The sequence below is a fragment of the Molossus molossus genome, unplaced genomic scaffold, assembly GCF_014108415.1.
Source record: "Molossus molossus isolate mMolMol1 unplaced genomic scaffold, mMolMol1.p scaffold_m16_p_1, whole genome shotgun sequence".
In the NCBI taxonomy this organism is placed as follows: domain Eukaryota; kingdom Metazoa; phylum Chordata; class Mammalia; order Chiroptera; family Molossidae; genus Molossus; species Molossus molossus.
The window spans coordinates 177,803,720-177,875,808 of record NW_023425344.1 but is presented as its reverse complement, the minus strand read 5'-3'; positions in this window follow the sequence as shown (position 1 = coordinate 177,875,808).

Genomic DNA, 72,089 nt, shown 5'->3' with positions numbered 1-72,089 from the left:
TTGGTTTTTTAATACATTTTTTTAAATGGAAAGACTTCAAATTCTCTAAGCATGATGCATTTTTCAATCATACAGAGCTTGACTTCTCAGTAGAAACCCATCTTTAGGAAAGGGAACTTATTTCCAGGGGAGCTTTTCTGACTTTACCCTCCGAAAAGCTAGGAAGTTTGATTTATGAACTCTTCACGGGTCTAGGAAGAGTCTCTGAACAGAGGGAATGAGCCAACTAGTCTCCCCTCTGCTGAGGACAAGGTGCATTTGAGTCCAAATGTAACTAAAACTTAAGATCAGATCTTAGGAAATCAACTCTTATGACAAGTATACGTGAAAATAGATCGCCTGTGTTGGGAAACATTTGAAAATATCTTCCTGTTCTACAATTTAGGGATTCTTCATCTGAATTAGTTCAGATGGAGTCTTGCCTAAAGGCAGGATATGTCTCAGATATTCCCTCACAAAGGTCCCAACAACTCTGATCCCAGATCCCAGGAAACAAATAATAGAAATCAAGAACCAAAGTAAAATAAGACCTCACTGAAATACTCACTGAAATAGGTCCAAAGGACCAGTCCTCATCCAGTCAACAAGAAACAGGGGTTCCTCAAGACCCTAGTCCACAAAGTGAATACCGCATAATCTCCCCGAGGCAGACGACAATTCCGGACCCTCACACATTGCCACTGGGAATGCACAATGGTACGGACATTCTAGAAGTCAACCTAGTAGTTCTTACATTAAATACACACTTTAAAAAATTTTTTTCTTTATTGGTTTTAGAGACAGAAGAAGGGAGTGGGAGAGAGAGAGAAACATCAATGAGAGAGAACATCGATTGGCCGCCTCCTGCATGCCCCCCACTGGGGATCGGGCCCACACCCTGGGCATGTGCCCTGACTGGGAATCGAACCAGTAACTTCTTGGTGCGTGGGTCCACGCTCAACCACTGAGCCATACTGGTGGGCAAATACACATTTTTTATATGACCCAAAAATCTTACTTATAGGATTTATACTAAAAAAATGAAAATCATGTTTACACAAGAACCTGTACACAAATATTTATCATAGCCTTATCTGCAATTGCTAAATACTAAAACCACCAAATGCCCTTCAACGAGTGAAAGGTATGGTAAATCCACACAAAGAAATACACTCAGCAATGGAAAAAAGACATATTAATATACACAACACACATTATATAACTTGAAAGACGTCAGTCTCCAGAGGTCATCTATTCTCAGATTCCATATACAAGACGTTATGAGAAAGGCAAAACTATGAGGAAAAAGAACAGATCAGTAGCAGCCAGGAGTTGAGGTGGAGGGAAGAGCATGAGGGAATTTGGGGAGGTGATGAACTGTTTTTTCTGGTGATGGTTGCACAAATCTATGCATGTGTTAAAACTCAGAATTGTACAGCAAAAAGTATTTTACTGTAGATTTTAAAAATAAAATAAAGGATATCTGAAGCAAATATTTGCAAAATAATATCATTTGTAAGTTATTTTGAAGATATGTCTGTCATATTATTTTCTATACTTTACTATATTTGAAATACACCTTGAGTAAAAATTTTAAAATTAAAAATTAATATTAGTATGTTCTCAGCCACCTGAGTACTGTGTACTGCTACTTACTTATTGCCTGTGATTAAGTTGTATTTATGACCACATGGGTGCTAAGAAATCACCTGAGCTGTAGCATTTAACCCTCAATGTACAGAAAGGCAAATTGGATTGCTGTTAAATATATATCCTAATGGCGAAATGACAATAATTACCCCAAACTACCATTTTATCATGCTGAATTATTGTACTCATTAGAAAGTTAAAACTTACATAGGGCATTTTTAATTAAAAGGTATTTTTATAGAATAAAACTTTAGCATCTTAAGTTATTTAATAAACTGAGATTTAACCTGACAGGTGTAACATTAGCTACCACACAGATGAATGAGGAAAGAAGACAGGTGGATATAACTTGTAAGTGATGCATTAAAACTAACTCAAGACCTCATGACTTCACAGTGCACTGTGCAAAGTGTGTTAGAAGTTAAAATAGAGGAAACAGTGGGAAAATTGTGTCATCACGTAGCGCGTAGTAACTAAGTGTGGACGTGCTAGATTCAATGCGTCTGAACTTGATTGGAAGTAAAATGTGGTTGTGGAGGTATGTGAGATTTATAAGCATAAAGAATTTGTTCCTAGTTTTCTATTTCTACATACATATTTAAGTAACAGTATCCTAAAAACGGTTTATGTCAATACCAGGGATTGGGGGAAATTGTTTTCCTTCTAGTATTTCAGAACCAGGGAGTGCCCTGAGGCAGTTTGCTCTGCAAAAGAATTGCTTTCACAAAAATGCTTTATGCTTTGCAAATGCAAGTTGTCTTTTTTTTTTTTTTTTTTTTACCTCCAAAAAACGTTCTAAGGCCAAGCATATTTTCAGCCTGGGGCAAGTAGACAGCAGGCTCTGGACAGCCTGCTGATGGAAGGACAATTCGCATGGAGTCCTATTTCGGCTGAACAGCTTCCACAGAGCAAGGGGCAGCCTGGCTCAGCAGCTGAACTCACTGGGCTTCCTCATCCCCCATGACCCACAGGCCCTGCTGGTACAGAGCACCGCTCTGTCGTCTAAGGTCTGTTTCCCCTAACACTCTGCCCAGCTCCCAGAAAATTTACTGACTGATTTCCTCACTGCCACCAGTTATACCCCACCTAAGACCAGAAACTTGACTCTGTGTCATCTGTAACTTCTTTGGGAGAGAAAAAATCAACCTGCTTCCCCAAAACCCAAATATTTTTTTTATCCTCACCTGAGGACATTTTTGTATTTATCTTCAGATAGAGCGGGAGGGAGGGGGAGGAAGAGAGAGAGAGAAACATCAATGTGAGAGAGACACATTGACTGGTTGTCACCCACATGACCCCACCTGGGGCCAGGGACAAACTGCAACCGAGGTACGTGCCCTTAGTGGGAACCAAACCCGGGTCTCTCTGGACCGCAGGCTGATGCTCTCACTGCTGAGCCAAACCAGCCAGGGCAAGACAAATCTTTGGATACTTTCTGATATTGCTCCTCCCTGAAACCCACCTCAGTTTTACTCACACTCATTCAACAAATAGTTACTGAGTATCTATAGGTGCAATGCTAATGGGACATCTGAGACCTGTTTCTCCTGTGTCCTCTCTTCCTCTGACAGTGGTTTGCAAACTCTCCTTAGTACCTGCTACTAATCCGGCTGCAGGTCTCAGCTTCCCCATATCACGGTCTTTGTTGTTGCTGCCATCGTGCCTAGCCATGCCTTGTCTCCTGGTCCCCTTGTTCTTGATGAGGGAAAGGGGGCTGTCTCATTGACAACACTGCATCCCTAAAACCCCAAAGAGAAGGATCTTAGTCTCAGTTCCTTTCAATGATTCATGCTTTAACTATTTATTTGTGTTCGAAAATGTCTTCCCCTTTGCTCATTAAAATAAAATAAAAATTCTGAGTAGTTAATCACGTAATATTTTAAGTGGCGTCAAATAATTTCATATTCAAAGGACTCCTCACTCCAGACCTATATTTGAATCCTTGAACTGAATCCAAACAGGCAGGGACACCCTGTCACCTTGATGTGACTTTAGTTACCCACCCAATTTGATCATTGACCAGAGGGTTAAGATTGCTGCATTTAAAAATCTTTGTTGCAGGACCAACCAGCTGTTCCGGAGTCTGGTTATTTCCTTATAAGAGTCTCTTTAGATACTGTCACTAAATACACTTTGCATAGCAGACTATCAGTTGATGAATATTATACCAGGCATAACAAAAAAATCTGAGCTATAACCAAGCTATTGAATTATTTCTTGCCCAATCTTCAAATGGCCATTATTCCTTAATTCCCTTCACCCTTTCCAAACTCAAAAATGTCTCACATTTACACAAAACACACAAGAACACGATTTCTCTACTGAACTCTACTGTCAATCAAAATAGTCACCTGTAAAAAGTAACTGGTAGGCAGTGGTGGGAAATATTTTCATAACATTTTACTACTTCTCTTTAGGAAGGAAGGTGGGAGGTGTTCAAAGCCCTTTTTTCTCATTGCCGTTTTGTAAACATTAGAAATCAACTTGTCTCAATCTATTGACAATTAATCTTGCTATATCGAGCAGTGTTTGCATTTGTAAGTATCTTACACAGACAATTTGAACATTCTATGAAATGCCACATGACATGTTTTTCCTAAAATTTCTGAATAGTTTCTAAGTTACTAAATGCTACTTTTTCAACTGGAGAAGAGTGTCAGTTTCTCCATCAGTACATTCGCATCTCATATTCTGCCCCCAAAAGGAAAAAATAGCATCTGTGTAGAGGCTCAGGACAAAAATCTATTACTCCAATAACTGGGTCCACGGGTCTCTAAGCTGACTGTTCAAGCTCTCTGTCGTCAGTTTGGCTGCTGTTCTAGTGTATTTTGGCCCATTCCACTGGCCTCAGCTCAGCTCATGCAGACACATATAGAGAGGGCTGAATTCAATATCAGGGTAGACAATTTATGAACACTTATAATTGTACACCACCCACGTGCAATTAAACCTGAAAAGAAACTATGGATATCCTCTGCTGCGATGTGAAAATCCCCATCCTCCCTGCACCTCACTTTTTCCAGATCACCTTTTCCAAGGCATGAATGCCCCCAGTCTGGAGCCAGGGACGGGAAGCCATTTTTCACAGCCTGAAGCATTCCTTTGATTTCAACTCTACTGTGAGCAAAAATTTTCCCCTATGGGTCTTTCCCCTCCCACCCCCGTGTCACAGTGAGTTTTCGCACAAAAGTACAAAGAGCTGAAAAACCCTGACCACACACAAGCCACCCAACAATGAGAAGGCACAACTGTGAGTGTCAGCATGCACATTTTAACATTTGACCTTGAGCTGAAAAAAAAAGAGAGAGAGAGAAAAAAAAAGTATAAGGAGGAAATGCCATTGCTGAGACCTACCAGGAATGAGCTGTATCTGGAATAAATGACTTCGCTTTCCATCACCTACTCTGTTGTTTTAGGTTTCTTCCAATTTCCATTTTGCAAAATGGGTCTATTGACATACCATCTATCTGTCCGTCAACAGTATTCTCAGTAGACTGATGCAGCAGCATGATGGGCCAGAGTTGATTGGCAGGCACCAGAATACTGATCTAGGAAGTGGAAGAAGGGAGCTGAGGTGAAAAACAAAAAGACCTGGGCCAGAGGAAAGGAGGGGGTGAATCTCTAGAGGGATGGCTCTGAGGAAGGGGGTCCTGTTGAACAGAGGCTGTGAGTTGAGATGCAACTGAGAAGGGGCAGGTCAGTGAGCCTGGTCCCCTCAGCAGAACTGGCCCCAGCGGAGGGATCTAGGGAGGGGAGCAAAGCATATGAGATTTTTCCAGAAGAGGCCATCGAGCAGATTATGCAGCAGCAGCTGTTAGACTGGTATTGTGATACTTCCAGACATTTGACACGGAATGGAGACGAATCCAGCAAAACCTCGCTGAGTGTCCGTAAGTTGCTAAGTGCGAGATGGTTTGGGGAAGACACCGGCCGGTGTTGCGAAGATCCATCCGCTCTCACTGCTCACACTCGAGGTTCAACTGCACTGCGCTAACTGGAGGAGAGTGCTGTGTGACTATAACTTACCTACATTTTTTATCATTTTTTCTAACCCTCATCTTTATTCATTGAACAATTAATTATTCATTGGGCTTCACCTGAGGTGTTCATAATACCACAGAGAAGAAGACAAGAGCGTATTCAAGGAAATTGTAAGCTTTGACGGCAGAGTCTTTGTTTTGTCCAATTCCATATTTTCAGAGCCTGGAACAAAGTGTTCCCTAAATATTTGTTGAATGAGTGACTAAAGCAAGCTTATAGCTTAGTAATGGACTGTTGCCTTTCCTACCGCTAGAAATCGATGGCACATTCGCTTTGCTCACTATAATGCTAACGGTGAACATGCACCCGTCTCCAAGTCCAGAGGCCTTGGCACATGGATGAGGCAGGGGCCAAAATTTCCTAACCTAAAAGAGAAATTCCTCTTTCCCCCTATAGTGGTTTTTATGGTAGTGAGCTTAGTCCAAGGAAGAGACACTGCCTTTGAATCTGTCCTCTCTCGGCATGTACCCACAGAACCAGGGGTAGCAGCTTGATGGATGAGCACATGAGCTGGATGGAGGTAGAGAAGGAGGGATTCCCTACCCGCAGCAGAAAAACACGGCTTTGGCTGTTCTACCAGGCAGCATCCCGGAGAGAAGGAAAAGGGTGACCTTCATGAAAGGGCTGTTTTGAAAGAGAGGGCAGAACTAAAGGAGGCTGACAAAGGAAGACGTGGGGAGCCTGAACGTAAAGCCTGAAGACACAAGGGAGAGACTGGTTGCTGAGACCTGGCAGTGACCTTAGCTGTGGCAGGGGACTACCAGATGTTGCTCTGGTCCCAGAAAGAAGAAAGTGGCCGCTGCCAAATGGTGGCCCAGGCAGGAGGAAGCCAGGGAATGCACAGCCTGGCCCTTCTGTCCTCCAGCACCCTATCGGCCATTGCCATCGCTGCTAAAGCCACCGGGCTTGGAAGCCTGGTTAAAGGGGAGGCTCCGCCACCACCCTCTCCATGCATAGTGCTGGGTAGGGGTGGGTGGAAAACGGATCTAGAAGGGCAAGGAATATCGAGCACATTTTTATGCCTCATCATCTACTTTCTCCCTTTCATTGAAAAGCATCGGTCCCCAATGTAGGAAACACATAGTTTCAATCTACGAATGTATCATCCTAAGTTGCTGGGAATTCACTTCTACTACCACATGAAACATAAAATGCAAGCTGCCATCGGTGTTCTCCATATAATAGAACACAAGGGGAACAATGTGGGTGGAGAAAAAAGCAACACACAGCATAGCTTCTAGAGTCCCTACTTCTGTACCCAGTCACAAGCCTAAGTTATAACCCTATGTGCTTCTACTATCCATTCCCTACACACACCCCCACCCCTGAGCTCCTGGGCCCAACACAGTTCTTTCCTGATGGTGAGACTCAAGCTTTATTTGCACGAAGCCTGAATACATGCGTGTCTTGTATTTATTGGGATGCTACAGTTTTGTATAGACCAGTATGGTAGAGAAATACTAAGGGGAGCTCCTGTTAATTTTCTGGGCTCCAGGAAGAGACTTTGTTCTTCCTGTTGGGTCTCAGGAACCCACATTTTCTTCAGCACATTCGCGTACCGAGGCCAGTACAGTGGCCCCACCTTTGCTTGCTGGTTCAGCAGCATGAGGAGCCATCAGTCCCAATTTCCAACTTAGTGGAACCATGACTATCCCCTCTTGGAGGCATTCTTCCCTTGAGGGCTCTACCCTCCCAAACCACCAATGCCAAGGTTGTGGAGACAGGAAGCAGAAATTCCCTGAGTGAGTTACTAGGTGTAAGAGTGAGGAGGACCCTCTGACCCCACATCTTGATGCCTGCATCCATGAATTCGGCTGTCAGGGTGATGGCCCTCTATTTTGACCTCTGGTTTGAGGCATGTATCCTAACCTCACAGTTCATTATCTCCCTGCAGTTGCAACTGATCCTGCAGTGATTCATTCCACAATCGTATGAAGGAGGAGGCAGTGAATTTACTGAGTATAAACTCATTTCCATGTTTTATTTGCCACTCCATGAGTTATGTGGGGAGGGATAAAGCATGTAATTGTAGGAATGGTGGTGCTGGCAGAAAAGTTGGGGGGATAGCTATTTAGAATGTGTAGCTAATTCTATGAGGAAAAATAACTATTGCCTCCCTCACAGAAGGGGTCCAATAATATGGGGGTAGGTTGTCACCCTGGGGAGTGATGCTGTGTCATAGGTTCAGCATCGGTCTCTGCTGTTCGCAGGTTGCACACTGAGCAGCGGCAGGGACCAGATCAGCCTGACGAGGGAGAACACATCAATGAGCTTCAATTCCTGCTATCGTAGCAGCTCGGTCAAGGGGCCCGTTGACCAAGCACCACATTGGTGGAGAGATATTCTGACCAAGAGCTACAGGATGATTTCATCTTGTCCACCTCATTATCAAGAGCTTCTCCATAGTGGAATACTCTCTGGTGGACATTTAGATAGTAAAAGAATATTCTGTACCCATTATGAGAATGTTATCTTCATATATTTCCCCTTGTCACCACTCTTTATATCAGTTGAAGTTCCTGACCAACTGGTTAAGTGTTAAGCCACTTCCTACAGAGATGTGGGTACAAACCTGAAGCCATCTTCTAGTGGCCTAACTAAACAACCCAATGTACTGCTTGAAGTTCTGCTAATTAAAACAAATTCCCTTCATGAGGTTCTTTCAGAGTCACCCTCACTGGGACCATAACGCAGTGTCTGTGCACCTCTGGCTTTGACCACATATCAAAGTCAAGCTCAAGGTTTTTCTCCCCGAGTCACATGGATATAAGGAATTCCACATACGGCCATAGGTGTGAATTGAATAGAGGAGTCAATGCTCCAGAAGTGGGTATTGGAAGGGAGAGCCGCCTGCTCACGTTGAACCCAGTCTTTTCGATCCCATTTCCACCTGCTTGGTTGCTGTTGTGCATTCACAGTTTTATGGGCGGTGGGTCAGATAACACCCAGTTCACTAGAGGCAGCTCAGGTTGCACGGTCACTTGATTTTGTACGGTGCAATGGTTTGATTGGTGGCCCCCTCAACAGAGATGTCCCCTAGCACCTGTGAATGTGACCTTGTTTGGAACAAGCATCTTTACAGAGAGAATTAGGTTAAAGCTCTAGAGAGGGGATCTTTTGCATTACTGTGGTACAGCCTAAATCCCATGACAGTGTTCTCACCAGAGCCAGAAGAGAGGCCGTATGAAGATGGAGGGGAAGATTGGAGTTACGCTGTCAGGTTCCTGGAGCGACAGCAGCGGGAGGAGGAAAGGACTCGCCTCCGCAGCCTTCAGAGGGAGCCTGGCCGCCAACTCCTCATGTCAAACTTCCAGCCTCCAGAACGGTGGGAGAACAGACTTCTGTTGTTTGAAGGCACCTGCTCATGATCATTTGTTACTGCAGCCCCGGAAACTAACGAGGTCAGGGAGTCCGTGTCCAGCAGGGCCCGGCGGCAAGGCGGGAGCTGTCTGAAGGGAGATTATCTGCAGAGGGGTCCTGACAATACTCCAACACAGCGACTTTTGCCTTTTACATCTCGTGGCAGACACAGACTAATTACTGAAGTGCTACAGCACACCAAAAGTATGTTATTTACTGATCTGTCAAAAGAAAAAATGGGTATACTTTGGTTCATTCACACCCGACGGCTGTTGTTGTGTTGGCTGTCGTCCTTTTCTTCTATGGCAATCTAAAGCAGTGGTTCTCAACCTGTGGGTTGCGACCCCTATGGGGGTCGAACGACCCTTTCACAGGGGTCGCCTAAGACCATCGGAAAACACATATTTCCAATGGTCTTAGGAACCGAGATACGGCTCCTCTATCCCTCTCCAGGCAGGTCCGCCCACACGCAGATACGCCCACATACAACGTGCGGAACTGTATTAAATGTATTAAAGGGTCATGGCATCAGGAAGGTTGAGAACCACTGATCTAAAGAAAACAAGGTTGGTACCCCTGGCTAAATAGGGGAATTCGGAAGTTCTCAGTTCTCAGTCTTCTGTATCTGCCCCAAATAAACTCCTCGTATGTCTCAGAAACCTGCCCGTTTTCGATGCCTTATCATAAAGAACCAGGAGTGTCGCATTTACTGATGCAGCGACCTGACTCCACGGGGCCTGAGGGAGTGTGCGTGATGCCACAGAGGTGTCAGCCTGGGGTCTGCCCCGTATCCCAAATCCTCCTCACTTGCACCTTCTATTTCACCAAGTTCACATCTTAGACATCTATGAAATAGGGGAAAGGCGAAGCGGTAGTTTGTGTGTTTCATCACACGGTGCTTCAGTCATGTTTGCCCTGCAGCTATAGAAGATAAAAGAGTCTCTAAAAGCTCCCCTGAGTTAGATATATTGGCCCTGCAGCTACAAAAGAATGTGAAACACTTTAAACACTTCCAAAGGGGCTATCTGACTCTTTCACCTATGCCCTGAGCTGGGCATTCCAAGCTGATCATTTGTCCTGTCTTCAGTTCATCTCTCGGGGGCTTCCTAAGTAGCCAGCTGTGCACAAGCTGCGGGCTCTAAATCACCTGACAGAGCAGCGCACGCCGTGGTCGCAGGCTCCCGTGCCCTTCACCTGCACCCTCCCATGCAACAGCTGTGGAGAATCTGAGTAACTATTATTCTACCACATGCTCCGTTATCCATTTCTCCTTGGCAAGGAGATTATCTGTGCCCTCATCAACTCTGTGAGCAACCTAATCACGACTCCCGTTTTGTTTTCAGGAACAAATCCTGCATTCATTTACTGGATCAGCCAGGTTCCCAGCAGCAAACAGATGGTACACTCAAAAGGAATAATTGAAGGAAGCTTAGTGAAGAAATATGGAAAAGAGTGTGGGCAAAGCTGTGTAAAGCCAACACAAGATGGTAGAGCACCTGGCTAGTAAGAGTATGAATGCTGTTGGTGCCCTGGCCGGTTTGGCACAGTAGATAGAGCGTCGGCCTGGGGACCATAGAGTCTCGGGTTCAGTTCCCGCTAAGGGCACGTACCTCTGTTGCAGTTTGTCCCGGCCCTGGTTGGGGTCATGTGGGTGATAACCACTTGATGTGTCTCTCTCACATCGATGTTTCTCTCTCTCTCTCTTCCTCCCTCTCTCCCTCCTGCTCTATCTGAAGATAAATGCAAAAATGTCCTCGGGGGAGAATAAACAAACAAACAAACAAACGAAAAGAATGCTGTTGGCTTGCAGGTACCAGGGAGGAGTCACTTGCTGGGATTTAGGAAGAGCTGCAGGTGTAGGGAAAGCCGTCCAGCAGGAGCTGTGGCGTTAGGGATAGGAATCCAGCCAGGGAACCACGTGGCCTGACATTTCTTCCCTCCCACCTCCTATCTCCTGTGGATGGTCCCTTTGGACAAGACCAATCAGAAGCCAGAGGAAAAAGGACTCAGCCAACTGATGGAGTCCAGAGGGCCTAGCCCCACAAGGCGTAGAGTGGGATGGAGAGGGCTTAAGAGTCCATCTAGAGGGAAAATAGAGAATTTTCAGCAGTTTTTACTGACTGGCTTTGAAAGCCCAAACACCCATACAGTGGCAGCCAGTATGTAAATCCCCGGGTCTGACAGTCATCGATTGGGGTGTGAATTAGATGAATTAGGTGTGGTGGAAACAGAGCTGCTAGCCCTCCAGCTCCCGACTGTTCCTTCTAACATCACCGGACCGGACCAGGAGGACGCGATGCCAACCACCTCCTGCAGCGGATGTGTCTGTGTCTCACCTGCCCCCTATTCAACTAACGTTCAGGGCCTGGAAGGTGCATGTGCTTCGGGATTCGACACACTTGGACTTGACTCTCAGCTCTGACATTTACAACCTACACGACAATGAGCAAGTTAGTTCTTTTGAACGTAAGTAGCTCCATCTGTGTAATTTGGACTAATAACCATCCTAACAAAAATGTTGCAAAGAGTAAATGAAATAATGGAAAGTTCTTAATAGGGTTTTTCACACTTGGTAAATACTCTTTAAATGTTCCTTTTCCATATTGACCTTTTTCTTGTGCTGCTGCAGCCATCATGTAATACATGTTTGTAACTCATTTAATGAGAGAACAGTCCAAGTTCCAATCAGCTTATAAAACAAAAACTTTTTGAATACGACTTGTTTTTAAGTTGAGAAGGGCCTGTATTTAGGCAAAACTGTCAAGAGGGGGTCGATGATCCCGTTTTCAAAAATGATAGGATCACCTGAATGAGGATAAAGTGAGTTCACTCTGCAAGAAATAGATAATTACATAGGAAAAGCTACATAGCAAAGAGGAGTAACCTGTTCATCTATGCATATGTGCCAAGGAAAATGCTCTGGATAATTATCCAGAAAACTATTCACAGTGGTTAACTCCGGGGGCCAGAGCGGGACTGGAGCGCTGTGAGCAATAAAAGCGGACTCACACCTATTTCCCTGTATATTTAAATACTGCCTAACTATTTTACAATGAGCATGAGTCCTCATTCTGCCCAACTACAAAAAACATTTAAAACTTTTACATGGTTCACATGCAAGACAAGATACAATATTATAGACAAAACAAAATGTCTGATATAGCTGTAGTTTACTAAATCTGTGATGAACTACAGATAAAGAAATGATGATATGTAAATAAGATGGTATAAGGCTAATTGGCTTACCAAAGAAAAAAACTATTTTAATAATTTAGCATAGTGTATGGAAACAAATGCTGCTAGCCACTGTTATATTTAAGCTCTGGGAGAATATATCTATTTATTCTTATTTATCCCTAGCACCTAGTACATAAATATTATATGCTCAGTAAGCAGGTATTGTGTGGAAAGTAAATACTTTTTTTAAAACTGAGAGATAGAGTGGTATGTTGAACAGAATACAATTAAATCAGTTCTCCTGAGTGCTTCATAATTGCCATGAGCCTCAGTTCCCTCGTCTATAAAATGAGGGAGTTGACAATATGGGAATTCCAAGAGTATAATTTTGATAAACCCATAACTGTCTAACTTTCTGAGAATTGATATTGAGTTTCCAATTATTTATTTTACCAAGCATGGATTTAAAAAATCATCATCTTACACCAAAAATGTAAGAGAGACATAATTCTGAATAAAGAGCACTTTTTCCTACCAAGGACAGTTGTCAGCCTCACATCGGTGCCTACACGCACACACATACACACACACATTCAGATGCACACACATACATGCACACACACATTCAGATGCACACACACACATACACACACACACATTCAGATGCACACACACGTACACACGCACACATTCAGATGCGCACAGAACTGTATAATCAATTTGACAAAGATTCACAGCAGATTTTGAATCAAAGGAGTCTCTTCATCTCTAAGCTTTTGTGAACACTTGTTTTATTTTTCTAAATTAATTTTCTTAATTCTTTTATTTTATACTTATAAAATGTGTGCTTATTTGTTTAAAATAAATCCAAACAACACTGATGAATGAAGTCCACCCAAAGTCTCCCCCCACTTCCAAAGTTAACTACAATTAACGTATGGTACATCATCTTCTAGGCTACTTTCTGTGATGCTGTAAACATACATATAGCACTAGTATAGGTTTTTTAAGGACTAGAACTTATTCTAAAGAGTCTATCAGTTTGCAGAGCAGAGAGCTACATATGTAGTTTCATCAACTGAACTCAATGTCAATAACGTTTAGGGAAAACGTGTTGGGCTTCATTCGGGAGAGTGGTGTTTGCCGTACCTTCCTCATAGCGGCGCAGGAAGCTTGAGTTTGAACCTTTTTCTGATCTCAGCAGACAACTCATTCCTGTTTTGCACATAGGATCCCACGATCCTATCTTGGGATAAAGATCTGACAAGGAAGATAAAACGCCGAGGGGTGCGCAGAGGCGGGAGAGCAGGGGGGTGTTGGGAAGAGAGCTGAGAGGGCTGGTGAGGTCACCCCTCAAGGCTATCCAGAAAGCAAGGAAGGGGCAGGGTCTGAAAAGGGGTAATGGCCTCAGCAGGGAGCCTATGGCTGTGTTTGGGGGCATATTCTTAGTGAACGGAAGCAACTTCCTGCTCTCGCAGCTCACATCACCTAATTCTCTAGGAACACGCGTCAGGGCTAGAAAGCACCTGGAAGTCAGTCCCGAGAAGCCTCTGGGGCTGAAACAGGGGCTTCCCAAGGCTGGTAGATAGAGCCAGGTTTCAGAATGCAAAAGCAAGAACATCCAAACCACTGAGTTAGTGCTCCAGACTTGGTCCTATTTGCACAAAGGCAAAGGAAAGTGGAAGCAGTGGGCCTGACCTGGGGCCTGAGGATCCCTATTAGCACCCACCTTGTATTCACAGTTAGCAGAAGATGGCATACTTGGGGCTGAGACAGCTTGAAAGCATACAGTCTATGTGACTTTACCCTTCAAACATCAAGAGTATCGTTCATGTTCAATAAATGAGAAATGCGAAAGAAACTAGTCACTTGGTATGAATTTGGGCAAGTATATTCTCTCTGCCAGTAACTTCTTCATGCACATAAGGAACGGCGAAGACCCTCTCTCATGACACCCCCACTCACTCCTCCATGTGGCAGTCGCCATGAGGAGGTGCACAGAACTTCAGTGTGTTGAGTCAGGGTACAGCCTCTCTGTCCTCCTCTGCCCTCCTCCGGGTCCTCCCTGCGGCCTCTGTCACAGCCGGCACCATGCATTAACCTGTTTGCCATAGCTGGACTCAGTGGTCGCTAAGACCCCTCCTAGATCTAGCGGCAAGTTATCCCCTAAGAAGAACCCATCTAAAAGAGGAAAAATAATATCCTTGCAATAAAAACCGTCTACATCAGTGTTTAATCACAGGTTATGATTAACAGAGAAACTCGGTCAAGGTCTTGAAAAGAAAATCTGACGTTTTGCTATCACCAGTCAGTGCTCTTCCATCCAAGCTGCAGGTGAGAATCCCCCTGAGATCTCTTCAAAAACACTCATGCTTCGGACTCACAGGCCTGGGGGGGGCCCGGACACTGGCCGCCCTTCACAACCTCACAGGTGATTTCACAGTCCAGCCAGAAGTGAGAACTGCTCACCAAAGCAGCTCCTCCATTAAGCAGCCTCTGGGTCTCCAGGGGGGACATCCAGCCGAGATGTTTTCCAGACGTTAGTTCAAGGCTGAGTGTTGCTCACGACCTTGCCCTGAGCACGGAGCCGGAGCCAGCAATCCCCGGCTTCCTTCTGGGCTGCTGAGGCTGCCTTACTGGCTTCCGTCTCCCTCTTCGTACTTGTTGTCTATCCAAAAAAACTGGGGAAGCTCAAGTAAAACCTTTCTGTTTGTTTATGTGGCAATAAGCTCAGAGTCTATGCCTAAAAAATGTCCTTGGCTTTTGACAAAGCCGCCTTGGAGATGCCTCTGTGTTTGAAACAGGCTGGAACCCAGTGCCCTCCCCCAGGAGCCAATCTGCTGAGTCAGCCGCGAGAGCAGAGACAGACAGGGTGATTCACATGCAAGCGTGTTTTGACACTTCTGTGTCATTTCGCTTCAGAGGAACCAGAGCTGTTAAGGCAGGGGTTGGGATTTGACTGTGGAGAACAGATCAAGTGGAGATTGATTTGTGAGACTGGTGTTTTCCAGCTTGGGGAATTCTTGAGCTATCGTAATGAGGACTTGGAGTATGGAAAGGAATCACAGGTTTATGACGTGTGCTTTAAAGAAAAGATCTCATTCTTAGGAGACGAATGTGTTGTCAGCCTTTCAAAGCCTTGGAGAGGAAGCAGGAAAAGGGAAGCAGAGTCTTTCACGTATAAAAAGGAGAGGAAACCAAAACAACCTTTCTAAAAGTAGCGCAACTTCGAAATTAGAAGCCTCATCTGCTCGATGATAGAAAAAGCAGAGTGACCGGCCACCGAGAAGATGTGATGTGAACTGAGTGGTCAGAGCGAGAGGAGCCGATGAAAAGCGTCGACCTGTTTCTCACCACGGGTTCTGCCGTGTGTGGATTGGGACCATGTTCAGGGCGCTGTGGAAACAGTCCCCCTGCCCTCAAGAAATCTGCCCTCTGGCCAAAGAGACAAGAGAAAGGGACAAGGTTGAGTAGCAAAAGGATGTGTAAGTACCAACTGCAATTTGAAACACAGGAGATATTTCACAGCACGAGGGAGAAGTAGGCTCAGACAGTGAAGGTAACAGCTCCAGACATGAAAGAGGCTCCTTCCGACTGGACTCACCAGGGGAGGACCCAGCGGCGGGGACCAGGGAGCCAGGTTCTGCGGAGGGAAAGGGGATGCGGGTTCGAGAGGCAGGGAGAGCTCGGGAGGGGTGGGGAAGGGCTCAGCGCCATTCTGCTGTCTTGTCTGCCCATCTGTTACCTGCACAGCTTCTGGAAACACAAACACCACACAGAGAACCTTCCCCTGAGCACGGTCCTGCTCTGAGAAGCAACCGGGGATGGTCCGAATGTGACCTTTGACCTTAACTGCTTAACACCTAATCAGAACAGCCAGCATAGATCAAGTTCTTCAGGGAAAGAAGCCAATTTGGAGAGAAAGGGGGCGGTGATGAAAATTCACATTTATCGAGCACCTCTATGGGCATGTCCGATGCTAAGCACTCAAAATGTATCAATATGTAGCCCTCAAAATAAAAATACCAAAATCGACAACACTATATGGATGATATCATTGTTCCCAGTTAACAGAAGAGGCAACAGATATCTAGGGAAGTTAAGCAATTTGCCAAAGATCACAGAGCAAATAAGTAGAAACGCGAGGAAGGGGTGGAGGTGATGCGTGTAATCGAAGGTAAAATAGAGACCGGGATATTTCTTAGAGGTTTGTATTATTCCATTTTCCCTGTGGGTGCCTTCTTTTCTCCCTTCCCCCAGTTTTAGTCACATCACAGAATGTCAGAGTTAAAAGTGTCCTTAGAAAAGCCTGTGCCCCGCCTCTTTTGGCTTGAAGGAAACCCGCTCAGAGGTAAGCCTGTGCCTGTGTGCCGGGCGTCGCTCAGCAGCCAGGAGCCGAGCTCCTAAGCCGCCTACCCTGTTCCCGGAGCACAGGCCAGCCCCGATGAGGGACAGGGTGAGTAGGAGCAGCAGATTCCTGCTGTCTCCGGGCAGCTGCAGGAGGAGTCCACTTTTCTGTCGGTTGTCTGACCCACACCTTATCGGAGATGCAGATGTATCTGCCAGTTCCAAATCCTAACAGATTCCTACTCCTTTTGGCTTTGGAGAGGCTCCACAGTATGGCAGAGAATACCATTTCCCACATGGCTCCTCTTCTGTCCCCTGAGCCCCGTGAGAAGGGAGTCACTGAAATCAGAGTGGGGCACAGGGACCCACAGCTCTTCCCCCCAGACCTGGAGACCAGTCGAAGGAGAGGCATCTGCGGCAGTGGTGAGCATTTGTCTAGATTGCAAGCAAAGTGTTGTCCAGAAACAAGACTCATAGATGTAGCATCTATTTTTACTCATACACACATTGACAATGAATAAATGGCAACTGTGTTCTTAGGTTTCCACCACCTAAATGCAGACTTAAAAAAATGGGCCATAGCCCTGGCTGGTTTGGCTTAGCAGTTAGAGCGTCGGCCTGCGGACCAGAGAGACCCGGGTTCGGTTCCTGCTGAGGGCACATACCTTCGTTGCAGTTTGTCCCCGGCCCCAGTGGGGGTGGTGTGGGTGGCAACCAGTCAATGTGTCTCTCTCACACATATTCTTCTCTCTCTGTCTTCCTCCTTCTCTCCCTCCCGCTCTATCTGAAGATAAATGTAAAAATATCCTTGGGTGAGGATTAAAAAATAAAAAGAAATGGGCCATAGGCCTGATTGGGGTTCAGGCAGAAATCCTAACTTTATCTCTCACTGAGGTCTCTAGTCATGGAATGGGGAGTAGACAGATTAGCCCTCAGCTGGGAGCCCTCAGTTTCTGTTGCATTTGAGGACAAGCTAGCCAACTAAACCAGAAAATAGCACACAGGCTACTTTTCTTCCACCCCAAAGGCCAGTTGCCACCAAATCTTACTCCCAGGGACTTGCCCAGCGGTACTGCCAGACTTGACAGAAACATCTCTTAACGGCCATCTGTTTCCTTACACACACACACACACACACACACACACACGTCGTGAAGAAAGATTGGGCATGCCACATTAAAATAATTACATCTTGCCCTGGCCAGTTTGGCTAAGCAATTAGAGCATCAGCCCTTGGACGGTAAGGTCAAGGGTCTGATTTCCAGTCAAGGGCCTGTGCTGGGGTTGCAGGTTCAATCTCCGGCCCCAGTCAGGGTCATGCAGGAGGCAACCACTCTATGTGTCTCGCTCACATCAATATTTCTCTCCCCCTCTTTCACTTCCATTCTATCTTAAAAAAAAAAAAAAAAAAAAATCAATGGAAAAATATTCTCGGGTGAGGATTAACAAAAAAAATAAATAAATATATATTTTTTAAAAAAAGCCCAGCCGGTGTGGCTCAGTGTTTGAGCATCAACTCATGGACCAAGAGGTCGCTCGTTCAATTCCCAGTCAAAGCACATGCCTGGGTTGCAGGCTCAATCCCCAGTGGGAATGTGCAGAAGGCAGCTGACCTATGTGTCTCTCTCATCAATGTTTCTATCTCTCTCTCCCTTCCTCTCTCTCTAAAAATAAATAAATAGAATAGAATAGAATAGAATAGAATAGAATAGAATAGAATAGAATAGAATAGAATAGAATAACTAAATCTTTCCTGATTCTGTCATTTAAAACCCCCAGAATTCCTATAAAATAGAATAACTATGCAGACAGGTTTATTTGAAGCCCAGTCTCAAACTTTAAAATTGATTCCAATCTAGTGTTTGCTTTTTCCCCTGGGGGCTGCTTCTGCTGACCTCTAGGCAGTTTTACAGGGCTCCTACCAGCTCCACCGGCAGAAAGTGCCGAAACGGAGTACTGAATTAAAGCCAAGAACTTCTCTTCTCTTTTCCTAATTTAAAAATGAGAGCTGATCAGCCAAAAAATAAACATCTACTTGTTAAATTCCAAGTCCTACCTCTGTTCCAAGTTAAAGTGCACTTGTACCATGTAGCAGGAATTCATTAGATGGAGCAGTATAGAAAAAGTCTAGATCCAGGTTCCCAGCTGGTATACTGAAGTCAACTGATGAATGGAAAAGCTCTACTTCGTCACTAACTTCTGTGACACATCATCCACGAAGTCTGCATGGGGAGGGATGTGTGGTTCAATGGCACTGACCCTCCCCCACCCCATCCTGCTGTGAGACCCCCTGGGGCCTGGTGAGAGTGACCAAAGCTTGTGAGAATGCAGAATAACATTTTCCTATAAATGGAGAGGTACTCCTTGGGCTCTGTCATTCAGATGAAAACTCGATCTCAATGAGCTCTGGAATTAATTGTCAAAAATTAATTTTTAAAGTCCAGGCCAGAATGATCTAGCTCAATCACCTCTGTTTTTTATTTCTTACTGTCTTCATAGATAAATTCTTCCCAGAACTTTCTGCAGATCTCAGTCTCCTTGTATTTCAGTTCGTGTCGTTCAATGACCAACCTGAGACCACACTACATCTTAGTACCAAGAGGAACACCCTCTGATGCAATCCTGTTTTCCTCAAGACTGTCTTGTTCTCCACGTGTGGTGCCTGATGGTATAATTGGTTTTACTCAAAATCACCAAATACACAGTATCGAAGATCATCAATTTCACTCAACTATTTGGAGGAAAACATATATCTTTGTATAAAAATAGTTACAAATATATACTATACTGGGGTGTAGAAACAAAATGACTATGACTATCAAGACAAAAATGAAGACTTCAAAGAAGCTGTGGATGCTGTGCGCCAGACCATCCGTGGCCCATGCCCACCTGCAGAGGGCAGACCGTGTCAGGGTTGGAGGGAGGAGGGCCAGGGAGCGTGCCTACTCTCTTCTGCCATGTAGCATACGCCAGTGGAGACATGAGAAGTAGTGACATGTTTAGAGGATAGAGGAAGGGAAATGGTGGCTTCGTGAAAGCTGGGCTCATGTGTCCTTCACCTGCGGGCAGTTCCCTATCACTAATCACCCAGCAACGATTTTAAGTAATGCGTGGGTCAACACGTCATATTTCAATGTAGTAAATGCTTTTTTCTACTTAATGGCAAGTGATTCATACTTCTAATTTTCTTAAAAGTGCTCTTGTAAACTAATGTAAGTATAAGAAACGAATTGAGCTAAAGAAACAAGATTAACTAAATAATACCTGTAACAGGTACGATAAAATTGTGACGGTGGTAAGTGTATAGCTACACTGCACAACTTAAATCAACCTCTACCTTCAGATACTTCTGTTAAGAAATAGTGTGCTTAAGAACATTAAGAAATGCCATACTAGGTAAGCCCGATGGCCCATCTAGTAGATCTGAAAATAGCCTCAAAGAATACTTATTTTCTCACAAAATTATGGAACACCTGCCATCATCAATGTTACTCAAATATTGGGAGGAGAATATATCTTTACATGAAAATAATTACGAATAGGTACTATGGTATTGAAGCGCAATGTGTTTGACTGTCAAAACAAATATTAAAACAGGCTTTCTTAAAGGAGCTGTAAGTCCAGTGAGAAGACAGACTCATCCCGAACCACTGAGTGCAAGGTTATCACCGTCGTGATGAACACTCCAAAGCTTCAACGTAAGGGCAGATGGGACAGCAAATAAGTCTGCTGCATTTGAGCCCAGCCGGTGTGGCTCAGTGATTGAGCACGACCCATGCACCAAGAGGTTGCCGGTTCGATTCCCGATCAGGGCACATGCCCAGGTTGTGGGCCCAATCCCCAGTGGGGGCATGCAGGAGGCAGCCCATCGATGTTTTCTCTCTCATCAATGTTTCTAGCTCTCTCTCCCTCCCCCTTCCTCTCTCTATAAAATCAATAAAAAAAATTGTTTAAAAAAAATGTCTGCTGGATTTGGGTCAGAGAAAACTTTAGAAGAGAGGTGACATTTGAGCTGAAGCTCAAGGAGTAGTAGAAATGTACAAAGGGCAGTGCATGAGAGAGCATGACTCCCTTTCCTAAAAACAATGGCCAAAGTTCACGGGTAAAACTTAAAACATATGTAAATGATTTTTTTTTTTTTAATCCTCACCCGAGGATATTTTTTCCATTTTGTTTTTTGTACAGATAGAGTGGGAGGGAGAGAGAGAGAGAAACATCGACGTGAAGGGACACATCGAGTGGCTGCCACCCGCACAACCAACCAAGGCCGGGGACAAACTGCAACCAAAGTACGTGCCCTTAGCGGGAACCGAACCCGGGTCTCTCCGGACCGCAGGCCGACGCTCTAACCGCTGAGCCAAACTGGCCAGGGCTGTAAATGATTTCTAAAGTTCCTGATTTTAGTTCCAGAATACAGTATCTTATGTCTGTTTATATTTTTTCAGTCCAATGACTGTACTTTCTGCCCTTTTCAAGGAAGAAGGGTTAGGAGAGCGGGCAGTGTCCTGTCTGTGCACGTGTGCCCCTCGTAGAGACCTCCAGCTAAAGGCCTGGACTTGCGTTTCCACAGTCAATCTGCAAACATCCCCCCATGTCTACTGCCAGAGCAAAGGAGAAGGCCATGTTTCCTCTGCCCCTCACACCACCTTCCTGCTGTTTTATTTTAGTGAGGAAACAGAGGTTTGCAGCATGAAGGGAACTAGCTCAAAATAATACAGCTGGTTCTCTGTGTCTGTATGTGTTTCCATTCTGTTTGCGCGTCTATTTTGTTCCTTAGATTCCACATACCAGTGATATCATAGAGAACAAACTGATGGAGGCCAGAAGGGAGGGATGTTGGGGGGTGGAGTAAAATAAGTGATGGGATTAAGGAGTACTAGCTGGTAGTCTAAAAATAAGCATGGATGCATAGCCCATGGGTACAGACAACAACGTGGTAAAAGCAGTGGGGGTGTGGAAGGGGAGAAAATGGGGGACATTTGTAACAGTGTCCACGATTTTAAAAAAATAGGCATGAGGATATGAGATAAACACAAGAAATACAGTCAATAATACTGTAATTACTAGCTCTGGTGCCACTTGAATGATTGGGGGGCACTTAGTAACCTGTATGACTGTCTAACCACTGTCCTGTACACCTGTAGCTAATACAAAAGAGTGTTGAATGCAAACTGTAATCAAAACATACACATTTTTAAATAAGAGAATACAGATGGAATCGAGGGGACATGCATTAGTTTGAATGCTAAGCCTGCTTTAGCCATTGCACACACTGCCTGTTTTCAGCTAAACTGAAAGGCATCTGCGAGGTGATGGTAGAGGGGCCCCGGGAGAGGCTGGCAAGAGAACCCTGAGAATTCCCCTTGAGGAGCCACCCGTGTTTTGCATTCTGTTCAAATCCACTTGAGCCGTTCAGTGTTTCCTTGCATTTTATGCATTTTTCTGTGCTGTCAGCATTGGTTGGTCGTGACCCTTGGTTCTGACTCCCTACTGCCTTCAACCTGCCTTAATGATTTCACAAAAAAGATAATTAGCACTTAATTTGTCAGGACTATAGAAATATGCAGAAGTAAATCCTCACAGAGCTTATCATTTATTGATTGAGACAGAAATGTTAATAACTATAGTATTAGTCAGAAAAAGGGTTTTAAGCAAGAGAGCTATAGGCATGTGGAACAATAGAAACCGTTAATTCTGAACAAACAGATGTCACAATGTCAAGGAAGCTGGGGGGCAAACTGTTGAAGCTTGAGAACTTTCCTATGGACAGAACCTTCTAGAAATGACTCTCGGGTTGGCAGGATCTCAAACACAGACGTGGTCAGGGCAACAAATGCTACTCATAGAATATTCTCAATTGACCTGATGTCATTTCCTACTGTATGACAGTGATGAGGTCACCAGAGCATATCTGATGAGCACTTTGAGCATCTGGAGGGTCTTCTTGGTAGCTCTACACATAAGCACATCGGCAAGGAACTCTAGGCAATAACCTAGCCTTGGCGGGAGGTTTTCCTTTAGATATGATTTCTGGTAACTCCTCTGCCCATGCCAAACAGCATCCAGAAAGTACATTCTTGTTTCTTATTAAGGATTTGTTGAAAATGAAAAAGGTTCAGATACTGAAGATGCCTTAATGACCTCCTCCTTAGAAGCAACTACAGATAGAATGAGTTATGTTCCCAAGGACCCTCAGGAATCGTTTTCTTTGGATGAACCCCAAAAGATGGAGAGGTCAAATAAGTTAAATACTGTCCTCATTGCTTTGGGGAAACTCAAGGTTGCCTTGTTCCTCCCACCCACCCACCCACCCAAAACTATTTTATTTAAGAATTAGACACCAACCCTGGCCTGTTTGGCTCAGAGATTAGCGCGTCGGCCTGTGGTCCAGAGAGACCTGGGTTCGGTTCCCACTAAGGGCAAATACCTCGGTTGCAGTTTGTCCCCAGCCCTGGTTGGGTCGTGCGGATGGCAGCCACTCGATATGTCCCTTTCATGTCGATGTTTCTCTCTCTCTCTGTCTTCTTCTCTCTCCCTCCCACTCTATCTGAACAAAAAATGGAAAAATGCCCTCGGGTGAGGATTGAAAAAAAAAAAGAATTAGACACTATTTATATATCCACACTTCTTTTGTTATGAATACCAGAAATGGGGACGTACCCTACATGGTAATAATGAGACATCTGCTGACTTAAGCCACCTGCATTATCGTTTTCTCAGGACAGTCTCCTTTCCAGGAATGGCCCCTATGGAAATTCCAAATAAAGGGGCATATAAACCCAACTTACTGACCTGGCACCGCACTTCATCTGCCACCTACTCTAACTCGGTGCCAAGCAGCGCACAAATTGAAAACTCATTAGGGTGTCGCCAGACATCTTTGTTCTCTGTGTATAAAAAGAACATTCTCAGTTGGCAGCCCTTGTGCCCAGTTACAACTCCACCCACTGTAACCATGCACATTAAACACCTCTGCAAAACTGTGAACCAAGGGGCAGAGAGACAAATCCTTATACATAGCCACCTGTGCTTCCTGGCTATCTTGCTCACTAGATTGTCAGCTCTTTATCATCCTTCCATACCCACAGCCTAGCACAGCGCCTGACGCACGGTAGGGGCTCAGAAATCAAAGGACTAAGGATTGATTCCATTCTACTAATTCTTTTATCTGCTCTAGTCCCCAAAATTCAGTTCAGTTCATCCTCTGCTTTCAACATGTGATAGTTAAGTTTATTCAATCCTATCAAATCAGAGATGGGGCAAATTTGAAGATGGTGCCAAGTCATAATTTATAACAAAATTACAGACAGATGCCCATAGAAGGATAAGAGTCTCTGGGGTTTTCTGCTGTCGTACTGCCTCAGTCCATCGAATGCAATTCATAGCTCAATACCATTTGGTTTGTTTGTTTGTTTTAATAAGAGACATTTATTTTCTCACAGTCTAAAGACTAGAAATCCAGGATCAAGGTGCCAGCAAATTCAGTTTCTGGTGAGAGCTCTCTTCCTGGCTTACAAATGGCCACCCCTCTGTTCTCATATGGCCCTTCTGTGCACAGGTGGAGAGAGGAAGAGCTCTCTGGTGTCTCTTCCTCAGTTTATAAGGCCATCCTTATAAGGTCATCCTTCTGACCTCATTTAAGTTTCATGACCTCCCTAAAGGCCCTATCTCCAAATACAGGCACATTGTGGGTCAAGACATCAACATATGAATTTTTGGGATACAATTTTGTCCACAATACCATATATGCAATAGTTTATACCTGAGCTCTCTATTCTATTACATTGTTCTATATGCCTGCCTTTATACCAGACGTTCACACTGTTTGATTACTATAGTTTTGTTTTGAGTTTTGAAACCAAGAAATCTAAAACCTTCAACTTTGTTGTTTATGAGATTGTTATAGTTTTTTGAGATTCTATATAATTTTTTTTGTTGCAATTTTTATTTATTTGTTTTGTTACAGATGTTTCTCCTTTTTCCCTCCAGCCAATCCCCTCCCCCAAGCATTGTTGTCTATGTCCTTTGGTTACACACATGCATATAAATTGTTTAGTTTATCTCACCCCTCCCCCCCACCCCGCTCCTCTGAGGTTTGTCAGTCTGAACCATACTCCTTTCTATGTTTCAGGGTCTGTTTTATTCATCAGCTTATTTTGTTCATTATATTCCACAAATAAGTGAGATCATGTGATATTTGTCTTCCTCTGCTTGGCTTATTTCACTTAGCATAATGCTCTCCAGGTCCCTCCATGTTGTCTCAAAGGATAAGATCTCTCTTTCTTTCCTACAGCTGGGTAGTGTTTCATTGTGTATATGTACCACAGCTTTTTTGTCCACTCATCTATTGATGGACACTTGGGCTGTTTCCAGATCTTAGCTATTGTAAATAGTGCTACTATAAACATAGAGGTACATATATTCTTTCTGATGGGTGTTTCGGGCTTCTTAGGGTATATTCCTAGAAGTGGGATCACTGGGTCAAATGGCAGTTCCATTTTTATTTTTTTTGAGGAAACACCATATTGTTTTCCATAGTGGCTGCACCAGTCTGCATTCCCACCAGCAGTGTACTAGAGTCCCCTTTTCTCCACACACTCGCCAGCACTTGTTGTTTGATGATTTGTTGATGGCGGCCATTCTGACAGGTGTGAGTTGATACCTCATTGTTGTTTTAATTTGCATCTCTCTGATGATTAGTGACACTGAGCATTTTTTCATATGTCTCTTGACCATTCCATTCTTATACATCAATAATGAACTCACAGAAAGAGAAACTAAAAAAAAAAAAATTTCATTTACCATTGTGGCAAAAAAATTAAGAAACCTAAGAATAAACTTAACCAAAGAAATAAAGGACCTAGTTGCAGAAAACTATAAGACATTGAGCCCTGGCCAGTTTGGCTCAGCCGTTAAAGCGTCGGCCTGCGGTCCGGAGAGACCCGGGTTCGGTTCCCGCTAAGGGCACGTACTTCGGTTGCAGTTTGTCCCCAGCCCTGGTTGGTCGTGCGGGTGGCAGCCACTCGATGTGTCCCTTCACATCGATGTTTCTCTCTCTCTCTCTCCCTTCCTCTCTCTCCCTCCCACTCTATCTGTACAAAAAATGGAAAAATATCCTCGGGTGAGGATAAAAAAAAAAAATAAGACATTGAAAAAAGAAATAGAGGAAGATATAAAAAAGTGGAAGCACATACCTTGTTCATGGATTGGAAGAATTAACATCATTAAAATATCCATACTACCCAAAGCAATCTATAGATTTAATGCAATCCCCATTAAAATACCAATGACATATTTCACAGAACTAGAACAAATACTCCAAAAGTTCATATGGAACTAACAAAACCTCGAATAGCCCCAGCAATCTTGAAAGAAAAGGACAAAGTAGGAAGGATCACAATACTGAATATCAGGTTATACTACAAAGCTACTGTAATCAAAACAGCCTGGTATTAGCACAAGAACAGGCATATAGATCAATGGAACAGAACAGAGAACCCAGAAATGGACCCAAGACATTATGCTCAATTAATATTTGACAAAGGTAGCAAGAGTATACAATGGAGTAAAGACACCTCTTTAATAAATAGTGTGGGGGAAATTGGACAGCTACACGCAAAGAAATGAAATTAGACTACCAACTTACATCATACACAAGAATAAACAAAAAATGGATAAAAGACTTAAATGTGACTAGTGAATCCATTAAAATCTTAGAAGAAAATGTAGGCAATAAAATTTCAGACATCACACACACGTAGCAGAATTTTCACTGATACAACGCCTAAGGCAAGGGAAACAAAGGAAAAAATGAGTACATGGGACTACATCAAACTAAAAAACTTCTGCACAGCAAAAGAAACAAGCATCAAAACGGAAAGGGAACCCACTATATGAGAGAGCATAATTGCCAATGATAACATCAGATAAGGGGTTAATTTCCAAAATGTAGAGATTTCTCAATACCATTTATAGATGTACAAATATTAGCTGACATTCATAATAGGAATTCTTATTTTGGGTTCTAAAAAAAAAAAAAAAAAAAAAAAACTGAAATAGCTTGGCATTAGAACCGCTTGATTTCTCTGGCTTAACATGGCCCTTGACAGCTTCCTTATGTATCCATTTCAGAGACTGCACCACACCTGGGAACTGTGTGTCCTAAAAGGCCTAGTAGACCTGATGGGCAGGAAGAGTAAGAGAATAAAAAATGGCTCTGTTCAGACAGGAGGACCATAAATTTAAGATCTTGGCAGTGGAGACATTTCCAATCATGGTCACATGTGTGGGGAGATGTAGTGGAATGAAAATAAATAATTAAAAGACAAAGAACCCTAATGTCAGGATATTAGAAAGTCATTGTGATTGCTGAGATTCCTGAGAAAGATGACAGTGGATAGAATAGAGGGGAGGACTGAATCACAGGCTCAAAATCAAGGTAGAATTGTCTAGGAATTAGAGAAAGTGTGAATAGTAAGATACAGAACCCTAACTTGGAAAGATTGCTAAGCGTTTATGATACAACAAAAGTTTAAAAACAATAATGAAGATTATTAGAATGTCCTATTAACATAATGTAATATAATGCTGAATCCCCCTTTTGCCTAAAAAGTTTCCTGAAGATAGGAGTAATAATTTTAATAAGTAATATATATTACATGCCTACTATGTGCCAGCACTGGTAGACCAGTAGTTTTCACCATTATAATTTAATTTAGGTTATAGAGTTGGTATGATTTGTGCTTGATCTTCAAATGTGAATGGAATTTCTTCTGTTTCTCTTTAAATTTTTTAAATCTCTTTTTCTTAATTTTTTAAAATTGATTTTTAGAGAGAGAAGAAGGGAAAGGGAGAGAGAGAAACATCAATTGGCTGTCTTCTGCATACTTCCCCACTGGGATCGAGCCTGCAACCTGGGCATGTACCCTGACCAGGGAATCGAACTGGCAACCTTTTGGTGCATAGGACAATGCCCAACCAACTGAGCCACACCAGCCAAGGCCTTAAATTTTTTTTTTAATTTTCAATTAAAGTTGACATTCAATATGATATTATTTTAGGTGTGTAGCAAAGTGGTCAAACATTTATATAACTTACAAAGTCATCTCCCCAATAAGTCTAGTAGTGCCTATCTAACATCATCCATAGATATTACAATATTATTAACTATATTCCCTACACTGTTATTTACATCCCTGTGACTATTTTGTAGCTGCCAATTTATACTTCTTAATACCTTTACCTTTTTCACCTATTTTCCCAACCCCTCTCATACTTGGTAACCATCAGTTTGTTCTTCACATCTATGAGTTTGTTTCTGTTTTGTTTGTTCATTTACTTATTTATTTTTTTAGATTCCACATATAAGTAAAATCATATGGTATTTGTCTTTCTCTGTCTGACTTTTTCACTTAGCATAATACTCTCCGGGTCTATCCATGCTGTTGCAAAGGGTAAGATTTCCTTCTTGTTATGGCTGAGTAATATTCCATTGTATATGTGTCCCACAATTTCGTTATCCAATCATCTACTGATCAACACTTAGGTTGCTTTCATACCTTGGCTACTTTAAATATTGCCACAATGAACAGAGATGCATGTATTTCTTTCCTTAAGTGTGGTGTTCTTAGTCTAACTTATTCCTATAGCAATTTGACATGAGTATTCATCTCTGAAATTAAGTGAGAAACTGTACTGAAGTTAAAAGCAGCAATACCAATACCTACCAGAGACCTTGACACTGGCCTGTGTGTTTAACCTACATTTATCTTCCTATCCTATCAACAGCCTTTCAAAGTAGGTGACACTGTTTCTACATTATAGACTATGAAACCAAGACTCAGAGATTAAGAAATTTGCCAATAGTCACTGAATTCATTAACAGATAAGGGATTTAAACAATTCTACTTGATCCCTACCCATGGTCTTTCCACAGCATCATACTACCTTTCCACTGGAAAGACTTTCAAGGAAAATAATAATGGTACCATTCACAGCTACAATGAGCAGGTAGAAATAACCTTCAAAGGAGAAACTGAAGATGTAAACTCTTCTTCACAATGGACCAGGCAGGAGCAGGGTTCATAACAGAAGGAAAAGGGCTGAGACAAATTGGCATTCTTATTTTCAAGATCAGACAAGAAAGGCCGATGTAAGAGGTATTCCAGAAGTATGTATCTGTAGTCGGTAAAGAAGGCCTATTTCTGATATTGCTTATTCCACCCTGTCCACTGTAATACCTCTGAACACAGAGATGTTTTCTTTGGACTTCCACCTATGGTTCTAACAGGAAATCGGTTTATTGTTCACACACATTATAGTTGTCACCTCTGCCGAAAAAAAATAAAAAATACAGAAAGTGCACCTTCTCGGGGTCCATGAAATTGTCCACCTTCATCTGTTTTAAGATTGACTAGAGTCCTGTATCACTTCTCCCGGAGAGAGCGCAGGAGAACAGCACTCTGTTTCTGGGCCTGGTTTGCCAACTCTCCTAGGCTATTTGTTTCAACCCAAGATACATATGAAAATAACCTGAAGGAATTTCTTTTTTTATTAATACCAAGGCCCCATTCCAAGAGATTCTAATTCGGTTGGTCTGGGCTGGATGCCGGCCTTGACATTTTCACTCCTGCCCAGGTTATTTTCATGTGCAGCCAGGACTGAGAATCACTGGCCCCTGCCCATTGCTCCACACCCGCAGATACACAGTCTCCGCCATCTGAGATCCCAGGCTGCCGGCAACCGCGGGATTCAGGAAGGGTCAGTTACCCCTCTCCTTGAACATCTCCTTTTCCCCTCTTTGATTCGCCATAAGTCTCTCTTTTGCAAAAACATTTCACTCAAGAATTATCACAGGCAAGTTGCTCAGAGAAGCAACAGATACGTTGTTTACCTGCCTCTGCTTACGTCTGCACTCTTGCCCATTTTTATAATAGTTTTGGGTAGCTGAAAGAAAGAGTAAACTCCCAGGGATCTTTGAAGAAAATATCCAAATAGTTTGGAACCTTGTTGGATTGTTCCATGGACTTAATTTCCTGGAGTAGGAATATTGTAGTTATGAGCTTCTATTTAGGGAGAAATGTGGTAAACAAGGCTAGATTGACTCCATCTTGCAAAATGGACAGTGTGTCATGGTGCCAGCCGACCAGGCATATCCAAACGGAGAGACAAAATAATTATAATGGTCAAGTCATTCCCACTGTCTACAAGTGCTGGTGACATTATGAGACCTATGGCATCTGCATGAGACAGAGGCACCGGATACAGGAAATTCGGGATCTAGGTAGAAATTCCAATTTTAAACATGAGAAGATAAATGATAACCTATGATAAAACTCGAATGAAGGAAGGGGAGATGGGAACATACACATATTTTTAACCCTGCACTGTAGACTTTCTTTCTCACTGATCTATTACAATTACCCAGCCACCTCTAGTTCAAAGCTGAAAGAACAAGGCTCAGAGAAGTTAACCTGAGTCAATGCAGCACAGCAGGTGGGAACTCCAGGGTCAACCTGGCAGCATTGTCTCTGAGCAGCCACGTGACCTCAAGCAAATTCCTTTACCCTGAGCATGTCTCTCCATCCATGAAAGGTAAATGCAGTAAGAGCCCCTAACAGTTGCAGGAAGAATTAAATAAAAATACACAAGTAATAAAACAATCACCAATCATCTAGTAATCCCTGTCTAAATGGTACAGTTTTTACTAAAATTCACTCCAGATAACGTAACAAGTCCCAGCCAAAATATGGACTCTGTTCTGTGACACCCCATGTCCTTTTCACAGCACAAGAGATAGAGGCCAACAGAGCTCAAAGGAAGGAAAGGTGAGGAGGATCGAGAAGTTCAGGGGAGACTCCAAAACCGAAGAGATAACAAGTTAGCTGGTTTTCCAGGAGAAGAATGTAGATAAGCGAGAAGACTTGTATATTCTCCCCTTTGGGGCTGGGCTACTGCCAGAAATACTGATTTTTGGCTCCCAACATCAGAAATTCTCCTCGAATCGCTCTTTGATACACAGGTACTAACTTTAGCACGGCATTATGAAGCTATGAGAAAGAGCAGAGAACAAAAATTAGGATGGCAAATGCATCCATCCTAATTCCAAATCCCTCTGCTGGATCTATTAACACACCGGGCATTTGTTCTCCAAGTTCTGGTCACCGAGCCAGGCCAAGGCAAAGGGCAAGGTGTGGTCACACTTGCCTCTGCGGGCGGACACAGAGAGAACAGAGCCCTTGGAAAGCTGCCATCTGTGAGGGCTCTGAGCGAAAGGGCACCCCTTGGAGTGGCGGCTCCTGCAGCTACCTTCCAAGGTGCCCCAGCCACTCCCCTGCCTTAATGAACTCCACATGTGGCCACAGCTATTTATAGCACCAGCTCTGTGTGTTTTGTTAAAGCCTCTAGATCCTCCAGATCGTATTTCTTAGCTTTGCAAGTTTATTTCCTACAATTGGTCCATTAAATTTTACCTCCCTTTCCTCTTCCACCACATTCTTGGAAATCCACAGTCAACTATACAAACAAATGTACGAGATTATCAAAATATTTTTAAGCCGTTACTTGCCCTCTCTGTTTTTCTTATGCTCCCGTAAGTGTGAATTTCTATAGCATCACTCTTCCTGGAAACTTAGATCTGATGGAAGGTTAACTCAGCCACAGGGGCAGGGGAGGAAGAGTCTAGGAGGTCGGCTCAGTTGTCACCAAGCCTGTTCTCAAAATGGGTAGCAGGGAAGCAAAACAACTCTTTAGACAAAATAAAAGTGCAAACGAAAAGGGAGAAAAGCAAAACAGACTGAAGTGACTAATCAAGAAACAAAAGATTTACCTGCAGAAAATGGAGAAGTCGGGTCTCTGAGACAGCGGACGAGAAAGCAGCCAAGTCTGAGTAGTCGCGTAGACCTTGTCTTATAAGAAAAGAATATCTTTATCAACTGTTTTGTAAGGGTAAGTATTTTGGTAGCTCTCAAAACCCATTTTTCAGAAGAAAGTGATACCTCATCTCACTTTTTCAACATGTTTAGATAAGTTCAAGTGCTGCTAGAAAAGATGTAAAAGGTTGTTTACCTTTCTGTGCAATCAGAAAATAGTGGCATACAGCAAGCCTTGACTCTTAGGTGTCAACTTAACACTCCTTAGGTTGCGGTGGGTGCAAATCTTATATCCTATTATACAAAGTATACCGAATGGCAATTTAGAGTGCTAGTCACGCCAGCGAGACCTTGAACTCTGGTGTTGTCCATTCTCTCTGCCTCTTGAGCATGCACCACCGCCACGTTCTCACAGTTCAGTCCTGCACTTGGAACTCCACACAGGTCCCCCCATCCAGGCCCTTCCCCTCCATCTCCCCCCCTGCCCTGCAGCAGGCTCCCCTGAGGCCTCCCCTACACCACTGCAACAGCCCCTTTTGAAAGAGGTCCCTGGATTTCAAGGCACACAGACTCACTTCACAATAGCCAAGGCAGAAGAGAGCTTGACAGGAAGGACACGGGGTATCCACAGATGGAAGCCAGTCACCCTTTGGGCCGTGGGAAGACCTGGAAATGAGGAGGTGAGTGCGTGCTCCCCTGCCTCCCCACCCTTGTCTCTGCTCTCTGCCTGTCACCTTTATTCTCTCCATGAGAATGGCAGCCCCATGTCAAGAAAACTACCACCTAAGGCTCCCAGAGGGTGCCAGCCCACAGCTTCTACAACCGAAAGAGACACCTCATTCTCCAAAGCTGTTTGAAAAAAAGAGAAATTAAAAAAAAAAAATCCAGAGAGGCATATATCTAGATCAGTTAGACACAGCCAAGGAGCAGGGTCAAGTAAGGACATGAAGCACATGCCTGGAGTTGGAAGAGGGACAGTTCCCAGAACAGGCTGCGTGCTTTTCCAACCACCGTGGATTCGCGCCTGCTGTGCCTGCCTGCAACCCCTGCCCATCCTTCTGAGCCATCTCCAGCGACGCCGGACGGGGAAGCTCTGTCCACTCAGCGGCAAGAGGCCTCTCTTCTTGCAACCTCCCCCCACCCTCCATAATTGTTTCTTCTTTTTTTTTTTAATCCTCAACCGAGGACATTTTTCCATTTTTTGTTCAGGTAGAGTGGGAGGGAGAGAGAGGAACAGAGAGAGAGAGAGAAACATCGACGTGAAGGGACACATCGAGTGGCTGCCACCCGCACGACTGACCAGGGCCGGGGACAAACTGCAACCGAGGTACGTGCCCTTAGCGGGAACCGAACCTGGGTCTCTCCGGACCGCAGGCCGACGCTCTAACCGCTGAGCCAAACCGGCCAGGGTCATAATTGTTTCTTCTTTACAACACTTTTCATTCTTGACCTTGCATTAAGGAGAATATTGGCAAGTTTTCTGGCACAGATGAATTCCTAGAGGGGACAGGTCAGATCTCAATCACAGCTCTATTTCGCCAAATGCCAAGCAAAATCTTTGCCTATATAATAATTTTTTACTGGATGGTTGAGCAAATGAATATAGATGACTGAGAAAAGTTTCAGTAACCACCCTGGGTGTTAGGTTCATCATCAAACAGTGAAGACTATCGTGTTGCTGGAAAAATGTTTTCTGTTGGAGAAAGCATGCTTTCTCTTGATGGAGTTGACAGTACCTGAGTGTTAGTTTACTAATCTAGTTAGATGAGAATATGGTTCAGCAGCCCAGTTCACACATTCATGGTATGAGAGAGATACTATCGGATTCATTGCAGTTATGCCCGGACTCAAATATGACCCCTGCCTTCACGGGGCCTGATGCAACCTAATAAGGATGGGGGTGAAGGTAGCTCTCTTACAGGATGGTCCTTAGTACTCATGAGATAATCGCCGGGGCTGGCAGTCACACAGGGCTTGGTGCTGAGAGGGTGTCCCCCACTTGAGCACTGACGCTCTGCAGACCCAGCCCCAGGACTGGAGTTTTTAAAGTGATGCTCAGGGTGGAAGCTTGGCGCCTGAATGCAGCTGTGGTTCTGCCTCCTGCCGCCTCGCAGGGAGGGGTTTTTGGATGCCACTTGCCCGCTCTCTGGTGCACTGGGCCTCACCCCTCTCCACCCAGCAAGCTCCTGCACACTAGCATGGGTGGGTCAGGGTCAGGTCCAGGGTGCACATTCAGCACCAGCTCTTGGCAACACCATCCTAGCCCCAGGCTAGCAGAGCAGAGTGCATTTAGAGGGCAACCCAGCAGGGGCCAGCCTCTCGCCCACCCGTCTAGATCACCTGTCCCATGGGTTGGGGAAGAGGAGATGCCTGGCTTGACTTGCTCAGCTCAGATGTGTACATCAGCCCAGCAGTCCGTGTGGAACACACACACACACACACACACACACACACACGAAGTTTTAGAACAGAGTTCTCAGGAGCTTCTGGAGGTCTGGGCTCACTCTGCAGTATCCCCATGCCTAAGCTAGTTCAACGTCAAATAGCAAATCAAACTGCATTGACAGGTAGAGAGAGAGCGCCCATGGATGAAAGGGAAAGGTTTTATTATTTTTTAATTATTTTTTTAATTGAGGTATAATTGACATATAACATTGTATTAGTTTTAGGCGCATAACATAATGATTTGGTCTATGTGTGCACTGTAAAGTGATCAGCACAATGAGTCTAGCTAACATCCATCCCCACACAGTTACAACACTTTTTCTTGGGATGAGAATTTCAAGATCTATCTTAGCAACTTTTAAATAGACAATACAGTATTGTTAACTATAGTTTTATATTTTAATAACTTTAATGGCACTTTTTCCCTCTTTTTGAACAAGGAGACTCACATTTTTATTTTGTGCTGAGCCCTGCCTGGCACTGAGCCAAGTACCAAAAGGTGCTTAGCAATTGATAACTATTGTTTTTTTATTATTAAAAAATGTTCACACACAGTCTGACAGTGTCACAAAGTAACAGGTTCCCATTTGATCCTCTGAGTTAGGTAGGATATGGATACTCTGTCTATTCTGTCTGCAAACAAGGAGATGGAAATTCAGACGAGCCCGAGGTCTCAAATTCTGCCAGGATTCAGTGGCAAAGCGAGCCCTGGAATCCACGTGCTCTGACCTGCAGCCCCGTGTTTACGCCAGGGGACCCACACGTCAGCGGCCCGCGGGGTAGCTAAGGGGCAGCTCAGCAGCCTTTTCCTCGCGTCTCCGGAATGAGAAGGAGCCAACAGCATCGGGCCACCCTGGAAACTGCCGGGTGCCATGGCACCGTGAGCATTGCCCCGGCCACTGCAAGAAGGGGTCCCGCCCTTGCCCTGCATTTATTTTCTTTCCCAAACCGCACGAAACCATAAAAGTCAAAGATGACTCCTAAGAAGCCTGCCATCTGACGCTCTGACAACCCAGCCCAGGGCTGTGGACGGCAGGACCACAGAGCTGTTCCTTCGCCCCTGTTGACTCGGGTCTGTTTCCCTGGCTCCACGGTTCCCATTTCCTCGCCTCGGAACTTGTGCAGCGCGCAGATTTATGCTCTAGGCAGACGGGATTTATGGTGTGTTCACCACCCATCGCACCCCAGCTCACAACACCTCTCCCTGCAGCTGTCAAAACCACCCACCCGTACCCGGTAGAGCATCAAGCAGTTCACTGAGGGCAACTCCTCGGAAATAGTGCCCAGTTCTCGCCCAAAGGTTTTGCCCAGTTGCCCAAGCCCTGGTGATAAAAATGCCAAATAAAATGTAGAGTGAAAAACAGAGGTCAGACAAGTCCAACGGGCCAGGTGGGACAGGAGTCATCGACTGAAATGAGGGGACAGGGGAAGTTTGGCAGATGCCACCCTCCTGGCTTTGCCCCAGCGCCCGGCCCTGGGGATGAGAGCAAGGGGAGGAGTCACGCTCCAGCGCCTGTGCTGAGAGCAGAGTGCTCTGGGATCCCACCGAATCCAGAAATGGGCTTCTCTGCATCCCAGGAGGATGTTTTTGTTCTTTATTGTTTTTTTGTTTGTTTATTTTATCCTCACCCAAGCACATTTTTGCATTTACCTTCAGGTAGAGCGGGAAGGAGAGAGAAAGGAAGAGAGAGAGAGAAACATCGATGTGAGAGAGACATCGAGTGGTTGACACTCACATGACCCAACCGGGGCCGGGGACAAACTGCAACCGAGGTACGTGCCCTTAGTGGGAACCGCACCCGGGTCTCTCTAGTCTGCGGGCTGACACTCTAACTGCTGAGCCAAACTGGCCAAGGCTGGGTTTTTCTTCTTTAATTACTTCGACTTTCATTTTGGGAATATTAGAGAGAGGAGTACGAAGTCTGTGGCTAGAACGTGACTGAAGCAGCTGTCTGCACCAGCCCTTCGGCTGAAGACACAGTTCCATAATGACTGCACAGACTGATGACAAGCCACTTGCCGTCCACTGGACTTCGCATGTCTTGTTGGTACATATTGTTTCTAATCCTCATAGCAGCTCTGGGACCACGTTTTTTAAGCTCATTTTAAAGAGGAGGAAACTGAGGTTTGAGAGGTAAGAGAACTTGCCAAATTCACAGAGTGAGTTGCCAATATTTGAACCCAGGTATAGTATTTCTCTACAAAGCAAGTTTGATGCATGCTGTGTCCACGGAGCCTCTCACTGCTGTCTCCCCTGTAAGAGTAACAACAGTCGCCACCCCTGCCATCATGATGACTTACCCAGCCTGCTCTGAAGGAGGACAGCCAGTCTCCAACCGGCGTGGTCTGGGCCCCTCTCTGGGTACACAAAGCCTAGGAGAAGCCTCTCTGTGCTGGAAGAGAGTGGTTGCAGACGTAGCCAGTTTTTTGTTTACCAATTTATTCTGTTTCTATTTCTTCTTCTCTACACTTCTAACCATTTTCCTGACTTATGTTACCATCTCTTCCAGGGACATGACATTAAGGGCAAAGAGGTAAATTAAAACGATGCAATTCTATGACTATGTCTAACAGGACTTGGCCAATGGGAAATGAAAATAAAGATCACACCACCACTACCACCAGAAAGGAATTTGCATCTGTTGAAACAAATCCCACTTTAAAGCTATCTGAATTTTATTAATTTCTGCTCCTGCTCCCATCATCCGCTTAGACAACTGAAAGGCTTTTTTTTTTTTTTTTTTTTTTTTTTTTTTATCCTCACCCGAGGACATTTTTTTTGCATTTTTTGTTCAGACAGAGCGGGAGGGAGAGAGAGGAAGAGAGAGAGAGGGAAACATCGATGTGAAGGGACACATCGAGTGGTTGCCACCCGCACAACCAACCAGGGCCGGGGACAAACTGCAACCGAGGTACGTGCCCTTAGCGGGAACCGAACCCGGGTCTCTCTGTACCGCAGGCCGACGCTCTAACCGCTGAGCCAAACCGGCCAGGGCGAAAGGCTTTTGATAAAAGCAGCACAAGGACAGTCAATAAGGCAGATCCCAAAGATAGGACTTTAAAAAAAACAAGATTTAAAAGCTTCACAATTTACCTGGAAGATAAATTTCTTTGGCTTTTGTTAACTCTCGTGCTTGGTGTCTTCATCTTTAAAAAAGGAACGGGATTCAACAAGTACTTATTAACGGATAACCACGTAAAGCATGATGCTCGACATCACAGGGAGGGCAGCAGTAACGCGGACATGGGCTCTGCCCTCCAGGGTGTGGCAGCCCCGGCACAGCTGCCGCCGCCGTAGGAACCGCACCACTGGCCTGACTGCATCAGGCTGCGGTGTGAGTCGGCACCGAGGTGCGGGGCAGCCAGGCACCAAGCACCTGCCCTGATCGCAGGGTCCTTCGCGTGCTAGTGACACACCGCACGTGAAAGTGCTCTGTGAGGAGCAACACAGAACCAGGGGCTTTTCGTTACTGTTCTGACAAGCAGGCATGGTGGTTAAGAAGGTAGCAGCTGTACCCAGCGGCCTGGGTTGGCACCTGTGCTCTGCCCCTTACTCTACGTAAGCTTCGGGCAGCGGCCTGACCCCTTAGGCTTTGGTCAGTATGTGGAAAGGGCTTGCACCTTGCTCAGCACAATCCAAGGCCACAAAAATGTTATTGTGTTAATAGTATGTATCCACGTTCAGTATTGGTCCAAACTGTCAAGGTCACCAAAAACCAAGGGAGCCTGAGAAGCGGTCATCGCCAAGAGCGGCCTGAGGAGACGTGACTATAAACGGTGTGGTGTCCTGGGTAGGACCCTGAGCAGATGAAGGGACTTAGGTCAAAGCCAGGATGTCTGAATGTAGCCTGCGCTGTAGTGAACTACATTCAATCTGTGACGAGGGCCCCGTGCTCATGCAGGGTGTTAGCAGTAGGGGATGCTGCGTCCGGGACCAGAAACTCTCTGTCCGGTCTTCACAATGTGTCTGTAAAATTAAAGCAAAAAGTTTATTTATAAAAAAAAAAAAAATAGCATCACAAAGATCTCATCATATCAAGGGAGCTGAGGGACGACAAGGGAAAGTCTGTCAAATTCACCTTTGCCCGCATCACAGTTTTATCAAGGAGCCAAAACTGGCCAGGAAAGTTTTCTTTAGGGGAAAAAAAAATTGAATGGCCCACATTCATTTATGTTCTTTTTTTTTTTTTTTTTTATCCTCACCCGAGGATATTTTTCCATTTTTTTGTACAGATAGAGTGGGAGGGAGAGAGAGAGAAACATCGACGTGAAGGGACACATCGAGTGGCTGCCACCCGCACGACCAACCAGGGCCGGGGACAAACTGCAACCAAAGTATGTACCCTTAGCGGGAACCAACCCGGGTCTCTCCGGACTGCAGGCCGACGCTCTAACCGCTGAGCCAAACTGGCCAGGGCTCATTTATGTTCTTAACAAGCAAGCAAAGCCATGCGATAAATAGCAAAGGTGAAGTCTAGTATTGCAGTGTGTTACCAGAGGGTATATGATTCACATTAACACTGAGAAGGATTAAATGATTATTTTCTCTAACATATGAGTACATCCTCTAATGGGTTAGGGACTTGGAGAAACTAAAAGTCTTTCTCCAGCTAGAGAGCTACTGAGTGCATCTCACTTTATTTCTCAAGAGATGATGAGACCATTGTGTCACTAGAACCAAAAGCAGCCCAAACACTTACCTCCCATCCCTGCTTGATTTTGCCCTAGAATCGGGGTGTCAAAACATGATGATTTTACTTCATTGTTAATGTCCGCATGATCCCTCTTCCTGAAACCACCTCCAGCGGGGGCTGGCTCACTGGGCAGGGCGACCGGACACCTCTAGAAAGGTCAAAGGCAGGAGCTCAGAGCCAGTTCCACTCTGGGTAACCTGTTTCATTCAGATGAGAGGTTCTTGGAGGGATTTATACACGGCCAGATGGGACTGTAAATGCTCACGGTTCACGGAATGTTGGCTCTGAGAGCAACCTTCTAGATTTCACTCCAACTCACGTCCTCATCCCGGGGGAAGAAACTAGAAATCCAGAAAATCACACAGCTCGATATATTTGAGATGGAACTAGAACCCTGTGTCCCAGCTTCCACAGTGGCAAGATGGGCCCGAAGAAGAGACTTGTTCCCCGAAGCCCTTGAGCTCCTCACCAGGGGAGCTCCTCACCGAGGGAGCTACTCCACCAGGGGAGGTACTCCACCATGTAAAAGGCACTGGAAATAGTTTTTCTGAGACACACTCCTGCAGGGCCCGCAGCGTTCTAGGCAGAAGTAGTACAGAGGCGGATGGGACATCTGGGTAGGGAACAGCCCTGCCACCCCCAGCTGAAGTGTGAATTGGGCAATTTATCTGTAAACCTAAACTCAGTTCCTGAAGTGCCCCGGTGGCTCTAACTGGATGACATTCTAACCACGTGGTCATATCTCCCCAGTCCTAAGTTCTGCAAAAACATTCATTCCTGCAGCTCTGTGGAAAAGTAAGGGAGGGGGCAGGGGGCAGGGGGCAGAGGACGGAGTGGGTCATGTGGCCTGGTCTGTTTCAAAGCCATAGGAAGGTCTCAAATCTCAGCACTTCATTTGCCATGGACTAGCCCATCGCTGAGTCACCCATTTCCCCAAGTCCAGCCAACCCCACCCCCCACCCCCCCGTCCAGCCCCGTTTAACTCCTGTTGATTTATCAGTTGCTATCAACACCCGGAGTCAAAGTAAATAAATGTTTATTTTTAACTAAGCCATTCCCAAGAATTCTTCCAATGTTAAAGTCTCAGGCAGCAAGCAGGCCTTTCTCATTTCCCTTTGAAATGGTTTCTAAACACATTAATCTTCTTCCCAGCTTTGCTTTTCTGTCATACTTTCTGTTTCTATAAATACCCGAGCATGTGTCCTGATGAAGGTCTCAAGGGCTTGTGTTCAGTCTGTGACTCTGGGTGACGGGTCAAGTGCTCTGTGGCTTTGTCCTTTTATTTCAAGAAATACGTTCCCAAGTAATCCTCTTCGTGGTCCCTGCCTGCAGGAAGCTTGTTGTGTTGTCATTGCCGTTGCTCATTCTTCCTGCCGACATGGAGGGAGATGGGCTGAGTGTCCTGCTGTGAGATGTGAAAGAGAGAGACGTCTGTCCTCTACAAACAGTTATTAAAAAGACAACACCAACATTTCCCAAGGATTGATGGTCACGGATGGTTGGGGAGCCACGAACTGTCTCACCTGGAAACACGGAACTAGCACAGCTTTTCAGCGACAGGCTGTGGGGCCTCAAACGATGGGCCAAGGCTTCAGGGCAGTGTTTTAAAGCCTCTACATTTCAATCTGTTTTACTTAGTCCCCACATAAAGATGATCAACCTGGAGTCACTAAACCCTGAGACTGTGACAACAGAGATAAAGTATGTCCACTGTCCTTTGCTAGGCTCTGCCCAGTCCCTCGTGAAGTCAACATGCAAAACGGAGGTGGCGTGGCGTCTGATGAAATCATGAACCAGTGAACATGTATCACCCAGCAAACTCAGGCTCTTGCAGGTGCACGCCTTCATTTCTGCTTCTGCATGACACTGGCACGTCTCGATGCTTTTCTAAAGGCCCGTCATTTACTAGGGGCCGGAGGAAATCCATGTTTCTCAACTCTCAGCCTCCTGAGTCTCTATTTGTTCATATCTTTGATCAACAACTTATAGAAGCTGCGGCTCTCACCAATTCTGGCTGCACTGCGGGGGCTGATGTGAGCCTTGCTTCTTTTATGTCCTTATGTTTGGTGGTAAAGGGTACCTAGAATGCTGAATGGGCTGATCCCTGTGCTGGGCCCTCAGGCCATTAAAGTGACAGTACTAATAATAGTGTAGTGAGAGGGCAAGATGCTAGAAAGGGGAACACATCATTGTTACAGGAATAAAAGAATCAAAGGGATGCCAAGCCCCCAGTGAGTGGTGATTCTTTGATAAAGAATCCTAACCACCCTGTCCATGAAGCTGCTGATTTACTGCAAAGTAAACTGGACAGATTTCTATCCATACTGGAGCTTGGAAAATGGAAAATCAAATTGTAGTTTCTAATGCAAACCTTCCTCTATCTTTGAAAACACAGCCCCTCAAATAACCAGAGGTGGGAACAGAAGCCAGAGCATCTGCTGTCTAGTTTCTGCTCACAGGGTAACCAACCATCCTCGTTCACCCAGGACTGTCCTGTTCTGTATTGAAAACCCTGCATCCCCCAAACCCTGTAGCCCTGAGACCCTGCAGCTCCAAAACTCTGCAGCCCCATGCAAACGAGGAAGGTTGGTCACACTGAGAGCAAGTGTGCATAGCTGTGGCAACACCATCACCACTAGAAAGGGAATATAGCAGTTTCGCAGCTGGCTTCAGCCCACCTGGGTGTTTCTGGGTAGCTGGGCACCACGTCATCGGAAGGAATGAGCATGGAGAGCTGTGTGCGGGGAGGTGGGGGAGGCCACGGCTCCGCTTTCCAAGAGCTCCAGGTATCTGGTACATTCTCTCATGTAGCTGCATTCCCGTGAGGGACGGGGGACAGGGATAGCTTCCCCCATCCCTCCAAGTTGTAGATGGGAGACGGCGATGGGGAGGAAGCACAGCTTGCTGGGGTTTCACTGGTAGGCACGGAGCCCGCGTGAAACACAGTTCTCAGGGGTACCATGATGTGACAGGGACTCTTAAGGCCAAGAAAAATCCTACCTGGCCTGATTTAGGAATAAAGTGAGGCTGAATATCCAACTTTTGTCCCCTCAATCTCCAGTCTGGGGGAAGAAGCATTTGCTTATCGGGGCAGCACATGCAGCCCCCACTCCAATCTGCCTAAAACAGACTCTGACTCAAGTTTCAAGTCATACAGTGCCACCCAGTGAGAGCGGGTCATCATGCCACCCTCAGCCTGAGGCTTGCAAGCTGCGGAGTGTGTTACTGGAGCAGAGGCCTCTGGGAACTTACAACCTGGGTGATGCCCCCTCGGTGCCATGTGCAAATGTACCCTCTTCTGCACCCACCCAAGTCTCAACCCCGGTGAACCAGACCCACAGATCCAGGGGCCAGGGCCCTTTGTTCCTCCAAGCCTGAGGTGGCTTCCTCTCAGATGGCTTCCCCTCTGGGCACCACACTGCCATCCAGCCAGTCAAGCTGTTTGGTGAATAAGAGCTGCACCCAAAGTTTTGTTTTGTTTTTAATTTTTTTCTTTATTGATTTTAGAGAGAGAGGAAGGGAGAGGGAGAGATAGAAACATTGATGAGAGCGAGCATCGACGGGCTGCCTCCTGCATGCCCCCCACTGGGGATCGAGCCCACAACCTGAGCTTGTGCCCTGACGCTCAACCACTGAGCCACACCAGCCGGGCTCACATGGTTTCCTGGCACTGCTCAGTGGGCCCGCAGATGAGTCTGCTTCCATTTTTCAGTGGTACATTATCTCCCCTTTGTGTTTTCCATAAAATGACGCTGAGGAGGGCACGCTGGACTTCCACAGAGGTTAGGCAGAGGTTTTCCACCTCTGCAATTCACTTCCACAAGGAGGTGGTGGCCTCCACACTCCGTGCCCAGCAAGAGCATCCACATGCGAAGTCCCAGGTGGCAGCCCTGACACCTGACGAGGATCGAAGGCAGCGGAGGGTGGGCGCGCTGCTCGGAGCAGCGGCTGCCCGGGGAAGGCAGGGGATGCTCAGTGAGTGGATTGCACACTTGTTTAGCGCTTACTGTGAATAGAGCCGAGAACCTTGGACTGTGAGCTGAATTGAAGGAATTAGAAATTAGAACTAAAGGAACTAGGCAAAGTATTCTTTCGAGGAGTTTTGAATCAAACACTGCAAAAATCAAGGAATAAGCATAGGGGGATTTGTGAGTAATAGAAGTTACGTAGGTTGATTTTAAGGGTTGTGATGTCAAACAACACAGGACAAAAATGACAGACTGAACTTACCACAGGCTGCCGGGTTCCTTGGGCTCCCGGAGAACTCAGTCCACACTGGGAAGGACTCTGGGCCCTCTGCATCTTCATGGCTCTGCCACATCCTTCAGGTTTCTAGTTATTTGTCCCAAGGGACATAAGAAGAGGAAGGTGCTCTGTTATCCTCTTCTTGACACAGAAGAGACCCTTTTCTGGGAGAAGAACCTGTCTGTCGCTGTGTGTGCATACCCTGGGCCAGGTCCTATGCTGTGCGGGGATATAGAGATAAAATGACTAAATTCTCACCTTTTGTGGAGTTCACCATCAAATCCTCCACCCTGAGGAATTCCCTAGCTCAAGAGCTTAAGACCTTAACATTTATGAGAGGGTGGGTGGAGGCACCGGAGTGCTCCAGAAAGAGAGTGCTCCCTGGGTCCTTCATCTGAAGGGTTTTTATCTGGAGATCTCAGGGAGGATCTCAGTAGAATATGCATCAGCTTTCCAGGTATGTCCTTTCAGGGTGTGGTCTCTACTGATTGGTAGGGGGTCACTGGTCATTACATCTGGTCCTGATGCCTGCCATGACCTCGTTCTATCTGGTTTTGCTGCTCTTCTGTGCCTGGCACTGAAACACAACTGAGGCCTAGATGTCATCTCTAGTTTGACCAAAACTCTGTCTCTGTGGTCAATAGACCCGAGGCTTTGTTCCTAAGATTAGTTGATGCTGATCAGAACCTCATCGCCCTGAGGGCTTAATGCTTAAGGGAGTGGTGGTGCAAGGGCTTGTATGGGAGTCCCATTAGGCTATTCTCCCACCCTCTTGTTCCTCCTCTAAGGGAGTCTGCCACTTGACCAGTGACATGCCAGGGGAGGAACAGTCAGGGGAGGGTCTGAACTGCATGAGCAGTGATATGCTAGGGGTATAAATGCCCCACCCACAATGCTTGTTTTCCCAGTTTTGCCCATTGCTAGGTACCTGGGGCTTATCATTCCTACTCTGCTCAGGTTTGTCTGACTGCCTATTATATCAAAAACAGTTGCCACGTTTGTAACATAACTAAAGACAACACCTGTATACTGAATATAACTGACCTGATCAGTCAGAACGATACACTGGCAAAACCATCACCACGCACCCCTGAAAATCCCAAGAAAAGGAATTCCTGCTGTACACCTCAAACTCCAAGCCTCCCGTTCAAGCTGCAGATGAGCTCTATGATGCCTGCTGGCCTCGGATCTGCCATGGGGCTGCTGGGGTTCCAGCCATTATGTCCTACATTCTCACAGAATGTTTTGTTTCCATTGGAGCACTTATCTTAGCTTTTAACACAGCGCTATCAGAACAGGGCTAGATCTACTTTTATTCTCTGTTCTTCCCATGCACATGCCTCAGGAAGAGTATCTCCTAACAGTTGCTTAAAGAACATGCATTGAATAAATAAATGAATAAAGGAATGAACAAAAGAATGAAGGATTGCTTCAAGCTCTTCCGGGGAGGCATTTCAGTAAGGGATATGGGAGTGATCCAGGAAATTCCCCAGCCAGTAGAGAGTTAAGTCAGCTCTGTTTATCACAGAATGTGTAGTTTGGCAAACGTAGTTGATTAGGGGGAAAAAACAAACAAACATCCAAACATGTGCTATTGAGAAGTAGCAATGAGCTTATTTTTCTTTCAGCCTAGCCAGGGATCCTGGGGAGCCCCCAGCTTGTGTGATGAAGCCACAAAATAACTGCAAGAAGAGCAGACTGGGTAGGTCCAGTCCCACAAAAGCCCCAATCCAACCCCCAGCCTAATGACAGCACACACAGTACCCAGTGCCATTCACTGCCACTGGAGGCACTGGCCAGATCAATTTAGGGACATGAAAAACAAAACAGCATTTTTGCCAAAGTTCTTGAATTTCCAAGCCTTGTGGTTTCTATTCAGACCATTCATAAAGGATTACAGGCTTCCATTACCTTTGTGGTTTCAATCTGCAGTGAGTCCAACAAAAAGAGAAACCTCAAGCCCTCGCCCTCTGAAACGGGAAGGAATTCCTGTGCCTGGCGATGGGGAGGACGGCCTCCGAGTGCTTCCATGGCAAACACCGCGCTCCCGCTGCGTCTGGCGGGCCTGAGCCAGGGCCAGCTCCTTCCTCTGCTTACTGGCCTGGAAAAAGGGAAGCAAGGCTCACCATGGAGACCCTCTCCAAGGGCAGCTGTGTGATTTAATGAACCTTTGGAAAAGGCTTCACTCTTCACACCTGCAAACGGTCCTTCGGTATTTGCCTTGTGCCTCGGGACTAAGCACATTTCTTCCAATACCAAGCAAGTGAGCGCCTCCCTCCTGTGAGCCCTGGGGGCTGAGGGTCTTTTCCGTGGGGGTTCATTTTCCTTGAAGTGTCTGCCCTGCCTATCTGATAGGCTAAGGACGGGGCCGCTTTGCTGGACTGTTACTACTCCCAATATGTGAAAGAGGAAGATTTCTTCAAAAGCAGACTCCGTTTATGTCAGTCCTGGGTAACTTCTACCAACACCGTGGTATCAGAGAGGAAAGAGAAAGCATTTAATCTGTGCTTCTGTCCATTGCTTGTGGTCCATGTTGCTGTGTCTCCTCCATTTCTTTCTCTCCTTTTGACCATATTAGAGACACGCTGGCGACGTCACCAAAGGGTCTCTAATGCCGCAAATGTGTTCAGAACCAGATCTCATGGTTGTTGACCAAATCTGACACCAATGAGAAATAGTGATTCCATTTCTGAAGAGCTTTTAATGACATAGTAAATATGTATGTGTTAGGTAAAATAAAAAAGTCAGGATAAAAATTGTACCTATGGCATGATCTTAGCCATATCCATAAAAGAAGGGAAAGCATCAAAATATTATAATGAGATTATGATTAATTTTTATTCTCTGCAGGTTTTTTGTATTTTTTTAATCTTAATTTATTTTATTTTATTTTTGTTACAGATGTTTCTCCTTTTTTACCCCATTAGCACCCTCCTCCCCATCCCCCCCCCCCCGCCCTGACCCCGGCTTTGTTGTCCATGTCCATTGGTCATGCATACATGCATATAAGTTCTGTGGTTTATCTCTTCCCACCCCCACCACCCCCTCTTCTGAGGGTTGTCAGTCTATACCCTACTTCCATGTTTCTGGGTCTACCATATTCCTCAGGCTGTTATGTTCATTATATTCTGTATATAAGTGAGATCATGTAGTATTTGTCTTTTTCTGCTTGACTTGTTTCGCTTAGGATAATACTTTCCAGGTCCCTCCATGTCCTCTCAAAGGATAAAAGATCTTTCTTTCTTATAGCTGCATAGTACTCCATTGTGTATATGTACCACTGCTTTTTTATCCATTCGAGCATCTACTGATGGACACTTGGGCTGTTTCCAGATCTTAGCTATTGTAAACAGTGCTGCTATGAACATGGGGGTACATCTATTCATCCTGATTGGTGTTTCAGGCTTCGTAGGGTATATTCCTAGAAGCGGGATCACTGGATCAAATGGAAGTTCAATTTTTAATTTTTTGAGATAACACCATATTGTTTTCCATAGTGGCTGCACCAGTCTGCATTCCCACCAGCAGTGTACTAGAGTCCCCTTTTCTCCACACCCTCGCCAACACTTGTTGTTTGATTATTTGTTGATGGCAGCCATTCTGACAGGTGTGAGGTGATACCTCATTGTTGTTTTAATTTGCATCTCTCTGATGAATAATGATGTTGAGCTTTTCTTCATATGTCTCTTGGCCATTTGTATGTCCTGTTTAGAGAGGTGTCTATTCAGCTCCTCTGCCCATTTTGTAATTGGGTTCTTTGTCTTCCTTTTGTTGAGTTGTATGAGTACTCTATATATTTTGGAAATTAAGCCCTTATCTGATGTATCATTGGCAATAATGTTCTCCTATACATTGGGTTGCCTTTCCATTTTGATGATTGTTTCTTTTGCTGTGCAGAAGCTTTTGAGTTTGCTGTAGTCCCATGTGTTCATTTTTTCCTTTGTTTTTGTTGCCTTAGGTGATGTATCAGTGAAAATTCTATTGTGTGTGATGTCTGAAATTTTGATGCCTACATTTTTTTCTAGAATTTTTATAGATTCACGGGTCACATTTAAGTCTTTTAACCATTTTTAGTTTATTCTTGTGTATGGTGTAAGTTGATGGTCTAGTTTCATTTTTTTGCATGTAGCTGTCCAATTTTCCCAACACCATTTATTAAAGAGGCTGTCTTTACTCCACTGTATGCTCTTGACACCTTTGTCAAATATTAATTGAGCATATTACCTTGGGTCCATTTCTGGGTTCTCTGTTCTGTTCCCCTGGTCCATATGCCTGTTCTTGTGCCAGTACCGGGCTGTTTTGATTACAGTCACTTTGTAGTATAACCTGATATCTGGTATTGTGATCCCACCTACTTTGTCCTTCTTTTTCAAAATTGCTGTGGCTATTCAGGGACTTTTTTAGTTCCATATGAACTTTTGAAGTATTTGTTCTAGTTTTGTGAAATATGTCATTGGTATTTTGATGGGGATTGCATTGAATCTATAGATTGCTTTGGGTAGTATGGACATTTTAATGATGTTAATTCTTCCAATCAATGAACAAGGTATGTGCTTCCACTTTTTTATATCTTCCTCTATTTCTTTTTTCGATGTCCAGTAGTTTTCTGCAAATAGGTCCTTTATTTATTTGGTTAAGTTTATTCCTAGGTCTCTTAATTTTTTTGCCGCGATGGTAAATGGAATTGTTTTTTTCAGTTTCTCTTTCTGTGAGTTCATCATTGGTGTATACACATGCCGTTGATTTCTTGACATTAATTTTGTATTCTGCTACTTTGCCAAATGCATTTATTAAGTCTAGTAGATTTTTGATGGAGTCTTTAGAGTTTTCTATGTGTAATATCATGTCATCTGCCAATAATGACAGTTTCACTTCCTCCTTTCCAATTTGGATATTTTTTATTTTTTCTTCATGTCTGATTGCTGTGGCTAAGACTACCGGTACTATGTTCAATAATTGTGGCAAAAGTGGACATCCCTGTCTTGTTCCTGTTCTTAAGGGAAATGTTTTTAGTTTCTGCTCATTGAGTATGATATTGGCTGTAGGTCTTTCATATATGGCCTTTATTATGTCGAGATATGATCCCTCTATTCCCACATTGTTGAGCATTTTTATCAGAAATGGATGCTGGATTTTGTCAAATGCTTTTTCAGCATCTATTCATATGATCATGTGGTTTTTATTCTTCATTTTGTTTATGTGGTGTATCACATTTATTGATTTGTGGATATTGTACCAGCCTTTCATCCCTGGAATGAATCCCACTTGGTCATGGTGAATAATTTTTTTAATGTATTGCTGGATTCAATGTGCTAGTATGTTGTTCAGGATTTTGGCATCTATGTTCATCAGGGATATTGGCCTGTAGTTTTCTTTCTTTGTAGTGTCTTTTTCTGGTTTTGGTATTAGAATTATGCTGGCCTCATAGAATGAGTTTGGAAGTCTTCCTTCTTCTTGAATTAGTTGAAATAATTTGAGGAGAATGAGTGTTAGTTCTTTTTTGAATGTTCGGTAAAACTCCCCCATGAAGCCATCTGGGCCTGGGCTTTTGTTTGTTGGGAGAGTCTTGATTACCTCTTCAATTTCCTTAGTTGTTATTGGCCTGTTCAAGTTTTCTATCTCTTCCCGGTCCAGTTTTGAGATATTGTGTGTTTCTAGAAATTTGTCCATTTCACTTAGATTGTCAAATTTGTTGCCATATAGTTGTTCATAGTAGCCGTTAACGATCTTTTGCATTTCTGTGTTGTTGGTTGTTACTTCTCCTCTTTCATTTCTGATTTTGTGTATTTGGGTTCTCTCTTTGTTTCTTGGTGAGACTAGCTAAGGGTCCATCAATCTTGTTTATCTTTTTAAAAAACCAGCTCTTTGGTTCATTGATCCTTTGAATTGTTTTTTTTGTCTCTATGTCATTTATTTCTGCTCTGATCTTTACTAGTTCCTTCCTTCTACTTGCTCTGGGGTTTTCTTTTTGTTTGCTTTCTAATTTTTTAAGTTTTGAGGTTAGACAATCAATTAGAAATTTTTCTTGTTTCTTGAGGTAGGCCTGTAGTGCTATAAACTTCCCTCTCAGAACTGCTTTTGCTGCATCCCATAGATTTTCTGTTGTTGTGTGTTCATTTTCATTGGTTTCCAGGAAGTTTTTAATTTCTTCCTTGATCTCCTCAGTAACCCATTCATTGTTTAATAACATGCTATTTAGCCTCCATGTGTTCAAATGTCTTTGCATGTTCTTATTGCAATTGATTTCTAGTTTCATGCCATTGTGATCTGAGAAGATGCTTGATATGATTTCAATCTTCTTGAACTTGTAGAGATTTAGTTTGTGTCCTATCATGTGGTCTATCTTTGAGAATGTCCCATGTGCACTTGAGAAGAATGTGGATTCTGTAGTTTTGAGGTGTAATTCTCTGTAGATATCTATTAAATCCATTTGGTCTAGTGCTTCATTTAGAGTCTCTGTTTCCTTGCTAATTTTTTTGTCTATAGGATCTATCCAGTGGTTTCAATGGGGTGCTGAAGTCCCCTGCTATGATTGTATTGCTGTCGATTTCTCCTTTGAAGTCCTCCAGAAGATTTTTCATATATTTTGGTGCTCCTATATTGGGTGCATATATATTTATCAAGGTTATATCTTCCTGTTGGATAGATCTTTTCAATATTATGTAGTGGCCTTCTTTGTCTCTAGTTATGACCTTCATTTTGAAATCCATTTTATCAGATATGAGTATTGCTACCCCAGCTTTTTTTTGCTTTTCGTTTGCTTGGAAAATTTTTTTCCATCCCTTCACTTTTAACTTATGTGAGTCTTTTGTTGTGAGCTGGGTCTCTTGTAAACAACATATAGATGAGTCATCCTTTGTTATCCAATCAGCTACTCTGTGTCTTTTTATCAGAGCATTCAATCCATTTACATTTAAGGTGATTATTGATATGTACTTATTTATTGCCATTTTTGTTTAGTTTGGTTATATTTTTCTTCCTATTTCTTCTACTAATTACAGCAGGGTTTTTTTTAACATTTCTTGCAGTGCTGGTTTGGTGCTAATGTAGTCCCTTAGCCTATTTTTGTCTAGGAAGCTCTTTATTTGACCTTCTATTTTGAATGATAGCCTTGCTGGGTAGAGTAGTCTTGGATTCAGATCCTTGTTTTCCATGACCTTGATTACTTCATGCCATTCCCTTCTGGCCTGTAGTGTTTTTTGTGAGAAGTCAGCTGAGAGCCTTATGGGGTTTCCTTTGTAAGTAACCTGTTGCTTATCTCTTGCTGCCTTTAGGATTCTCTCTTTGTCTTTAATTTTGGGCATTTTGATTACTATGTGTCTTGGTGTGGGCCTGTTTGGGTTCTTCTTACTTGGGGCTCTCTGTGCTTCTTGAACTTGAATGCCTTCTTCCTTCACCAAGTTAGGAAAGTTTTCTGTCACTATTTCTTTGAATACATTCTCTAACCCTTGCTCATTTTCTTCTTGTTCGGGGACTCCTATGATACGAATATTATTACATTTGTAGTTGTCCCACAGTTCTCTTATGCTGTCTTCCTGTTTTTTAATAGTTTTTTCCTTTTGGTTTTCTGATCGGTTCATTTTTTCTACCCTGTCTTCTAATTCACTGAATCGGTCCTCAGTTTCCTCTACTCTACCTTTTATTTATTTATTTTTTTAATCCTCACCCGAGGAAATTTTTTCCATTTTTTGTACAGATAGAGTGGGAGGGAAAGAGAGGAAGGGAGAGAGAGAGAGAGAAACATCGACGGGAAGGGACACATCGAGTGGCTGCCACCCACACGACCAACCAGGGCCGGGGACAAACTGCAACCGAGGTACGCGCCCTTAGCGGGAGCCGAACCCGGGTCTCTCCGGACCGCAGACCGACGCTCTAACCGCTGAGCCAAACTGGCCAGGGCTCTACTCTGCCTTTTAGACCTTCCAATGTATTCTTTATTTCTGATATGTCATTTTTGATCTCTTCTTGGTGGTTTTTAATTTCCAATTGGTTTATTTTCAGCATCTCTATGTCCTTACTCATGCTGTTGATCTTCCTCAAGATCATGGCTCTGAATTCTAGCTCTGTTAACTTGCCTAACTACTCCATATTAATCTCATCTTCGGTGGATGTCTCTTGTTCTTTCATTTGGCTTTTGTTTCTGTGTTTCACCATTTTTGGCTATCACAGTGGGCTTTGGAGCCTGTCAAGTTTTCCCTGTGGGTGTTGGTGTTCTGCTGTTTGTTGCTGCCTCCCTGGGTTTAGATGAGTGAGGTAGGACCCGCGTTGAACACCACTGTCAAGTCTTATTTTCCTGGTTAAAGTTGCTAGCCCAGGAAAGGTATTGTTATCCTCTAGCTTTTTGCCTGGAGACTAGCAGTTGAGGTTACTTGAAGAGTTTTGGGTTGTTCGTTGATTGAAAAACTCCCTCAGGTGCTCAGCATAAGGGAATTTCCCGAGGGCGGGGCAGATGCTGGTTGTTAGTGAGCCTCAATTAGCACTTCAATGGCCCACAGGGTGGGGTTGGATCTCCGAGGGAGGGGCTGCTGCCTCTCCCCAGAGCCCTGGGAAGGAGCAATACGGCCACCTTCCTGGGTGGCTGCACTCAGCAAAAGCTCTGAGTGCCCTCCCAATCCCGAGTGTCCCAACACAGCTCCAGTCCAGTCCGCCCTCCCTCTGCCAGAGCCCAAGGTGAGTGGCTGTGGCTGTTTCAGCCTCTGTCCCGGCTGCGCTGTGGAGCCGCCTTGGAGTGTGACCCGAGGGCGCCGCTCCCAGCTGAGGCTGCTGCAGTCTCTGGGCTCCCAGCCCCCCTCTCATGCCTTCGCAATCCTACCAGGATCGAGTCAGTGTCGCTGGTTGTATGGTCCTCGCAAGCTACTTTTCTGTTGCTTTTTCCCGTCGATTTGTCTGTGTTATAGTTGTAATTCCAGTTTGGTTCTGGGAGACGGTCTGTGTAGCTTCTATTCACTCCGCCGCCATTTTGGAATCCTTTCTTTGTATTTTTAAATTTTCCACAATAAACATCATGCATAAACTTAAAAAATATTTTCCTCGCCCTGGCTGGTTTGTCTCAGCGGTCAGAGCGTCGGCCCACGGTCCTGAGAGTTCCCACTAAGGGCACGTACCTCGGTTGCAGTTTGTCCCCAGCCCTGGTTGAGGTCGTGTGGGTGGCAGCCACTCAATGTGTCCCTTTCACATCGATGTTTCTCTCTCTGTTCCTCCCTCTCTCCCTTTTGCTCTATCTGAAGATGAATGCAAAAGTGTCCTCGCGTGAGGATAATATATATATATATTTATATATATTTATTCCTCATTATCTTCTTAAGGCACATGACAAGTGATTCTCAAAGACAGTAGAATTTCTATTCAACATACTTTGAGAATTTAAGCAGTCTTTAAAAAAATACAAAAATGCGAATAGACACAATAAATTCAGAAATATATACTAATATAAATATTAATATTCTAAATATTTAAAAACATATAAATATATTAAGTATATTTATATTAAATATTAATATATACTAAATATACATCAATATATATTAAACACATTATCTCACCAACTGAAACTCTTTTAACAGTAATCACTGTTGACAATTCGAACTATAAAGTTTTTAATATATTTCCAGATGTGTATGTTTTTTATATTTGCACATAGATGGGCATTCTTAACATTAATGGGATTATGTTATGTGTATTTCTCTATAATTTTCTTTTTCTCATTTTAAAATATGTGTTTGAAGTTGAACTTGTATCTCCGTAGAAATTTATCTCATTTATTTATTATTCTTTTATTATGATTATATAGCACTGGCGTACCACAGTGTATTCATCCAATCCTTCACTGATGCACAGTGGCCAAGTTCCAAGTTATTACTACTCTATTCTTGAGTGTACAATTAATTGTATGTTCAAGGATGTTCCAACAATATTACAGAGGACATCTTTTACAGTGAACTCACTTTTACACATACTCTGTGCACATATGAAAGTATCTCTTAAGATGAGATTTCTAGAAAGAGAAATTCTCAGTGAAATGCCACTGCCAAATTGTCCTTCCAAAATGATTGTATTAATGAACTCTCCAATCAATACATAAGCATGTTCTTAGTAAAATTGTGCTTTTCAGATTTAGAATGAGGGCTTTCTCCCATATTCTGCCTGATTAGACTGATTTGAAGATGATCAAGACAATAATTGAAACAAAAACAAATATAGGACCATTAAGTCCCTTGAAACAAGGAGACTTTAAAGTAAATTTGAGTATTAAGAAAAGAGGGCTATTCTGGGAATGACTGAGGAATTGTTACTTTTTGAAAAATTACAGTACACATATCAACACTTCAGTTTTACCAATCATGATTTAATAACTCTTCAATGATTCAGAAAATAAAATTGTATTCTATAATGCCTCAAAGGAAAATGTAGCTACTTGCATTTCCTCAGTATGTATGTTTTGGATAAATGGGCAGAATTTGTCATCCTGATGATTAAAAGCAACTAAGAGCTATTGCAGGCAGGATACCTCCACACCTAAAATAAGGCAGTCACAGGAGTCTGAAAAAGCCCTGGTAAACCCTAGCTGGTTGGCTCAGTGGTTAGAGGATTGGCCTGGGCCCAGTTGCAGTTGGGTCCCCGGCCCCGGTTGGGGTCGTGCGGAAGGCAACCAATAGATGTGTCTCTCTCACATCGATGTCTCTCTCTCTCTCTCTCTCTCTCTCTCTCTCTCTCTCTCTCTCTCTCTCTCCCCCCCTCCCTCCCTCCCTCTCTCCCTCCCTCTCTCCCTCCCTCCCTCTCTCCCTCCCTCCCTTTCACTCTATCTGAAGATAAATGGAACAGTATCCTCGGGTGAAGATTTTTAAAAAAATAAAAGCCCTGCTAAGTGAGGAAGCCACGCACTGGCTTCATGTCCCCACTTCTCCATTTAGGAAGCACAGGATTTCTCTGCTCTTATGCGTGGCCGTCCTCAGAGCGCTGGCCGTGTTCTTCATGCACATTTCTTCACTGCCTATTCACTTTTTACATTTTTAAAAATTATTCACTCGTGCAATAAATTCAACATAAGGGACTAATAAGACAGCTACCTACTATCCAGACTCAGAAAATATTATTTTCTATAATTTGCTTTAAACCTTTCTTTAAAGAAATAAGATATTACTTAATTCCTATGCTCATTTTTTAATTGGGTTCTTTGTCTTCCTTTTGTTGAGTTGTATGAGCACTTTATATATTTTGGAAATTAACCCCTTATCTGATATATCATTGGCTATGATGCTCTCCCATACAGTGGGTTGCCTTTCCATTTTGGTGGTTGTTTCTTTTGCTGTGCAGAAGCTTTTGAGTTTGATATAGTCCCATGTGTTCAGGACATACAAATGGCCAAGAGACATATGAAGAAATGCTCAACATTACTAATCATCAGAGAGATCCAAATTAAAACAACTGTGAGGTATCACCTCACACCTGTCAGAATGACTGCCATCAACAAATCATCAAACAAGTGTTGGCGAGGGTGTGGAGAAAAGGGGACTCTAGTACACTGCTGGTGGGAATGCAGACTGGTGCAGCCACTATGGAAAACAATATGGTGTTACCTCAAAAATTTAAAAATTGAACTGCCATTTGACCCAGTGATCCCACTTCTAGGAATATACCCTAAGAAGCCTGAAACACCAATCAGAAAGAATATATGTACCCCCATATTCATAGCAGCACTATTTACAATAGCTAAGATCTGGAAACAGCCCAAGTGTCCATCAGTAGATGAGTGGATAAAAAAGCTGTGATACATATACACAATGGAGTATTATGCAGCTGTAAGAAAGAAAGATCTCTTATCCTTTGAGACGACGTGGAGAGACCTGGAAAGTATTATCCTAAGCGAAACAAGCCAAGCAGAAAAAGACAAATACCACATGATCTCACTTGTTTGTGGAATATAATGAACATAACAATCTGAGGAACAGGGTAGTCCTAGAGATATGGAAGTGGGGTACAGAGTGACAATCCCCAGAACAGGGGATGTTGGAAGAGAGATAAACCACAGAACTTATATGCATGTATGCATGAACAGTGGACATGGACAACAAAGCTTGGGACAGGGCAGGGAGGGAGGGGAAGGGGGAATTAGTGGGGTGGGGGAGGAGAAACATGTAACAAAAATAAATTTTAAAAAATAGTAAAAAAAAGAAATCAGATATTACTGTTGAATGTTTCAATTCCCAGTCTGTTCTCTCCCACGCCCCCTCGGAGTGGTAACCTGTATCCTGAAGCTGGTAGTGTATCTTTTCCATTCATGTCTTATACTCTCACAGCATATGAAAGTCCACTTGCAATGTACAGCATTATTTTTGCATATTTTAAATTGACAAAATTAGAATATACTACATATAATCTGAAATCTGATATTTTTTACTGAATTTTTTCCAGATAATTTAATTGTTTATCCAGTGGTGATAGAGTCAATTCTTCCACATTAACTGTTTAATTGTATTCATGTGTATGACCATACAAATATATAATTATTGTGTATTGATTTACATTTAATTGTCTTTCAAATGTTTCTATTACAAGCTTTATAGGTTTTAGTGCTATTTTAAATAGGATATATATAAATATACATATATATATATATATATATATATATATATATATATATATCATTACAGCTTTTTAATCACCATCCATTGATTTGTAGAAATGATAGTAACTTTCAGGTGCTAATAGTTTACAATTTCCCTTGGATTTTCTGTGTGAACAATTATAATGTCTTCAAATAATAATATCAGTTCTTCCATACCAATCTTTTTATTTTATTTTTAATTTTTTTTCCTTAATTGATTTTAGAAGGAGGAAGTGAGAAGGAGAGATAGAAACATCTATGAGAGAGAACATCGATTGGCCGCCTCCTGCATGCCCCCCACTGGGGATCGGGCCCACAACCTGGGCATGTGCCCTACCTGGAATTGAACCAGTGACCTCTTGGTACATGGGTTGATGCTCAACCACTGAGCCACACTGGCCAGACCATACCAATCTTTTAAAAGTTAAGTTAACATTGGTTAATAAAATCATATAAGTTTCAGGTATACAACATTATAATTCAGTTTCTGTTTACATTGTAGCATGCTAACCACCAAAAGTCTACTCTCCATCTGTCACCATGTAATTGACCCCCATTACTCATTTCACCCTGCTTTACCCCCTTCCTCCTGGGGTAAACACCAATCAGTTGTCTCGATCTATAAATTTGTTTTTGTTTGTTTATTTGTTTCATTTTTGTTTTATATTTTACATGTGAGCGGAATCACTGGTTTGTGTCCTTTTCTGTCTGACTTATTTCACTTAGCATAATACCCACAAGATCCATCCATGTTCTCATAAGTGACAATATTTCATTTTTTTATGGCTAAGTATTATTCTATTGTATATAAATACCACCTCTTCTTAATCCATTCATCCGTGATGGACAGTCAGGCTGTTTCTATATCTTGACTATTGTAAATAATGCTGCAATGAGCGTAGGAGTTCATACATCTTTTTGAATAAGTGCTTTCATATTATTTAAATACAGTGATACCTCGGTTCTCGAACGCCTCGGTTTTCGACCAAATCGGTATTCGACCAGGAGATTCGAGAAACTTTTGTCTTGGAATCCGAACAAATATTTGGAACTCGAACTTCCAAGATGAGCCAAGTTGAGCCGAATGGCGTTCATTCGGCCCAGCGCGCCTTGCTCGTGTCAGCAGTGTGAGTGCAGAGAGAGAGTCACGCTTTGTGGAGAGAGTCACGCTTTACACTGAATTGAACCCTTAGACATACTGTACACTTTTATTTCTTGTTGAGACTTATGTTTTTCTATATATTATATACAAATTAGGCCAGTAAATAGGCATTTTCTGGGGCTTGGAACGAATTAATCCAGTTTCCATTATTTCCTATTGGGTTTCATTGCTTCGGTTCTCGAACAATTTGGTTCTCGACCGTCCTCCTGGAACGAATTATGTTCGAGAACCGAGGTATCACTGTAAATACCCAGGAGAATTGCTGAATCATACAGCCTTTCGACTGCCAGTTTTTTGAGGAACCTTCATACTGTTTTCCATATTGGTTGCACCCTTTTATAATCCCACCAGAATTGTTCTAGTGTCCCTCTTTCTCTACATCCTCGCCAACATTTGTTATTTCTGGTCTTTTTCATAACAGCCATTCTGATTGTGGCTTTGATTTGTATTTCCCTAATTAGTGATGCTGAACATCTTTTCATATACCTGTTGGTCATCTGTATATCTTCCTTGTAAATATATCTATTCAGATCCTCTGCCTATTTTTTTCATCAGGTTGTTTGTTTGCTTTTAGTTTTGTTGATATGTTCCTTTGCTCTGCAAAGCCTTTTTAGTTTGATGTACTTCCATTTGTTTATTTTTGCTTTTGTTTCTCTTGCCTTTGGAGTCAAATCCACAATAATTACTAAACTGATGTCCAGAAGCATAGATCTATGTTTTTTCAATGTGGTTTATGGGTTCAGGTCTTACATTCAAGTCTTGCATCTATTCTGAGTCTATTTTGTGTGCTGTGTGAGACAGTGGTCTACTTTTATTTAGCATGTGGCTATACAGTTTTCCACCATCATTTACTGAAGAGTCATTTTTTTCTCTATTTTATAATCTTTGATCATTTGCTGTAAATTAGTTGTCCATATATGAGCAGGTTTATTTCTGGGGTATCAATTCCGTTCCATTGGTCCGTGTGTCTCTTTTTATGCTAATACCATACTGTTTCTATTACTAAAGCTTTGTACTATAGTTTGAAATTGGGAAGTGTGATACCTCTGTCTTTGTCCTTTATTCTCAGGATTGCTTTGGCTCTTTTGTTTTTATAAAAATTTGAGAATTTTTGTCCTGTTTTTGTGGGAAAAAAATGCCACTAGGATTTTGATAGGGATTGCACTGAACTTACAGATTGTTTTAGATAATATGGATATTTTAACAATGTTATTTCTTTCAACCCATAGACAAAGAATATCTTTTCATTTATTTGTGTCTTCTTCAATTTCTTTCAACAATATCTTATAGTTTTCAGTGTATAGGTCTTTCACTTCCTTTGTTAAGTTTATTCTTAAGTATATTATTATTTTTATTGCAACTGTAAAAAAGGACTGTTCTCTTTCTGGTAGTATATAAAAATGCAACAGGTTTTTGTATTTTTGTATTTTCATTTCATACTATATTCAATTATTATTGCTGTTATTTTTTTGTTGGAGTCTTTAGGGTTTTTTATATGTAAACTTTTGTCATCTACATTGACAGTTTTATTTCTTCCTTTTCAATTTGAATGCCTTTTATTTTTATTTTTTATTTCTTTTTCTTGCCTAAAGGCTCTGGCTAGGACTTCTAATACTACGTTGAATAAAAATGGTAAGAGTGGGAATTATCTTGTTCCTAATCTTAGAGAACAAGCTTTCCATTTCTCACTGTTGAATATGATGTTAGCTGTGGGTTTGTTATATACATGGCTTTGATTATGTTGAGATACTTTACTTCTATACCCACTTATTGAGACATTTTACCATGAATGGATGGCATGTCTTGTAATGCTTTTTCTGCATCTATTGAGATGATCCTATAATTTTTATTATTCATTTTGTTAATGTGGTGTATCATGTCGACTGATTTGTGGATGTTGAACCATCTTTGCATCCCTGGAATAAATCTCTCTTGAGTGTTATGTATGATCCTTTTAATGTATTGATGTCTTGGTTTTGCTCATATTTTGTTGAGAATCATTTATATTGGCCTATAATTTTCATTTTTGTGTTTTTGTGTGGTTTGATATCAGGGTAATATTTGGCTTGTAAAAAAAATTAGGAAGCATTTATTCTTAAAATTTTTGGAGAATTTGAGAAGGATGTGTATTAAATATTCTTTGAATGTTTGGTAGAATTCTCCAATAAAGTCATCTGGTCCTGGACTCTTCTTTTAGGGGAGGCTTTTGATTACTAATTCAATTTCCTTACTAATGATTTGTCCAGTCAGATTTTCTATTTCTTCATGATTCAGTCTCAGAAGATTGTATGATTCTAAGAATTTATCTATTTTTTTTAGGTTGTCCAATTTGGTGAATTATAGCATTTCATATTATTCTTTTATGATCCTTTGTATTTCTGTGGTATCCATTGAAACTTCTTTTTTATTTCTGATTTTATTTGAGTCTTCTCTCCTTTTTTGTTTATGACTCTAGCTCAAGGTTTATCAATTTTGTTTACCTTTTTGAAGAATCAGTTCTTAGTTTTATTAATGTTTTCTATTGTCTTTTTGTCTCTGCTTTATTTATTTTCACTCTGATTTTTATTATGTCCTTCCTTCTAATTTCTGGGCTTTGTTCTTTATGTTGTTCCTTAAGGTATAAGGTTAGATTGTTTATTTGAGATTTGTCTTGTTTCTTGAGGTAGGCCTGAATTGCTATAAACTTCCCTCTTAGTATTGTTTTTCCTGCATCCCAAGATTTTGATATGTCATATTTTTATTTGTTTTTATGTGTTTTTTTATTTTTTCATTGACCAAATACTTGCTCAGTAGCATGTTGTGTAATCTCCCCATATTTGTGATTTTTCCATCTTTTTTCTTGTGGTTGATTTCTAGTTGCATACTGTTGTAGTCAGAAAAGATGCTTGGTATGATTTCAGTCTTCTTAAATTTATTGAGACTTGTTTTGTGGCCCAGCATATGGTCTATCCTTGAGAATGTTCCATGTGCACTTGAGAATAATGTGTATTCTGTTGTTTTTAGATGGAATGTTCTTTATAAACCTATTAAATCCATCTGGTCTAATGAGTCATTTTTGTTTTGATGATCTATCCATTGTTGTAAGTGGGATGTTAAAGCCTCCAATTGTTGTGTAACTATTTCTGTCTTTAGCTCTGTAAACAATTGCTTTATATATTTTTGTGCTTTTAAGTTTGGTGCAAATATATTAATAAACATTATGTCCCCTTTATCGTTATATAATTTGCAGTTTGAACAATTGAACAGAATGAGGTTATATATTCCAGGCCAATTATAATTTATTCATCACCTTTTAGGGTCAATTCTTAAGCAGAAAGGATGTTCCCCAATGTTAAAATTGTGGTCAACCACATACCTCAGATCCTGAAGTGTCTGCTTAGAAGAGCAGAGAAGGCAAATGTCAAACTGAAGGTAGAGACAGATAACCTTAAATGGCTCTTTCAGCTTCACTTCCCAGAGAAATGATTGGGAAAATATTCAGTATTAACTTCAGTGAGAATGAGCTTGCCCACCAAAAAAGACAGATTGTCTTTTTATCCACCAATATTGCATAACCAACAGTAAAATGCATGCTTACAACTGGGCTGTGAATAGAAGGGAGGTGGTGTATGTATGATGGTCTCCATATAGCTGAAACACAAAGCTTGGCCCAAATGTTGAGGCTGGTTGCTGGATATCTTCCATCTGTCCTTTTAGATTCACTTTCTGCCCTGCTACAAACCCAGGAGACTGACATGCATGGATTTTATCGAGGTTTGCCATCGATACCTGATTTCTCATTAGGTTCAGACAATGGAAGGCCCTTGCAAAAGGGCAGATGTCAGGAGAAGAGTAAAATCAGAGTATTACTCCTCTACCTCCACTTTTGATGATTCTGTCATTGATTTCTCCCTCTACTGAAAACATCAGTTAGTGCTGGGCAGCCTGACCCAGACAGTTTTTTCCTGTCTGGATTATAGCCATCATTCCTTCCCTTGCCCCTTCAGACCTTAGGGTAGTACTACCTTTATCTTTTGTTTCCTTCTCCAGGTCCTGCCCACACCTTTATTAAATTCTCCAAATAGCCCAAATGTACTGTGTTGGACTCTGACTGCTACAGAGGCTGTATGTTGTCATGCACTTCTGTTCCTACCTCCCTACCTCCTCATGACCAGAGGTATTTCTAGTGTGTGTGGTAAAAGGGACAGGAAGAAGGAGACATTGTAGTTTCCTGACACAGCTTCCAGCACAATTCTTTGACCATCCCTACTTGGGGATTACACAGGTAGATTACTCTGGGGTAGCAAGACCTCCCATTATAATATTTTTTTAATTGATTTTAGAGAGAAAGGAAGGAAGAGGGAGAGAGAGATAGAAACATTGATGAGAGAGAACATCGACTGGACATCTCCTGCATGCCCCCCACTGGGGATCAGGCAGGCATGTGCCCTGACCAGGAATCGAACCGGCGACCTCTTGGTGCATGGGTCGATGCTCAATCACTGAGCCACACCGACCAGGCAAGACCTCCCATTTTAGGTAACAGATTTTAACATTTAGGTTTTCTGCCCAAGACCTCCCATTTTAGGTAACAGATTTTAACATTTAGGTTTTCTGCCCTCAAATTTAAACAATTTGCCACCATTTCTCTCCAATGACAAGTGGCAACTAGATGAGAAGTGGACCCACCTGCATACAGCAAGCAAACTATAAACTAAATCTGAAGAGGCAGGGGAGAAGTGGGTCTCAGCCCTAGGGCCAACACAGAGAAACAAGGGGACTCAATAAATCAGGTGCTTTGGGATAGATAGAAGGGAACTGAGCTGGAAAAGTTCCTCAGCAGTTTTTTTCTTATGTTCCTGGATTTACTTATGTGGACATAATGTATTTAATGGGGTAAAAAGATTGGACAATATTTTCCAATGTTCTTCTTCTTACAAACCCAGGATATTTCTCTCAAGATTTCCCTTAGTGGTTTTACAGTGAGTTCCAGGGAACCCTAGAGATACTCCAGAGGCTTCTTGGGGGTTGAGGGAGCTGAGTAGGTGGGGGCTCCGGGTCAGCGGCAGCACCCAGTCCCATCCACTCAAATTACTCTGTATTTTCCAAATTAGGTTCTATGTAACAGGAGGGAGGAACGTGTCATTTAAAAGGGGGGAAGAAAAAAAAACAAAGTAGAACCACTGCTCCTCTTTCTTCTCTTTGATCCACTTGGTCTCCTTAGTGTCTGCAGGCTCCTAAGGCTAAGGACGCTCTCATGATTCTTTTCCCCTGTCCCTCTGCCTCTCACAGAGCAGAGGCGGGGCTGCAGAATTACTCCACGCGAGCATCTCAAAGCTGAAGCAACCCTAGCAGTCATCTCCCGTGATCTTCTGTTGCTACAATAGTCTTCATAGGGAACAATCATTCTCGGTTTGCATCCCTCCAAGGACAGGGATTGCTCTGTTTAACAGGAGCAGCCCGCATCCTCCAACAGCTCTAATTGTTAACGTATCTGCTGTTATGTGATCCCAGGTTATACCGCTGCGTGATTTGGGTCATTTTGTCTTCTCGACACATACAGAGTGAGTCTACATGGCAACACTTCCAACATTTAAAAACAGCTGTTAAAAAGTAAGTCTTTTCTCCAATCTAAAAGTCCCACTTAAGTTCTTTACTATCCTTATGTGAGTCCTCGTGTGTCCATGTTCACTTTAAGAAGTAAGGACACAACTGGGAGGATTGTGATGTGGTGTGGCCAGGAAAAGTAGAACTAACCTAGATACCACACAGCTGTTAGAAGGGCCTGGACTGTTTCACATGACGTAGCAGCCTGTCACACTTGGGGTTCATTTACAGATTGTGGTAAGTAAACACAGATATCTGCCTTGAGCCATCCATATTCTTCTATTTTTTTCTCAGTCAGGTTGTTGGGGTCTTTGTTGTTGTTGTTTTATTTTGTTTTTGTTGTTTTGTTTTGCCTAAGTGTAGGATACAATATTTATCTCTGTTCCATTTCTTTCTACCAGTTTCAGAACATCACTATAGCTTGTGGGAATCTCTTTTTTAATTTTTTATTCCATTCTCCAACACAGTTGTGTGGCATACCCATAGTTACTGAATCAGAAACTTAATTTATAGCTCTTTACTTCAACTAGCATCCAAATCATGAAGTTAACAGATCACTGCCATGTTGTACCTATGTAATAGATTAGTCAAATATGTAAGAAAATGATTGGCAATACATCCCATTCATTGTTGAAGGGGAATAAATAAACCTCAAATTTAAACAAACCCCATTACCATCATGACACCCAAAGGAAAGATTACCAGGTCTCCATTAAAAGAGATAAAGAGTTGGGAAACTAGGACATGTCAGCCAGTGAGCTGGATCTGCTGTGGGGAACAGGCATAGGTAGGAGCAGAAATGTTATTCCCAGACCCTCTGGGTATCAGAGCAGCAGGTCAAACATCAGAGAACGCTGCCTCCATCCTTTCTAGTCCACTAAATTTCCAGAAAACAGGAAGACGGGATTGTACTGATAGACCTGGCACGGGGTGGGGGCAGGAGGACGCCAGGAGACGTTTGTCTCCAGGACAGGATGGAATGGTTTGTAGCATGCCCAGATTCACACTGACAATAACCAGAAAAGTCTGATTAGCTATAGAAACGCCATGTGTTACAGGGGACCAGAGAGCGCCAAAGCAGTGAAGACCAGAGGGAGCATAAGAAAAAGAAACAGAAGACATTCTCTAACCTCTGGTATTTTATTTTTATTTTTGAAATGCCTTTTAACGCAGAGGCAGGTTTCATTTCTATACTACTGTAGACACTGAAGAACATCAGCAAACAGAATAAAGCCCTGTCTTTATAGTGCTTCCATTCTAGGGGAGAAAGACAGACAATAAACAAATGAAGACATAGTATGGCAGGGAGCGCAAGGTATATGTAGGGAGAAAAGTAGGAAAAGTGGGGGTGGAGAGGGTGTTGTGTAATTTTTTACCAAATGGTCAGGAAGACCCCCCCCAATAAGATGATTTTTGAGTCACTGAAGGAAGGATATCCTCTAATGTTCTTGTTAGGTTTTTGGCCACTGGTACAAGCTTGGGAAAGAATTCACAACAGAGAAGAGAGAGAAAGGGGGGAATTTTATTACTTTCCCCATAGTCAGGGAAAGGGCAGAGTACCAGGTGACACAGGGCAACAAAAGATAAGGGAGTTGCTTTTTATTGGGGGTATTTAGGGAGGGGGTCATATTGAAGTTGAACAGAGGTCTGAGGCTTTTCCTAGAGAAACCATAGTTTGTTTATTTCCTAGGAGACAGTCTGGCTGATGCACCACGGAGGAGTTCTTATCATATCTTCTTTAGCCTGTAAAATATGCTTGGGTAAAAAGAGTTACTGAGGGTGTAAAAAAGGAGTTTCACCTGAAGGGGTTACAAAGAGTTAGGAAGAGGGAGATTTGTTTGAAGAAGGAGAGAGAAAGGGAAGTTTCTATTCATTACAGGCTCTTTGGTGTGAATTACTTTTGAGTTGCTAAAAACAGCTGAGAGGGGGATTGGAGAGAGCCCAGCCCTTATCTATTTTACTGTTGGAGTAGAAAGGCAGTTTGAAGTTGCAGATACCAAGAATCTCCACATTTAGTTACCAGGTGCTTCTATAAATTGTGGAAAAAATCGTAACAAAAAGAAAGCCTGCTTTCTGTCCTTACAGTCCTTGCAGCACGGGTTTTAGGATCTGATGAAGGAAAAAACAGACAAAACAAATTGGGCTATATATGTGAGAGATAGAAGAGAAAGAATAAAATAATAAAAACTTGATTCAATATGCATCTCCAAATATTTTCCCCCTAAGTGAGTTTCCTTTTATGTACATGGCTGGAGATACATTATGGGGATGGGGGAAATAATTTGATAAAATTCAACATCATTTCATGATAAAACTTCTCAAAAAATTAGGTATAGAAGAAATGTACCTCAACATACTAAAATCATATATGACAAGTCCAGAGCTAACACCATACTCAATAGTGAAAAACTAAAATCTTTTCCTCTGAGAAAAGGAACAAGATAGGATGCCCACTCTCACCACTTTTGTTCAAATAATATTGGAAGTCATAGCCAGAGCAATTAAACAAGAAAAATAAATAAAGGGCATCCAAGTCAGAAAGAAAAAAGTAAAATTTTGTTTGTTTGCAGATGATGACCTTATATACAGAAAACCCTAAACACTCTAGCAAAAAACTGTTAAAACTAATAAAAGAATTGAGTAAAGTTTCAGGATACAAAATCAACATATAAAAATCAGTTGCAACATAGTACTGGAAGTCTTAGCCACAGCAATCAGACAGGAAGAAAAAATAAAACGGATCCAAATTGGAAAGGAGGAAGTGAAACTGTCATTATTCGCAGATGACATGATACTATATGTAAAAAACCCCAAAGACTCCATCAAAAATCTACTAGACTTAATAAATGAATTTGGAAAAGTAGCAGGTTACAAAATTAACGTCAAGAAATCAATGGCATTCTTATACACCAATGATGAACCTTCAGAAAGAGAAACTAAGAAAACAATCCCATTTACCATTGCGGCAAAAAAATTAAGTTACCTAGGAATAAACTTAACCAAGGAAATAAAGGACCTATTTGCAGAAAACTACAGGTCATTGAAAAAAGAAATAGAAAAGGATATAAAAAAGTGGAAGCACATACCTTGCTCATGGATTGGAAGAATTAACATCATTAAAATGTCCATAGTACCCAAACAAATCTATGGATTAAATGCAATCCTCATCAAAATACCAACAGCATACTTCACAGAATTAGAACAAATACTTCAAAAGTTCATATGGAACCAAAAAAGACTTCAAATAGCCACAGCAATCTTGAAAAAGAAGAACAAAGTTGGAGGGATCACATTACCAGATTTCAGGTTATACTACAAAGCCACTGTAATCAAAACAGCCTGGTACTGACACAAGAACAGGCACATAGACAGTGGAACAGAACAGAGAACCCAGAAATGGACTCAAGGCAATATGCTCAGTTAATATTTGACAAAGGTGGCAAGAGCATACAGTGGAGTAAAGACAGCCTCTTTAATAAATGGTGTTGGGAAAATTGGACAGCTACATGCAAAAAAATGAAACTAGACCATCAACTTACACCCTACACAAGAATAAACTCAAAATGGATAAAAGACTTAAATGTGACTCATGAATACATAAAAATCCTGGAAGAAACTGTAGGCAACAAAATTTCAGGCATCATAGGCAGCAGAATTTTCACTGATACATCACCTAAAGCAATAGAAACAGGAGAAAATGAACACATGGGACTACATCAAACTCAAAAGCTTCTGCACAGCGAAAGATACAATCATCAAAACGGAAAGGCTACCCACTGTATGGGAAAGCAGATAAGGGGTTAATTTCCAATATATATAGAGTGCTCATACAACTCCTCAAAAGGAAGACAAAGAGCCCAATTAAAAAATGGGCAGAGGAACTAAATAGACACCTCTCCAAACAGGACATACAAATAGCTAAGAGACATATGAAGAAATGCTCAACATCACTAATCATCAGAGAGATGCAAATTAAAACAACAATGAGGTATCACCTCACACCTGTCAGAATGGCCGCCATCAACAAATCATCAAACAAGTGTTGGCGAGGGTGTGGAGAAAAGGGGACTCTAGTACAGTGCTGGTGGGAATGCAGACTGGTGCAGCCACTATGGAAAACAATATGGTGTTACCTCAAAAAATTAAAAATTGAACTGCCATTTGACCCAGTGATCCCATTTCTAGGATTATACCCTAAGCCTGAAACACCAATCAGAAAGAATATATGTACCCCCATGTTTGTAGCAGCACTATTTACAGTAGCTAAGATCTGGAAACAGCCCAAGTGTCCATCAGTAGACGAATGGATAAAAAAAGCAGTGGTACATATACACAATAACCAGTAGTAAAAAAGAAAGATCTCTTATCCTTTGAGACTACATGGAGGGACCTGGAAAGTATTACCCTAAGCAAAACAAGCCAAACAGAGAAAGACAAGTATCACATGATCTCACTTATTTGTGGAATATAATGAACATAACAGTCTGAGGAATGGGGTAGTCCCAGAAACGTGGAAGTGGAGTACAGACTGACAATCCCCAGAAGAGGGGGTGGTGGGGGAGAGATAAACCACAGAACTTATATGTATGTATGCATGAACAATGGACATGGACAACAAAGCTGGGGACAGGGCAGGGAGGGAGAGGGAGGGAGGAATCAGTGGGGGGAAAAGGAGAAACATCTGTAACAAAAATAAATAAATTAATTTTTAAAATAAATAAATAAAATATCAGTACAAAAAAAATCATTTGCGCCCTGGCCGGTTTGGCTCAGTGGTTGGAGTGTCGGCCTGCCAGCCAGAGTCCCGGGTTCGATTCCTGCTAGGGGCACATACCAAAAAATTTTTAAAAATTTAAAAAAAGATCAGTTGCATTTCTATACACTAACAACAAACTATCCAAAAAAGACATTAAGAAAACAATCCCATTTATAATAGCTACAAAAAGAATAAAACACTTAGGAATAAGTTTAACTAATGAGGTAAAAGATCTCCATACTGAAAACTATAAAATGTTGATGAAAGAAGCTGAAGAGGACACAAAGAAGTAAAAAGAGATCCTGTGTTCATGGATTGGAAAATCAATATTGTTAAAATACCCATTCTACACAAAGTATTCTACAGATTAATTAAATCCCTATAAAAACCCTAATGGCATTTTTCACAGAAACAGAAAAAAACTATCCTAAAATTCATATGAAATCACAAAAGGCCATGAATAGTTAAAGTAATCTTGAGCAAGAAGACCAAAGATGGAGGTATTACACTTCTGGGCTTTAAACTATATTACAAAGCTATTATAATCAAAATGGTATGATACAGGCACAAAAATGGACACATACAATAAGATATTTGAGCAAAGAATAGAGAACCCAGAAATAAACCAATAAATATACAATCAACTAGTTTTTGAAAAAGGCACCAAGGATATATAATGGGGAAAAAGGATAGTCTGTTCACTATATGGTGTTGGCAAGACTGGATATCCACATGCAAAAGAATAAAACTGGACCCCTATGGTACACCATACCCAAACATCAACTCAGAACGGATTAAAGACTTAAAATGAGGTCTGGAACCATAAAAATCCTAAAAGAAAAGGGAGAAAATTCCGTGACATTGGTCTTGGCAACAATTTTCTGGATATGACTCCAAAAGTACAGCCAACAAAAGCAAAAATAAGTGAGACTACTTCAAACTAAAAAGTTCTGCACAGCAAAGGAAACAATCAACAAAATGGAAAGGCAACCCATGGACTGGGAGAAAATATTTGCAAACCATCTATTTGGTAAGGGTTATTATCCAAAATATATAAGGCGATTTGGGGAATTCATACAAACAGCTCAATAGCAACAACAACAACAAAAAAACTTAATTAACAAGTGGGTAAAGGATCTGAATACACATTTTTGCTAAGACATATAATTGGCTAACAGGTATATGAAAGATGCTCGACATCACTAATCATCAGGAAAATGCATATCAAAACCATAATGAGACATTACTTCATACTTGTTAGGATGACTGTTACCAAAGAGTCCAAAGATAACAAGTGTTGGTGATGATGTGGAGAAAAGGGAACCCCTGTGCACTGTTGATGGGAATGCAGATTGGTGCAACCACTGTGGAAAACAGTACAGAGGTTCCTCAAAAAACTAAAAATAGAACCACCATATGATCTACTTCTGGGTATTTATCCAAAAAGAAAAACAAAAGAAATCACAATGTCAAAGAGATATCTGCACCCCCCATGTTCATCACAGCATTACTTACGATAGTCATGATATGGAAACAACCTGTGTCTATTAACAGATCAATGAATGAACATGTGGTGTATACATTATAGGAAAGGTGGGAAGACAAGAAAGAGAAATACAATATCTGTTCCCACGACTTAGTTCATCTGTGAGTTGACTGTAACCTAAGTTCTATTATCATAAGATGATTCTCCTTATTTTGACATTGACCCAACTTCAAGTAAAAGGACTTCTCAAAACTGGCTATGAAAATTGAAGAACTACAGACTTATAGACAAAGCAAAGTATGCAGAAACAACTTATCAGACTCCAGCCCCTGTTTATTTCAGTCCCAAAGCCCGCTGTGTGTGAAGCCTTGCTCTATTATCACACCAACAATTCACTCAGAAATCTTGAGCAAAAAGAACAAAGCATCACACTTCCTGACTTCCAACTGGAGTAATGTCAGACTGTCTCTACGTCTCTTTACTTCTTTTCCAATAATGAGCAGGCACTGAAAGAGTAACATGAGTCTGGTGTAGTGTGTGATGGCTTAGGCCAAGGAACCAAATTACCTAGCTTGAAATCCTCTTCCAGGACTTTATTAGTGTGAGCTTGGAAAATGTTCTCAAGTCTTGTGATTGTGATTCCTTGTCTTCAAAATGATGGTGTTTATAGTATCCACTTGACAGGGTTTTTGTGAGGATTAAATGAGTTAATAATCAAAAAGTGTCTAGTCCTTACAGCATTAAATAAAATTAACTGTTGTTAATTACAATAAAGTACTAGGCACTGGAAAGGACTTTGAAAACTAAGTCTTCAGTTCAGATGTGTGCCTTATGAGTAGAGCCATGGATAAGGTGAATGGAGAGAGGATACCAATTACAAGTCGGGAAACTCACTCTCTTCAGACTCTGCCAGTGAATTGTCTGCACCAGGGTATCTGGAGTTTACTTGAGAGACCAGAATGCAGACAGTTTGAGAAAGAAGATCTGGTGTTATTGACCTGGTAGGGTTTTGAAGAGAACTCAACTTCAGAAAGGTGAATGAGATGAGTAGTGCCGTCTTCCACCAACCGGAGAGTAAGTGGGGGTCTTGTAGCCCCGGTAAACTTTTCCTTAGGATATTTCTTTTTCTTTCATGGTGTTTCCCCATAATTGACAGTCGGCAGAGGTTAGGAGGTTTGAAGTGAAGCCATTACATAACGAAGCTATGTAGTTTTCTCAGTGAGTTTATCATTGCTCTTTCCATGAGGGGCCTTTAGGGAATGACTTAGGGTTGTTGAGGACAGTCCCACGATTGGTTCTCCATACCATTCCTCGTGCCTACAGTTTTGTGTATCTTCTAGTGAAGGTGGCGATGACCTGCACCTGAGGCATAGTGGGAGGCCTGGACCGAAAGTTAGAAAGCCCGGATTCCGATTCTCGCTGCTAGTGAGGCTTTCGATTCACTTAATTTCTCTCGGTCTCGACTTCCAGATGTGTCAAATGTGGGGTAAGATTAGATACTGCTAATGACACACAACCATCGAGTTCTACTACTCTTTGCATAATATGCCCCAATAGCCAGGGTGTCCATTCATCATGAATTTATTCACATATCAATTTATTCCTTTATTTACTATTTTTTCTTTTTAGAATTTTTGTTTATCATAAAAATGTTTATGACACACACACACACACACAAACTATTACAAATATTCATGCATCTATCATCCAGATTTAACAGATGTTAACGTTTTGCTATATTTGATCCAGATTTTTTTCTTTAAAGAGAAAACAAAACATTACAGATGATAAACCCAATTTCTTTCCTCCCCAGAAAATAGCCACTATCTTTCCATTAGTCTATGTTCTCAACATGCAGTATTATTTTTAATTTTTAAAATGTACAGAATAATATTCTCTAGATTTCCTTATTTTTGCTGAACTTTATATTTTTCAGGTTTAGTCACATTACCAGCTAGAGAATTATATATTCATTCATTTTTACAGTGGCTTAGGATTCCTTTATATGAATATACCACAGTTTGTTTGTTTCTGGTTGATGGTCTTTTAGATGGTTTTCAACATTATGCTATTAAAAATAACATTGGAGCAATGTAGAAGTCTTCTTGAACACATGTCTGAGAGTTCCCTGGGGTAATTACCTAGAAGCAAAATTACTTAGTGGCAGGGTCTGTTTATATTCAGTTTTTCTAGATAATGTGAAATTGCTTTCCCAAATGTTTGTGGGTGTTTATACTCTCACCAGTACTATATGACTCCTTGTTTTCCCACATCTTTGCCAGCATTTGTGTTGTAAGACTTACATTTTTTAATCCCATTGGTATGAAATAATATTATCTTGATGTTTTCGTGCATTTATTATTGGCTATTCGGTTTTCTTCTTTGAAAATTTCCTGTTCATATGTTCATATCCTTTGCCCATCTTTTTTTTCTTTTCTTATTGTTGATTTGAAGAATATCTTTGTATCTTCTGGACACTAATTCTTTTTTATTTTAAGAGTTAGAAATATCTCTACTTTTTGGCTTGTCTTTTCATTATTATGTTTGTTTGTTTTTTCACCCAAAAGTTATTGTAATTAAGTTGATCAGTCTTTCCCTTTGTGGTTGGTATTTTCTGTGCCTCATACAAGTTCCTTACTCCAATGCCATAAAGATATATTTCTGTTTATTCTTCTAAAAGTTTTATAGCATGGCTTTGTTTCAACATCTAAGTTTTAAATCCATATGAGGTTTATTTTTGTATAGGACACTAATTTTAATTTATGTATTCTACATAAATAGCTAATTTTCCTGGCACTGTTTGTTAAATAGCTTATTCTGTCTCCATTGACTGGTATTACCAGTCACGTTTCCATACACATGTGGGTCTAGTTCATTGGCATGCTGGGCTGACCCTGTTTTAATTACTATAGCTTTATAGCAACTCTTGACAGCCAGCATGGTAAAAATTGTTTTTTGTGGTTTTTTTAATTTTTAATTTTTTTATTAATTCATCTTTGTTCCAGATGTTTCTCCTTTTCCCCCCATTGACACCCTCTTTCTGGTCCCACCCCCCAAGAATTGTTTTTATTTTATTTTTCTTCCAAATCTTAACTATTCTTGACCCTTTCTTCATTCATATGACTTTTATCATCAGTTTGTCAAGATCGTGTTATGAATGGCATTGAATTTATAGGTAGAATTGAGCAAATTTTTATAATGATATTGAAACTTCCCAACTATGTGTCCAGCATACCTTTTTATTTAGATTTCTTTTGCTTTTAATATGTTTGGTAATACTTTCCTTAAAGTGTTATTCATCTTTTATTAATATATTCCTGTTTGCCTTCTAATTTTTTTTTTCTGTTGTGCCTAGAGTCTCTCAAATTTCTTTCTAAAATTAAAATGTCCAGTTTGCTGCTGCTGGAATAGAGAAGGAAGGTCATTGATGTTTTTTTTTCCAATGTATTGATTCTTAACTTGCAATTTTATTGTTCTCTATTTATGTTAATATTTTTGTCTATTTTAGAATCTCTTGAGTTTTCTGTTTAGAAAATAATATCATTTACCCATAATGAAAAAAATTTTTTTTCCTTTTTACCTTGTCCGTCATATTACTTCTTCTTGTCTTATTATGCTGGCTAGGATCTCTAATACAACAGTGAGTAGAAGGACTGAATGGGGATACTTGTCATTTTCCTGGTTCCA